The sequence below is a fragment of the Ruditapes philippinarum genome, unplaced genomic scaffold (assembly GCF_026571515.1).
Source record: "Ruditapes philippinarum isolate M1 unplaced genomic scaffold, ASM2657151v2 ctg6511_1_1_1_1, whole genome shotgun sequence".
In the NCBI taxonomy this organism is placed as follows: Eukaryota; Metazoa; Mollusca; class Bivalvia; order Venerida; family Veneridae; genus Ruditapes; species Ruditapes philippinarum.
This window is the reverse complement of record NW_026857684.1, coordinates 1-52,080: the sequence shown is the minus strand read 5'-3', so window position 1 is coordinate 52,080 and position 52,080 is coordinate 1. Positions and strand designations below refer to the sequence as shown.

The following is a 52,080-nucleotide window of genomic DNA, read 5'->3' as shown; positions in this document are numbered from 1 at the left end:
TTTATTCAATGGTTCAAAAAATTTTAGTTTTAAAACCTCACTCATTAAATTCCTCTATATATGTTATATAGCTTATGACAATTTTTGTACCATAAGTTTCATTTGTTGTTTTCTTTCCAACAAAATGTTCTTTTTACTTATCTTCCAGACGGTGGTTAGTATTGTCATGAACACAGGCTACTGACATGAGAAAATTTCCTTAAAAAATTATTAAATTATCAATTAGGCATAGAAAAAGCATATAAATGTAAAAACGACTGATTTATTCTGATTTTCAAGCTAGTTTTAACTTAAGAAATAATATGTCTAAGCAGTGTTTATCGGCTATTTAACACCGGTCTGGAATTTTGATATGTATGAATATGGTTAATTTTTTTTGTAACAAAACGACAAAACCGGTGTTAAATAGCCGATAAACACCGTTAAGACCGATATTATTTCGATTCTAACACAATAAAATAAGGAAGATCACTAATGTTATTTTTAGCAGGAATAACTTCAGTTTCTGATTTTAGTAAAATGCTGTCCGACATTCCCACACTACTGTTGCGAAGATATAGAAATTATTAAACAAAAGAAATAATAAGAAAAAACATTATTTTATCAAGTTTTCAACAATAAAAACTTGCGACGTATTGTGTTTATATCAGTGTCCCATTTATCATTCTTGTATGTATGAAATAACGTCAGCTTCTTTATGAATGAGTTGTTTACTTTGGATGACGTCATTACACTGCTTACGGATTGGCGCCGTTTTGTCAAATATTTTTTTAACTGATATGGACTCTTTTTTGACGAGTGTTTCGAAACGACTCTGGGCCGAACTGACATGAGTGACAATGTGAGCGACTCAAACATTACCTTTCCACACCTGCATCGTAAATCATGTAACGTTTTCATAAATGTACGAAATATGTGAAGCATTCAACAATTTAAAACTATAACTTATTTGAAATACAAACAGTTCAAACTCACAATATATGATATTTTTTATCAGCCGCTCAGCATTTCGAATAATATTCTAAATATAGCTTTCGGAATTTCCAGAATTCTCCAGACTGTCGTAAGTTGCCGAAGTTTGGCGACAAAGACCGAATGTTTAGGTTGAACACCACCGACTACGGCATGTATATTTGCCTTGATATTGCCACGGATTGTGATATTGCAAATTCAGTCTCGGGGTAAATTAATATTTGATAAAAAAAATTATATGCTTTATTTCATGTCATAGAGCTAATACTCTTTCCTTGGTTGAAATTTGTGCGTAGATTCTCTCGGGTTTTCAAGTTACCCTCGTGAGTCCATATTCCAATGACATAAGCAATCAGATCCATATAATAATTGATTTTCCAAACTGTCGCCCAATTCCGTGGCTCATTTAAAGAAAATAATTTCTATTAGACTTAAAGGTCAGTCTATTCAAAGTTTGCAAACTTCAGTGAATGAATCCAGTTTAAATGTCAAAAATGTTATAGGCCCCCTAGAATGATTCAAAAACTGAATATGGTTTTGAAAAATTATAAATACTATTTACCATCAGATTAAGGTGGGACTAAAGATAATTTTAGTCATTTTACGCCACAGGATTTATATAGCGAAAGCGTGTTTTCAAATTTAGATGTATGGACGATAAAATGCCAATTGAAACAGGCAGTTTGTTTAGATATCGATTTCAAGAAGTCTAAGACTTTGTGGTCTATGTTCTGATAATCAGTTAGGTGGTGAATTATTATCATTATTTATTAACCTGTTCCCTTTCCACAACCTGAGAAAGACATAGTTATTTAAACAATTCTTATTTTCATAAACCTAACAGTCTAAAATTTCCAAATTGATAGATAGTGAACGCTATTTAAAATGTTTTACTTAATCTAGTATAATCTTCTACAGGTAAGAACAATAGTTTTGCTTTTAATAATATGTCACGTTATGTGTTCATTTTGCCGTGCTCTGTTTGTCAATGAGACGCGGGAAAATTGCCCGCGCATGCGTCAATTGTCGTTTGTCTCCGTTCTGTCTGTTTATCATCCATAAAAAGGGCCTCCGTGGCCGAGTGGTTAAAGTCGTTGACTTGAGGTCACAGGTCCCTCACCACTGTAGGTTCGATCCTCACTCGGGTCGAAATCTATCATGTGAGGAAGCCATCCAGCTGGCTTACGGAAGGTCGGTGGTTCTACCCAGGTGCCCGCTCGTGCCTGAAATAATGCCCGGAGGGGCACCTGGGGTCTTCCTCCACCAATAAAGCTGGAAAAAAATCGACGAAAAATCTCGGCGGGACGCTCTAGGATGACCCGACTTGAGTGTACGGTCGCCCATATGGACTTTCCGGCGGCGACCTTAAATAAACGCAAAAAAAAAAAAAAAAAAAAAAAAAAGCGCGAGACATTTTTGTTACGTCATATATTTCGTAAGTTGTTGTTGACGTAATAAAGATTTTTTTCGTCAGGAATCCATTCTCAAGAGTTATAAGCATTGTGATGTTGACAAATAAAATTGATGGGCCGTTCTTGAATTATGGATTTGAAACATGCTGAATTATGATGTGTTTCATTTACATATTTCATTTGCTAACCCAGATAACTCCACAAATTGAACGATGTTTTAATACAGTTTAAAAAAATCTGGATCATCATAAGTGTAGGAGTCATGCCATTCAGGAGTTTTGAAGTAAAAAAATGGTATCTACGAAACTGGATAGAAACTGGCAATGAAGAAATCTTCAGAATGCGAATTTGTCGTGACGTTTATAAAGATCTATTTCGAAATTCATAGGGATTCTATTCAGCTTAAAAGTAAGCCTAATTTCTAGATCTACTCCATGTGACTCGATGTTGTTACTTATTTTTCATTTTTTTAAAGTTTTCAATTATGCATTGCAACTAAACTGTTACATCTTGTAGAACCAGCTTTGTAAAATAATCATGAAACGACCCCGAGAACCTCATGTATATTTTAGAAACACGACACGTGCTTTCTCCGAAAGGTATTTCGGCAATGGCTACGGAAAATAAACAACAGAGATTTACCATAGAGAAATCAATATTTGCTTTCACAAGAAAAGTAAACACTTTAGAGTAAAATCCTGAAAAATCTCGAGGGTGACTTTTTTTTAGTTTACAAAAATTGTTAAATTTTTATTCAACCTCGTTTTGTTAATTCTCACCAGGCAAAAGTTCATTTCCATTTTTAATGGGACATACTATAGACGCCGCGTGCATTAAGACGTCGCGTGCACGCAGCATATAGTAGATATTCAGCAATTGGGGAAAATTTTAGTCTTGCTTTTTAATTTTTTTTTGTTTGTTATTCAACAACCAAACTGTTTTCAAAATTTTCAATAAATAGCTTTTCTGATATGAAATTTAAGGAATTAAAATAAACGTTTAACTGAAGAAATAGTGCTATGTTTGAATATCATATTCTTTCTATCATTAGTTAATTTTATTTTCCTAATAAATAACGTGTCAATGAGCCAGTCTATATTCTAATGACGGGAAGGGAACAAGGGGTATGACTAAAATACGCAACGGAGAATTTTTTGGCGCTATGAGCGAATCTAATATTTTTTTGGAAAACAGGCAATCATGGAAAAAATTAACGTTTAATGTAAAACAGATTAACTGAGTGAAAAAAGTAACTAATGTTTGTTTTAAAATGTATCACTAATATTTGCAATAGGTTTTTTTCGATTGAATAGGTTATTTTCGATTGTTCTCTTTTATAGATGGATGGATAGATAGATAGATAGATGGATGGATGGATGGATGGATAGACGGATGGATAGATTAGATAGATAGATAGATAGATAGATAGATAGATAGATAGATGGATAGATGGATAGATGGATAGATGGATGGATGGATGGATGGATGGATGGATGGATGGATGGATGGATGGGATAGGATAGGATAGGATAGATGGGATAGGATAGGATAGGATAGGATAGGATAGATTAACATCTTTACAGACATGTTTTTGCTATTTGTAGAATAACGACAAAGTTCGTCCTCAAAACCATTCGAACATTATGCAATTCGCATCAATATTTAAATGGAAATATTTTCGGCGCAACGGGGATATTTTTCTTTACCTCTGCCTTTGTCTTGAATTTATTTTAAGTATGCCAATCATTCCATTTTTACTTGTTATCCAATTTATTTTGCTTCAACAGAAAAACATTTCAGAATTTCAGACATGGCATTACTTTGCGAAATTTAGGTTCTAATTTTTCACAAAAATATGCAACTTAATACAAACATTCATTGTGCCTTAAAAAAAAGAAAATATCTCCAAATATTTTCGAATTTAACAAATCTTCCACAGCTGCGAAAAGACCTCTCGCATGCAAAATTGTTTTGGATTTCCAAGACTGACTGTAGACTGGACTCCTGTGAACTTCTTAATATCTTGGATAGGACCCATAATAGGACAGGGAACCAGATCCCCCGGACTTGTCTCAAAGACATTACAATCGCCACTTTTTAAGCCTTTTCCTTAAGTCTTCGTATATAAGGACCTCGGATACACAGAACGGATACGGTATTTCGGTCTAACATGTTTAAACAAATGGTAATTAAATGCTGGGAGATGTTGACAAGTTTTTTTTTCTAATATATCAACTAAAATAAGTAAATTCAAGGATATAAAACTAAACAATACATTATTTCTATACTGTAGAAACCGGAAGTACTAAATGCCAACCTGTTGACATTAAGTCTTGTATATCAGATGGCATATTTTAATTAAAAATGGTTTTCAGACATATTTTCAATAATTATTTTTCCGAAAGAGACTATATTTTCCTTTGGATGTCCAATAAATACATCTGTTTTTTACATTATTGAAGATTACACTCTCATCTGAAACCACGTTGTGGAACTACATGTACTTTCAATTCCGTATTGTTTCCGAGGTTATTATGAATAATACCGAGGACATTCCGATCGACTTTGGACCAGATTGTTGGTTATTTTGGACCATGACAGTGACACTTTTTATCAGATTTTTTATTTAATATTTTCTTAATAATATGTTTTGATTTCAAGGTGTCATAATAATATTTTTATATGATATTTTTTCTCTCACCATATTTTATGATATTCCAAATTCATGTTTAAAAACATTATTATACGATTGTATGTCCTGAAGACTTTAAAATTTATTTCCATTTTTAGACAAACATATATATTTATAAGGAGGATTAAGCATATGCACTATTTACAGGGACACTGATCATTTCCACTACACTATAGTCTAGCTTAATCAGGATGATAACGCTTATCAGGTAGATAGATCTCATTGAGTATAAATGTACACAGTGCAAAGGTCTCAGCAAACTTAAAGTACTGAAAAAAACATTCCTTAGCCATGATAAATATCGTAAAATCAAACAATAATCCTGCCTTGCCTAGTTTTGGAGTTATTGCACTTTGCTTTGTTTTTTACACTCTGAATTTTGTCTGAGTCATAACTCTTAAACGACAATTAAGGGGTATTAACAGGAAACTTTGTAAATAGATTGATCTCATTAAGAATCAAAGGACTGCAAGCTCTGTGGTATTTTCTGATCCCTGCCATCTAAATCGTACTGTATATCTGTATGTATTTTCCTGTATAAGTTTATTTCAATGTACTATAGTTCATCTTGCAGGGCACCACAGTTTGATACATTCGGATTTTTTCATGACTAGAGTTGCATCAAAAAATCATTTACATTGTATGTTCATTTTTTGTATTTTCTGATCGCAGATCACGAAATACAATTCTGACATTCAATCTCTGGCACAGAATTTCACGACAAACCTAACAACAAGTCTGAAGTATTCGGTAATCGACATCGCTAAAAATAGCATTTTCATTGATTAAAATGATATTCATCCGCATAATTTGTGAGTTTGCATTTATTGACAATTCCATAACCCAAAGCTACTTTTAAACTTTGAATGTGTTGTAATTTGTTGGATACTTGTAACAAAATAAAAATATTTCTTTCTTTTAAATCCCTAGTTTTAAGCTGTTTTAAGAACTACTTGTTGTTAGGTTTGTCGTGAACCGCTGTGTCAGAGAAAATACAAAAAGTGCAGTGCAAAAGAACTGTAACTCTGTCTTGCCTAATTTTGGAGTTTTATCCTTTTTACATTTTGAACATTGTCCGGGACATAACTCTAAAACGACAAGGGGTATTAATAAGAAACTTTGTAGGTAGATCTCATTAAGTAGAAGTGCAGTGCAAAATAACCATAACCCTATAACCTTATTTTGGAGTTATTGCCCTATGTCTTTTTTACACTTTTGAACTTTGTCTGGGACATGGCTCTTAACGACAAGGGGTATTAACAAGAAACTTTGTAGATAGATTGATCTCATTGAGAAAAAGAGCTGTGCAAAAGAACTGTTACTCTACCTTGCCTAATTTTGGAGTTATTGCCCTTTTATTTTTCAACACTTTGAACATGGTCCGGGACATAACTGTAAAACGACAAGGGGTATAAACAAGAAACTTTTTAGCTAGATAGATCTTGAGTAAAAGTGCAGTGCAAAAGAACCATAACTCTGCCTTGCATAATTTTGGAGTTATTGTCTTTCGGTTTTTACAGTTTGAACTTTGTCCGGGACATAACTCTAAATTGACAAGGGTAATTAATTAGAAACTGTGTAGGTAGATAGGTCTCATTGAGTAAAAGTGCTGTGTAAAGGGACTGTTACTCTTCTTCGCCTTATTTTGCAGTTATTGCCCTTTGTTCATTTTTACACTATGAACTTTGTCCGGGACATAACTATAAAATTACATGGGGTATTAACAAGAAACTTTGTAGGTAGATAGATCTTATGTAGTAGAAGTGCAGTGCAAAAGAACTGTAAGTCTGCCTTGCCTAATTTTCAATGGTAGGATACTACGTCATCGCGCAACTGCTAAATGCTCCCACTCGGACCATTTGTTGCAGAAAATCCGTCGACTCGAAGGTTAAATACAATTTTATTATAAGAAATAGCAAGAGTATCAAAATCAAAATCATGAAGCGCACCAAAGAATGGCTATAGTACTTGAGATAATTAGAGAAACAGTTTATAGATTTATTGCCTGGTTTAGGCCTGAAAACGGGAGAAGTGTTTTTCTCTGAATGCTCCCTGTCGGACTTTTCCCGAAACATATCAGAAACGGGGTTGAAACCCTTCTTGAAAATTATTTTTAACGTACCGGAAACTGAGTCATGTTTGCACATTTCCTAGATTGGTTTCAAATATTGCTATTCAAATGTCAGTTTTTCTACATTCTTTTGATAAAAATGAAAAATGATTTCACTCGGACTCAATTTTACAGATGCTCCCACTCGGACCCAAATATATACAGACTTTGAAAGCACATTGCTGTTTAAGCTTTTATGAATTATTTTTATAATTATTACACCACTTTCTCAAGAACTAATATGTGTTTGGCGTTACTAAATGTTTTCCTTTTTTACAGAGATCACTTCTTTGAATCCGAAGAAAGACGTCAAGGGTCAGGAACAAGGCGCAATCGGAAACTTTCAATTGACATGATCACTTTACAAAAAGGTGCAATTGGCTTGTGTTGGTATCTGAAAATTATTGTCAGTAGTATTACATACGCTTTCATCTTAGCGTCAACAATTTTGTTGTCTTGCAAAATTGTATCTTGATGTTTGGACTGTTCTACAGTTTGTTCACTAGACACGAGTACAGTCTTCTTTCTCCTATGCTTTGATATTTTACATATAATCCTCTTCAATAGCCCAAATCTATGATTTTCTATGGCTACTAATGCTAATCATGCATAAAAAGTCCTCTGAAAACCGGACAGCAATTTTAAGCGTCAACTTTCTGTGTATTTTAATGTAGATTAATAGAATTTATTTATTTCATTTCCAATAGGCTAATAAGCCCATGAGGACAACATATTACAAACATAATATATATGACATGACAGAGTAATGCATGATAATGATAATAATACATCTCTTTTTCAAATATTTGAAATATAGGAGAAGGTTGAAACTCAACCTTAAAATAACTTCTCCAATAGAGGAGAAACAATTATTCAATACAATGCAATATAAAATATATGCAATCATGGGAATAGTACTCCAATTTTTTTTTTTATTTAATACATAATCTCAACAGGTGACATGTTCAATTACCACCTCTTGCTTATCTATGCAGGTGTGAAAACACTTCCCAGTGTGTGTTAATTTCTTATTGGCAATTAAATTATAGCTGAGACTTTCATCTTAAGATAGGTATGATTTTTCAAAATGTTTTTAATTTTTTTTTTCTAATATAAAATGTCTAAAAGAATTAGGAAATTTTGTTAAATGATTCCTGTTTTGCTTTAAATTTTGATATTGAATTTATCTTTGTTTGAAAATTAATCACCTGAAAAATAGTAATAATAAATTCTATTAATTACATATTTCAAAGCCAATGAATATTTTCAGACAATATGTTGTTTTAATATCTGATTTTCTGAATTATATTTTTGGATTTGCATCATTAAATTACTCAAGATATTTATTGCAAAAAGAAATTAAAGTATGACTGAGACAAAAGGTTTGAAAAGTAAATACATAAATGATTGAACAAAGTCATTGTTCAAACACATCATAATTATCAATAAATGTACAAAACCTCTGAAAACCGGAATCCTCTGAAAACCGGACTTTTGGTCAAGTCCAGACAGGGTCCGGTTTTCAGAGTTTTTACTGTATATGTACGTATTTCTTACCTAAAATAACAAAATGAAATAAATCAGAAAACAAAGATCACAGCTATTTCTTTATCAAAGTCTTCACCATATCTTGGTAATTATAGATGACATTAAAATAATAACAATTATACAAGAAGCAGTCACAGGTGGCACCCCCCCCCCCCCCGAAATGGATGAAATACATTTAAAAGGGGAAGTAACCCCCTATACATGTAATAACCCTTACATACATGTAAAAATCCAAGTGATGACACTCGTGAAAAATCATGAAACGTTTTAAGTTATAGACTAAACATAATAAATAATGACAATAATAACACTTCCAAAAAAAAGGAAATAATAACACTTCCTTAAAAAAACAAAGAAGCATTAAATGAACACTTCTGGTTTGTATGCTCTGCTATTCATCACTATATAAAGTTTCAATTTCTTTTATCTCAAATACCTTGATATAGGTATTGTCCTTGCAAACCAATCATAGTGGAAACAAAGGAACAATAACTCCAAAACTGGAGCGTTGTCATTCTTGTTTGCGGTATTTTACATTACTGCAATATACTAGTATTCTCCATCCTCCATTGATGTTTCTAATATATATAGCATCAATTGTCTAATCCTTTATGACATGTTGTCCAAAAATAAACGCAAAAACTGAAGAAAAAACAATTACTTCAAACAGCTATTATTCTTGTGTTTCCTTGCGTACTCCTCCTCACTGAGATATATCCACAGTTGGTATCTAAAATATTTGTTCCAGCTATGCCGTGCCAAGATGTCCTGCCATGTGCTTCCTTATGTCGCAATGTGGTTTATACCTTTTCCCATAATGGTCGCAAACACAAATAATTTATGCAAAACAAAAGGTTTTTATATTTTTAAAATATCAATTTGTTTCTAATTTCAGCGACTCGATTTAACGAGGAATTATTTCAACAGAACCTATTTTTTCTTATTCTTAGGCCGATAACTGATTCTCAAAGAAGACATATTTACGAAATTGTTATGGTAAAATATGTCACAACTTTAGTTATTTAAATATTAGCATCGTTTTTATTTGTTTGGGTCGTCAGACCAAACAAATAATGGTAGCGAAATTTCAGACCCTGATGCTGTTAATTGCAAATGCCGAAAGTGTCAGACCAAACAAATAATAGTAGCGAAATTTCAGACCCTGATGCTGTTAAATGCAAATGCCGAAAGTAGTCCGCTTTTTTGAAGCGGTTACTTCCCTTTATATGTACACTAACGCCGAAAAATTCAGGGGAGATCGCTGCGTAAAGATTGTCAAATGACAGGCGCATTAATTTTCAAGCATAATGGTTCCCGAATGGTGGAAGATTTCTAATAATGTTTTATTCTTTATAGATATACATGCTTATAGTACTAGTAAGCTCCATGATTATTTACATCTGTGTTAAACAACAGGTTTAGCCTCAAAATAATAAGTGTTACAAACCCTAATTTAAAATAATACGGTTTTCTTCATGCCATTAGCATATAACTTCACCGTGGCCGAGGGGTTTGCACGCTCGCTTAGGAATCGAGAGGTCTGGAGTTCAAATCCCAGTTGAGGCAACTCATTTTTTTTAATTGCTTAAGTCAAATAAACGTTGAATTGAAAATCAGTGTTGCAATTAGTCTTATAGCAAAATTTCTACAGTTAAAACACTGGAAAGCATTGGTGGCACTTTACAAAAAGAAATTGGTTTATAATCTCATAACCTTCACCTTTCTGACATTCTGAGACCCAAACAAATTCAGCGCCTTCTGTGCTTTGATTTAAAAATGCTGTTTATTTTTATTCTAACTGATTATATGAATATATGAACTTGAATATAAAGATGCATTAAAAATATCTTAACAAAGCAATGTGCTTTCAAAATCTGTATATATTTACTTATTATTTATTATTTAGGTCCGAGTGGTAGCATCTCTGAAATCGAGTCCGAAGAAATAAGAAAAACTGACTTCTGAATAGAAATATTTGAAATCAATGTAAAAAATATGAAAACATGACTCGGTTTATGCTCCGGTATGTTAAATATAATATTCAAGAAGGTTCTTATAATTTGCGGCCTTGTGGGGAAAGACCAAGTGGGAGCATGCAGAGAAAAAAAACACTTATCCCGTTTTCAGGCCTAAACCAAGCAATAAATCGATAAAAAATCACCATTCTTTGGAGCGCCACAATATTTTTTTTGATTATCTTGCTATTTCTTATAATAAAATTGTATTTTACCTTTGAGTCGATTCCCGGGCTGGCTACTTAAATTACGAATCAGTCTTTCGGATGAGACTTTAAATCGAGATCCCGTGTATGGGTGCTTAAACACTTGGCACGCTAAAGAACCAGGAGAAGCTTATGGAATCGGGGCGTCTTTCTGTATCTGTAATGCACTATCCTCCAAAATCTAAAATGACTTATACTCTTCTACATATGAGCAACCGGTGGCGAGTATAAATATACGCTAGTACACATACAAAATGATGATGTTTTAGACCCGTTTTTGTGAATACAGAACAGAAGAAAGGAGAACTTAACATAATTTTATCGTTAATCAAATTAGATTAAAACGTAGCTGCATGTAGTATTCATATTTGTATATATTGGATGTGTATTGGATTATTTTTCATTATTTCTATGCTATAAACATTTGTATTGTCATTGTTACTGTGATATATTTTCTTTTAATTTTAATACATGTATATACACACTTTGATTTTACTAATATAAGTCAGGAGTTTTAGTGAAAGTTAATTTAGCAACTATATTCAAATATTTATTTTAGATATATTCAATTTTATGTCAATTGTATAGCATATTAATTTATTTTTAGAAAGATAATTAACAAAAAAAAAATCTAAATAGGGATATGAAGATAAATTTGAATTAGACATAACCATGTATTACATACTTATACAGTAGCTTTCCCAAAATTATGCATATGCCAGTATCGATAAGATCATCAAAACCACTTTTAGTTTATTTTTCTTAGTTTGTATGTCAAATTAAATATGTTAATATTAAATATCAAAACAGGACTCACATAACTTATTCAATCTTGCATTAAATAGGTGGCGCGATAACTCAGTTGGTTAGACCACTGACTGTCACTCCTGAGGTTCCGGGTTCGATCCTTGGTAACACCCTTGGGATTTTTCAGAGACACTTTTAGTGTTTCCCACCTACCTAGAGGTTTACTGGTAAGAAACTCAGGTAATATCTTCGCATGTATCAGTGCTATACACTGGGCCACAGACGCCTGGGGATCAGATCCTGCCCATCAAGGCACTTTATTGAGACTTGATGGTATACGGTATTTTTTCATATATGTAAAAATTGTTTGAAAACCATTTTTATCGTTGTGATAGATGTCCCATTCGTGTTTAAATATTAAAATAGTTTTGGTAAAGTGTTTACAGGGGCGTATCACGTTGGGGGGCAGGATCTGACCCCCAAGCGTCTGTGCACTGGGCATGTAAAAGAACCAAGGGATCTATTCAATAAGAGCTATAGGGGCTAGTTCCCGGACTCCCTTGTATCTCAGAGCCGTCTCTAGAGTATGCTGAGGTAAGGACCCTACTGGAAATAAGTGCTTGCACTTTCGTAGGTTATCCTTGACCACCCGGTCTAAAGAAAATCAAACACATATGTCACATTTATTTTTGTACAAAATTGATTAAAACATGTAGTCTATAACATGAAACAATATATGATACCAAATAACTAATAAAAATACTTATTCACAAATATTTTTAATATTATCAACACCTTAATTCTCGAGTAATGAATTAATAAACACCTCAATTATCTCTGAAAGCAAACAAAATGCACATGTGTATTGAACTCCTTTCTTCATTAATTATACAAAAGTATGAAATTTAGCAATTAATATTCATTTATCATTTTTCTTATAAATCTTATTATTATTTATTAAAAAAATATATATAAAAAAAATAACAACAATAAAAATTAATATATCTTATGATTTTCCTCATCAAGTACATTTTTCATTAATTATTTTCAATGACTTTAAATAACACATTAAAAAGGTATACGTTAGATCTATTAAAAACTCAGAATAATATTATGTGAGGAAAACATATTTTTTGTCTCATATCTATATCAATTGATCATTTTTAAACTTACCCATGTATAAAACATCTAAATACTTTAATATTTTTTTTCTAATTAAAGTTACATTAAATAAATATGTAAAAATATTTTGCCGTCGGCCCTAAAAAACAAGCATTATACAGTTTCATAAACCTTTTTAACAGTTATGTTGTAAATCTCATCAAATATTGTTCATAAATTAGGATATTAAACGGAAAACCCCACGGTAACACTAAAGTTCGTATACGAATTTTTACATGCAAATGAAGACAATAATCAGCTCGTGTATGCGCTACGTCACATTGTTATAGTTGCTATCCGGAACACAGTAAATATGAGATTTTCTTGTGCAAACACACTTTAACCGTTTTAGCTTCACGGTGTACTAGGCCTGTGGTTCAGAAAAAAGTAATCATCTCATAAAAAGGATTAAATTTGTATGAAAACATCCGTTACAATGCGGAAATATACCGTTAGATTAGAACTGCTGCACATAGTCATGTTTGTTGATTTAATATTGATGTACGGATGAACCGAGGGCGGAGTTTCTCATGCAAACAGAAATAATTATTATTGTACTTCCGATTTCGCCACAATGAGGTTGCCCATTTTTTATGCTTATAAAACTTATTTTGGTTGTCTTGACACCAAAATAAAATCTGGAGTCGATATGAAACCCAATTTATTAATAAAATGTCGCCATTTCTGTTTTTATGAAATTTATTTAATGTATCAGTTAAGAATAAACTTACCTCTTTATTCACTTTAATAAAATGTTGTTTTTTGTGTGGCATGTTTTTTTGTCTTGTTTGTTTGTTTAATTCATTTTACGCCTTTTCCGAACAGTATTTCAGTCATATAGGCGGGTAGTTTCCTAACCATCGTTCCTGGAGAGTACTACCTTCCTCAGTGCTAAACTACCAAAGCATCTCCTGGGGATCGAACCCACGCCAGAGAGGTAACTGGATTGTCATCGGCTCTAACCCCCAGACCACGGAGGCGGTAATTTTGTCTAATTAATATCAATAAATAATACTCTTACCCATTTATTTAACATCTAAATACTTCGATGATAATGTATTAATTAATAAAAATAAAATTGTGGAGGAACTGTCTGCTTATTTGCAAATATGCATACGGTTCTCGTCCAAAAAAAGGGAGAGAAGCGTCTGGGTAGGAATTGATAAGGGAGAGAATAGTCAAGGTTTCAAGGTTTCAAGGTTTATTTGAATACGTCAGGGCCCATATGGGCATGACATTGTGACAACATAAAACAGTACATACATACAAAATAATACAAAATGGCAAATAATATGTAAAAACAAAATACTACAAAATGGCAAATTATAAATGGTCATACAACTCCATGATGTAATAAAATTACTGTAATAATTGACTGATAATGGAGGATGAGAGAGAAAAATCAAAAATCATTGCGAGAAAAAAACAAAGAGAAAATACATAATCTAATAAGCTAACATTATTTAAATAATAACATAATATTTTTGCAAAATATGGCAAGTCAGACTACTATTTAGTTCAAGGTTTCAAGGTTTATTTAGTCATACGTACCTGGTGAATTATGGGTAACTTCTGTGTCGGTGGGAAAAACCCACTTTCATTTCCGCATCAAAAGCGTAAAGTTGGTAATTTTGTAAATTATTGTCATTTTATTTATAATGTAGTGGTCGGGACCATCATGATCAACTGGACACTTTAAAACAATTAAAATTTTATCCTAACAACACCTTCGTTGTGAGAGATTAAGATTATTGGACAGTGAACAGGTAAATACATGTACGATGACCGTGTATGTAAAGGTCTACTGTACTGGTTGGATTGATAACTCCGACACTAAATCACATATTTTTTGCAATATTTTAATTATCTTCCAGTATATTTTAAATATTGAACCACCTAAACAAAGTTCAGTTCAAAGACTTTACATTACACTACAAAAATTATGTATGGAAATGGAATCTGGTACTTCATTAAGGTCTTGAATGAGGTATACAAAACATAGTCTTTTTAACCCACAACAGTAGATAAAGTCGACACTTAAATTTTTAAGTAAAAAAAGACTGGAAAATCAGCATCAATAATTTATCTTTACATCTTATATGGTTTATCTATTTTTTGTAAATATTTAAACAATTTTTTAACAATCTTTCCCAAGTCAGTGGCCTGTGGTCAATACATTTCTAACTACAGTGTACCTTATTGTTAGCTTAAGGTCTTCAGCGTACCCGTTTATATATATGACATGACGTGTTCTAGCATGACTATTTGAGGGAAAGGGAGAGCTATTGTACTCTCCCAGTCGGGGTCAGTGTCGAGTTGGACGGTATCTCTACAACTATTGAAAGGGATGGAATGAAAATTCACAAACATACTTGAGAACATAATAGGAGGTCACTGTCCCAGGCTTAATATAACTCAGCATATATTTTGATAGAATTATGGCCCTTTCTTAGTTATCAGCCCTTGTTTGACTACAAAACACTGAGAAAAGTGAAGCACGCTGTCCTGCTGACAACTCTTGTGAATTATTAAAATTGTATTTAAAACTATATGTGTAACTCAGTTCCCGTAAGTTCGCATATTTTATTTTTTTCATTTTTTTGTCAGAATAAAGGAAGACACTGACAAAAGTAAAAAATGGTCAAAGTGCAAGTGACATGTGCATGTAAGGATCAGTTATAATAGATCATACATCTATAATTTGATTCATTGTTTTTTCAAATTCATTTGCAGATATTTGGCAGATTAAGTTATATCTTATCTATACACTATGGCAATGCAAACACGGATATCTAAATCTTCTGAAACTTCTACAAAAGGGCAAGTTTTCGATTCTGAATCGGTATGTTTGTGTTTCTATTCTTTCTTATTAATAAATAAAATTTGAGAAAAAAAAATAGTGTGTGTAAATTATCCCCCTTCACTCTTAGATATTCACTTTCTTTAAATATAATTCATACAAGTCTCACAACAGTTAGCTTTTTCAAGCTGTTTAATAATACAAATTCTTTTATCTGAATAGATAAACATAATAAAATTTGTTATAAACATTTTATTTAATTGTAGCAACGTGTCTGGAAGTCAAGCAGCAAACAAATACCGAGAAACTATGGCCAGGTATAAAAAACATTGTTATATCAAGCTTAGAATTGATATTAACATATTGATTATGACCCCTAATTAATTGGTGAGTATCAACTTTTAGGGTTACCAAAATGTTGTCACCATTTTCCAACATTTTTTTTTTGTTAATTAATTGCAGACATGTTTTCACCTTGACATCATTGTTTGTGAAATACCAAAATGGCCACCCACATGCATCTTTGGTATGATTTGTAAGCCTACATTATCAAAGAAGCAATGTAGAAAATTGTTTATTATGCCCTCCTTCGAAGAAGTGGGCTAATGTTGGTCGGTCTGTCCGTCGGTAGACCACATGGTTCCCACTGATTATCTTGAAAACCATCAGAAAGTCTTGATATTTTACATAGTACGTGATTATTATGCCCCACCTCCCCCCTTCTAAGAAGAGGGGGTATATTGTTTTGCTAATGTCAGTCTGTCTGTCCGTCGGTAGTCCACATGATTTCCGCTGATTATCTTGAAAACTGTTTATCACAAAGTCTTCATATTTCACATAGTGATATAGTGATTGGTCATAAGTAGTAGATTACCTATTATTTACCTTTTTTTTTTTTTTTTTTTTTTTTTGGAACCACGTTTAAGGCCCTTTTATTTACTTTTCCTTTTTACATAATACATTCATTTTACATTTTTCAATTAATTATTTTACATAACATACGTTACAAACTAATATATATGTTGTTGTAGACATTTTAAAATAATTTCAAAGAGCTTAAACGTGAATCTCTTTAAGAAAAAGTTAAGAGAAAGGATATTATATTTTAAACAAGATAGAGTTTTGTTAAATCAATTTTTTAAAAAAAAACCTTGAGTCAGTTGGAAAAATGCTGACAATTTGGGCAGGTGCTATAATATAAAAGGATAATTTGCAAGAGAATAAAAAAAACTACGATAAGATAAAAAAATGGTAATATTAAGAAAGAAAGGCTGCTTTGGTAATATACTTCTGACATATCATCAATCAGTTCTTATAACATTATTAGAAAGTTATTCCACTTCCTGTTGAAATCATCAAGAGAATCATTTTGAAATGCTATGTATTTTTCTAAAGATATTCTATCAATCAATTTTCTTTTAAACACAAGATTATTTGGTATTTTCTTTTTTGTTTTACAACTATATATATAATATTTGGCAAATAAGAGAATATATGATAAAATTTTATTTCGTGAATGAAAAAAGACAAAAATTTGTCTTGGGTTGCAAGTATACCAATTTCAACCAAACCATTTAAACAATTCATTCCAGAAAATTTGTGTTTGTTGACAGGTCCAAAAATATTTGTTCTATGCTATCTATTTCCATATTACAAAAATCACAAAGACTAGACTCCACTAATTTACATCTAAAGAGAAATTTGTTAGTTGCAATATTTCTATGTAGGAAATCAAAATAAAAATTTTGCAAAATATTATCCTTACAAATATCAAACGCATTCAAATATATTTGTTGCCAATTGAAATTTTTTATCTGGAAATACTGCCTCCCATTTTTACTGGGATTTTAGTTTTTCATTCTGGTATTTTAGCTTTCTTTCTTTTTGAACCTGTGTTAATTTTCTATTTAGGAGATGTGTTTCTGTTTTTTCTAAAAGCTCATAAATATTTATTTCCTCAGTTGTTACAGAAAGAATGACATTATCTAATTTTCTTTTCCAACATGTTGGGATTGAAGAGATAAGTCTATGGTAATTTAAAAACTCAGTATTAGGAATGTTATATTCAGTTTTTAATTGACTAAAAGTTTTAAATTTTTTTGCGTTTATATCATAGATATCTTTTACATGGTATATATTTTTGTTTCTCCACTGTCTGAAATAGAGAAGGCTATTGTTATTTTTATGTTTGAATTTTGCCAAAGAATTTGTTCTGAAATATTTTTCGGATTTTCATTAAAATTGATTTCACTCCAAGCTACTAATACTTCGTGTATAAATTTATTTTTGATTTTAAATTTCAATATATCTTTTGTGTTTATATTGCATTTAAATATAGATATTCCACCTAAATGATTTATATTTTTTCTTTATTATTTCTTTCCACAACCCATCATTTGAATCGTTTATTATTCTTTTTATCCAGTTCGATTTATTGAGTTCAAAAATATAGGAATGTCAATCATATTTAGACCTCCGTTTTTGTACTCCTGTATTATTACATCCCGTTTGACTTTATCCCTTTTTGAGCTCCATATAAATTCATAACATTGTTGTTTAATTGTATTTACAGTTTTATTTGGAGGATTGGGTAGAACAGAAAACAGGAAAGTTAATTTTGGAATTATTAATGATTTCAATACTGAGATATTACCAATTGTTGTGAGATGTCTAGCTTTCCATCTGTTTATGTCTATTTGGAATTGAGATAATCTGTTATCGTAATTTAATTTGAGGATATGGTCAGTTTTTGAATGAAATGTTATTCTAGTGTTTTGACACTTTCTGATGTCCATGAAATATTACTATATTTTTTTCTACAATATATAAGGTCGTGCTGGTTCGCAGTGGGCCTATTCTTAGAGCTGTACATTTACTATAATTAAGATTTAGACCCGAGATGAATGAAAATTGTTCAAATTATATATACATTTCTTTGAAACTGTTATTTGTACCATCTAATAATATTGTTGCATCATCAGCAAACATGCTGTTTTTTACTTCTATATCAAATATATTAAATCCTTTAATATTTGTATTTTCTCGTATTGCTATGGAGAGGAGTTCAATTGCTAAAATAAAAATGTAAGGAGATAAAGGACAGCCTTGTCGGACTCCTTGTCTGATATTAAATAAGTCCGACAAGAAACCATTGTAAAGAATACAACTTGTTGGATTTTTGTATAACAATTTTACCACATTTTTTAAATTTGGTCCAAAGTTAAATAGATCGAGTGTTTTTAAATAAAATTATGATTCAAACTATCAAAAGCTTTTTCAAAATCAGCAAAAAATAATATTCCAGGTTTTTCGTTTTGTTCTGCGTACTCGATACATCATAAATTAATCTTATATTTTCACCAATGTATCTGCCTTTAATAAATCCAGTTTGGCTATTGTCGATCAAGTTATTTAGTACACGTTTAATTCTATTAGCAATTACTTTACTCAGTATTTTATAGTCAACGTTCAATAAACTTATTGCCGCCAGTTTGAAAGAAGTGATAAATCTTTTTTGGTTTTGGGATTAAGGTAATTAAACTCTGTGCCTGCAACTGACTTAAATATTCAGTTCGAATGAATAATTAAGAGAATTTATTAGATCATTTTTAATTTCATTCCAAAACATTTTATAAAATTCAACGTTTTTAAACCATCTGATCCAGGACTTTTCCCCATTTTTCATGGTTTTAATTGCTTCGATACACTCTCCTTCTGTAATAATTCCTTCACATAATACTTGCTCGTTGTCGTTTAGTTTAGGGATTTTATTTTCATCATAAAAGTCATATGTTGAGTCTCTTGTGTATCTTTTCACTGTACAGACTTTCATAGTATTTTTTTTGCTCATTCAGAATTTCATTTTGGTTTGACGTAACATTACCATTGACATTTAGATTATTAATAAGTTTTCTTTCAGCATTTCTAGTCTCTAAATTTTTTAGCAATTTAATGTTTTTTTCACTGTTGTCTAATTTAAAACTTTTTATTCTCGTTATAATTCCATTGATATTTTCATTATGAAATTGTTCTAATTCTGATTTTTTCAATTCTAAATTTCTATTTAAATTTTGCGTCAAAATTGCAGGCTATCTCAGTTTCAATTTTTTCGATTTCTGTCATAAGTTTTTGAATTTGTTCTGTTTCTGTTTTCTTTTTATATTTTGAAAATCTTATAGTTTCATTTCGTATTGTACTTTTAATAACTTCCCATCTGACTAAAGGATTTGTGTCTGTATTAAGAGAACGTATTTCAGTTATGGCATTTTTAATTCTGTCTTTAAATTCCATATTTAAAAGTAAACTATTATTTAGTTAAAAAACACCAGGTCCTCTCACTATAGGATCAAAATTTAAAGTTACATATGCTATTGAGTGATCAGATTTAAAACTAGGCTTTATGCCAGATTTTTCAACAATATTTACCAAATCATTTGAAAGAACAAAATAATCTAATCTACACGCTATATTTAACCGTACTTTTGAGCGCCAAGTAAATCTTTTAGTGAACGGATTTTGTACCCGAAATATATCATTAAGTTGAAAAGTTTCAAGTATACTTTTTATTTTTTTGCGACATTTCAAATGTGTATGAGGGTTACCACCTTGTTTGTCAATATTAGGTTCTAGCACTACATTAAAATCTCCTCCTATAATAAAAAGGTGATCACTTCTGTCTTTAATGAAGGCTTCTAATTTACAGAAAATATCAATATCATCTTTATTTGGGCCGTATACATTTATGATAAATACCTCTTTGTTTTCAATCTTTACATGAAGTGCTAATACACGTCCGATCTCAATTTCAAAGTATTTAGAATGTGAATATTTAAACCATTTCTGAACAGAACTGATACGCCTAACTGATTACTTGAATTCCCACTATTAATTATTGTTCCATCCCATTCTTTTTCCCACTTTTCTTTATCAGCCTGTTTGAAATGCACTTCTTGGAGAAGGCTTATGTCAACCTTTTGTGTTTTCAACCATTGAAAAATAGCAATTCTCTTGTCTTTTCCAGAAATTCCGTTAACATTATAAGTAAAAGATAGTAGTTTTAGACATAAATTGAATCGATGAAGAAAATTTATATACTACCAAAGCAGTTAAAAATTGTTCAAGTATAAAAGTCTTCCTGCAAAGAGGATTAAGTTGTGAATTACATGACCGCTACTAAATATTGTTTAAATTGATGTTTTATCTATTGTAAATGAACTATGACATTTTTTATATTATCTAATGAATTGCTTGTAACATTACAGGTATGTTAAAATAACAATAATAAATTTTTAATCTAAGCTTGATCGCTATTAAGTTAAATCCTAAGTAAACCAATATGACATACATATACATATATTCGTGCAAATCAATGTTAAAAACAGTCATTACGTCATTTTTATCTACTATCAGGATTTAAAAATGAATGAAACAACAACAACAAAAACCAAAATAATTCAACATGACATATCAGAAAGAGAATATTATTATGGTACCTAACATACACTCTTACATATCATTTAAAGATGTGAATATTTGGAGAGAAAAAACTAAATGTTATGGATTAAAAAAAAATTTAACAGAAAAATATTTATGTTTATTAAGTCATTGTCCAATGATTACTAAAGTTACTTTATTCTGAAATGAGTTATGAAGGCATTTAGGTGACATTTGGAATAAGAGGATGAAAACAGAAAAAAAATATCTATCTAATTTTGGTATCAGTACTATCAAAATCATTTATATATCTTATATTTCTTAATATCAAATCTAATTAATTTAAACAGCAAGCAAAAAATATTACACTCATTTTGAAAACTCCTACCATCAAATCTAATAAATGTAATTGCTAGCAAATCACATTACATACAGTTTGACATTCATGCTATCAAATCTAATACAAATCATGTTACATTCATTTTGACATTCACACTATCAAATCTAATCGATTTAACTGAAGACAAAACACTTTACATTTATTTTGTACATAAATACCGCAAGCAAAATACAGTGTATTCCCTTTGACATTCATACCATCAAATCTAGTAGATTAACTGAAAACAAAATATATCGCATTCATTTTAACATAAATACAGCAAGCAGAATATATTACATTAATTTTTACCTTTATACTATCAGTCTTAATACGTTCAACTACAAGCTAAATATAGTGTATTTATTTTGACAATTTGAAAAATTTTGACAATCATAGTACCATAATCTAAATAAATAACTGCAAACAAAGTATATTATATTCGTTTTGACGTTCATTTATACTTTTAAATAAATTAACCACAAGCAAAGTATACTATATTCGTTTTGACGTTCATTTATACTATTTAATGGTGTAACTTTTACCGAAAACAAAAACTTGACATTTATTTTGACATTCAAACTCTCAAATGTAAAAAAAAAAAAATTAACTACAACAAAACATATTATATTTATTTTGTCACTCCTAATATCAAATGTAATACATTTAATCGCAACAATTTGACATTCATACTATAAAATGTAATAAATTCAAACCCAACAGAACGATTTTACCTACATTTTGACATTCAAACTATCAAATGTAATAAATTAAATCGCAACAAAAACATATTACATTCATTTTGACATTCACACTATTAAATCTAATAAACTTAACCGCAAGGCAACTATATTTTTATTCAATTTGACATTCGTATTGTCTATACCCTTGTAATATGTTTCTCTTCTATCGAAAAACATGAAAGGGAGAAGAGAAACAGCACAAAGGAATATCTTGTATAAACGACTTATTACCCCATACTAATAAACCTTCTTTGGTCAGAAATAATGAGAAAAAAATAAAAATAAAACAATCAAATGTTATTATGTTATTTTAAGATTGAACAATGTTAATATAATTTATGTATGTATATTCTAGTATTCATAATGTGATATTACAGTCAATATCATGTGCGTCGAAAACGAAAAGCTGTCTATAAATAATCTGTGGGGTAACAGCGTATTTCATTTATTTTTCATTGTAAATTTAAAATTGTTTTTATACAAATATCTAAACGAATGTACAATGTGTCAGAAAAGGAAAATAACATATTTGTGTCAAAAATTCGTGTATAACTATCTATGTTATAATTGGGATTAAAAAAAAAAAACAAACAAAAAAACAGGAGTGATACGAGAAAGTTACTTAAACTATAAAACGTTAATTTAAGAAGCTAACTCAACAAAGTTTAATGTTCAATAACAATAGTTTTTATGCGTCTTTTGTTAAACATTTCTCTTTTCTCATGATGTACATGTATTTACCTTTTTTCACTTAAGAGTCTTCATTTGATTTGTTGGTATTTATATGTTTGTTTTCAACGTGTTATGTTTTATTTTCTGTTCCAAACATTCGTTGTAGATTTTTCGGAAGAATTTCCTCCTATCTCACGAGCCGGCCACGGGAGCGAAAGCCATTGGTCATATTCTGAGAATTTGATCAGCCGTGATGTTGTGTTGTCTGGTCTTAAGGGGTTCGTTGACTTAAATATGGCAAATAATTTGCCTTCGAAAGACCATGCTTTTCGATTCGTTTGGGATCTTTTAAACGTAAATGACATTAAAGCTTGCTGATTGGAGTGTGTAAGATCTTCATTCAAATATATTCTGGTTCCTTTAAGTGACTTTGCATTTTTCATGATATTAATTTTCGTTTTGCCTTCTTACGAATTTTACAATTATTGGACGGTTGCTGCCTGTCTTGAACTGACCAAATTCTATGTGCAATGTCGATTTCTTCATCGAGAACAACCAATCCGAGATTGTCTTTGCACATTTTCTGGAATTGTATTTTTGTCTGTAATGAAGACTGTTGGGGAGAATCTTCTTTTATTCCGTGATACGAAGGTTATTCCTTCGACTGTATTGTTTTTGATCATTTGCATTTTCTTTTAATTTTTCGTTTTTCTAATTTTAATATTTTTAATTCAGTGTTTCATCTTTTCTTCTGATTTTTCTATTCTTGTTTCTATAACATGTTTGTTTTCGCTTATCTCTGAATTAAGTTTTGAAGTGGAGGCTGATTTGTTATAAAATTTCATCTTCTAAAAATTTAATCGTTTTGATGACTGATCCTAATAATTGTTCCTTCATTTCTTCAAATGTGTCTTTTATTATGTTTCTGATGAATGACCTGTCATCTTTTGTTAAAACGTTGTTGAGTTTTTCATCGATTTTGTCTAGTTTTTGTTCTAGTTTCATCTCCACGTTCGTTTCTATCAATTCAGGTGATGCCGCGGTTTTTTGTTTTTTACTTTTTTGTTTTCTTTGATGAGACTTTGAGTTATTGGGGTTGTTTTTTTTTTTGAAGGTCTTTTCCTAAACTTTTATTTATTGGGTCTGTTTCTTCTGTTGTTTCATTTAAGGAGCTAAATGAGTTCGTTATAGCACTAGAGTCTAAGTCGCTACAGCTAGTGGTGGATTCTTTTTTTCGTTTTGGTGTTCCGCCTTTAACATTCATAATTTATATGATCAAAAGTCACAAGCGATCAAGCAGAGTACGTGATAACCGTTAGTTCCCGTTATATCTATCCTATAATGTCATAAACTGTTATACCTAACCAAGCGTGACGATTTTTTGGCAAATACTGTCTATGTGCGATGTGTTCAGTATTATCACGTGAATCATGCGCTTTTTACACCTATTTATTAAATGTATACTAAAAAGTTCTGTATAAATATCACCATAAATACTTTATAGATTTCCTAAATGTTCATACCATTTTGAAGCTATTCCTTTATATATATAACACACATAAATTCCTTTTTAAGCGTTCAGTAATTCACACAAAATCCGTTGATTTACATGATAGACATTTTTACGTGTTTACATTTTAGAACCGGAAATAGAACCTATTATTTACCTATTGATTTTTAGGTTACTAGGTCAAAGGTCAAGGTCACAGGGGCCTTTAATGTCAGAATGCTTTTCGATCATTATCTTGGTTACTATTTATCACAAAGTCTTTATATTTCACAAATTGATTTGTAATAACTAGTAGATGACCCGTAATGATTTTTAGGTTACTAGGTCAAAGGTCAAGGTCATGCCCCACCTCCCCCCTTCGAAGAAGAGGGGGTATATTGTTTTGCTAATGTCAGTCTGTCTGTCCGTCGGTAGTCCACATGATTTCCGCTGATTATCTTGAAAACTGTTTATCACAAAGTCTTCATATTTCACATAGTGATTGGTCATAAGTAGTAGATTACCTATTATTTACCTATTGATTTTTAGGTTACTAGGTCAAAGGTCAAGGTCACAGGGGCCTTTAATGTCAGAATGCTTTTCGATCATCTTGGTTACTATTTATCACAAAGTCTTTATTTTTCACAAATTGATTTGTAATAACTAGTAGATGACCCGTAATGATTTTTAGGTTACTAGATCAAAGGTCAAGGTCACAGGGGCCATAAATGATAGAATAATTTCCGCTCATTATCTTGGTTACTATTTATCACAAAGTCTTCATAGTGCACATATTGATTGGTCATAATTAGTAGATAACCCATATTGATTTTGAGGTCAAGGGTCAAAGGGGCCTTAAATGTCAGAATGGTTTCAGCTCATTATCTTGGTTACTATTTATCACAAAGTCTTCATATTTCACATATTGATTGGTCATAACTAATAGATGACCCCTATTGATTTTGAGGTTATTAGGTCAAAGGTCACAGGGGCCTGGAATGGTAGTATGATTTCCGCTCATTATCTTGTTTACTATTTATCACAAAGTCTTCATATTTCACATATTGATTAGTCATAACTAGTGTATGACCCCTATTGATTTTGGGGTCACCAGGTCAAAGGTCACAGGGGCCATTAATGTTAGAATGGTTTCCGCTCATTATCTTGAAAACTATTTATCACAAAGTTTTCATTATTTTTCTTTTTTTCCACATGTACCCATTTATGGCAAGTTTCTATAATAAAATTACCAATAATGTGAGTTATTAGGGCTAGAAAGGGGGGCATATGTGTCGTTCGTCATTTCTTGTTTAATTCTGTGGTTATTCTTGACAAAATATTAGAACATACTCTATAAATAGATAAAATGAAATAAATAACGCGCTTTACATTATTCCCTATTCAAACAGAAAAATCGTCAAACAATAACTGTTTAATTATATGACCAAATTAAAATTCTTCATTTGGTTAATTCCAAAACAGTCGGATTTTCCTTTCCATGCAAACATTTTATTTTTCATGAAAAAGATAATCACTCATAACTAAAGCGGTCGCGCCAATCTCTACGACATGTGTTTAATAGCTAATTAACACGGCTGAGACCAAGATTGTTTCAAAAAACAACGCAAAATTGATAGCTATTTAATAATAAAAAGAGCAACACCATTCATATGTGAAACTCGGTGAGAAGTATTAAATTAAACTTTTAGATGAAGGTACACTTTTCCATTTAAGGGTGGGTGATGTTTGCAGAAATCTTTCTTTGTGGCAACATTTTGATTAAAATGTGTAGCAAGATTGTGTCACAATATTTTGATGAAAATAAGCGGCAAGATTGTGTCACAATATTTTGATGAAAATAAGGGGCAAGATTGTGTCACAATATTTTGATGAAAATAAGCGGCAAGATTGTGTCACAATATTTTGGTGAAAATAAGCGGCAAGATTGTGTCACAATATTTTGATGAAAATAAGCGGCAAGATTGTGTCACAATATTTTGATGAAAATAAGCGGCAAGATTGTGTCACAATATTTTGATGAAAATAAGCGACAAGATTGTGTCACAATATTTTGATGAAAATAAGCGGAAAGATTTTGTCACAATATTTTGATGAAATTAAGCGGCAAGATTGTGTCACAATATTTTGATGAAAATAAGCGGCAAGATTGTGTCACAATATTTTGGTGAAAATAAGCGGCAAGATTGTGTCACAATATTTTGGTGAAAATAAGCGGCAAGATTGTGTCACAATATTTTGGTGAAAATAAGCGGCAAGATTTTGTCACAATATTTTGATGAAAATAAGCGGTCAGATTGTATCACAATATTTTGATGAAAATAAGCGGCAAGATTGTGTCACAATATTTTGATGAAAATAAGCGGCAAGATTGTGTCACAATATTTTGATGAAAATAAGCGGCAAGATTGTGTCACAATATTTTGATGAAAATATGCAGCAACATTATGTTACAATTTCTATAAAGTACAAGAGCTACATAGGAAACACATGAATTATTTGAATGGGCAAATATTTGCCTGATGTCATGGTATATGTTCATTATTCAAATTCAAGTGACAGGATCTGAGGTGGTCACATAATGTGTGATAAGATTCATAATTCTTGCATGAATATTTTCAGAATCATACCCACACTTTTATGTGCCCCTACTATCGGGGGATTTAGATTTACCCTTGAACTGTCGGTCCGTCCACGTCCGTCCGTGTGTCCATCTGTCCGTCCTTCTATCCATCTGTCCGTTGTCATTTTGTGTCGTATGTAGCTCAAACAGTATTTAACATAGAGTCATGAAACTTTTCAGGAATGTTGCTCAGCATGTGTAGTTGTGCACCCGTGTATTTTCGTGTGGATTTATTAAGTATTTGTAGAGTTATTGCCCTTGTCTTTGAAAAATATTTCAATTTTCAACTTGTGTTGCACGAAGCTCAAAAGTATTTGACCTAGAGTCATCAAACTTTACCTGAATGTTGCTTACCATGTGAAATTGATTGTGTACCTGAGGTTTTGCTTGGGGATTAATTCTGTTTTGTCAGAGTTATTGCCCTTGACTTAGTAACAATTTGCAATTTTTAACTTGTGTCACACGTAGCTCTTAAAGTAATTGACCTAGGATCATAAAATTTTACAGGAATGTTGCCCAGCATGTGAAGTTGTGCACCTGGGGTTTTGCTTGTGGATTAATTTTGTTTTGAATTTTCAACTTGTGTCTCACGTAGCTCAAAAAGTATTTGACCTAGGGTCATGAAACATTACAGGAATGTTGATAATCATGTGAAGTTTTGCAGTTGGAGTTTCGCTTGTGGATTTATTCTGTTTTACAAGAGTTATTGCCCTTGACTTAGTAAAAAATTTGCAATTTTCAACTTGTGTCGCACATAGCTCAAAAGGTATTTGACCAAGAATCATAAAACTTTACAGGAATGTTGGTCAGCATGTGTAGTTTGGCTTGTGGATTTATCCACTATTTCTAGAGTTATTGCCGTTGATTAAGTAAAAACCATTCCATTATGTTGTGTAATTTGTTCCTTGCTCAGGGTGAGCTTTTAGGATCGTTAAATGTCTGTCTTCCGTCCACATTTGTTCGTTAACATTCTAACGGTCATTTTTTAGCTTTTTTTTAAAAAAAGAAAAAAGTAGAGGTATTGTTATAGTCCTGGTGGCGTTCCCGTTGCCGTCGCAAACTTGTACCTGGATCATTATTTCTTGGTGTATTGTCTTCATACTTGGCCACAACAACCCTTGGGACAAAACCTTTCAGTAGACCACACTAACCGTGACCTTTATCCATAAATTAATGGCCTTGACCTTCAAGGTCAAAAGTCCAAATTTTGCTAGTGTTTGCTATTTTTGGCTGTAACTTTGTTATTTTTTAATGGATTGTCTTCAAACTTGAACATAATAATCTTCAAGGATATCCCTTAAAAAACCAGACAGACCTTGACCTTCACCCATAAATGACCTGGACTTGGAAGGTCAAATTATAGAAATTTTCATTTTTTTTGCTGTAACTGGCTGTAACTTTGTTATTTTTGAATGGATTGTCTTCAAACTTGAACATAATAATCTTCAAGGATAACCCTTAAAAATAACCAGACAGACCTTGACCTTCACTCATAAATGATCGTGACTTGGAAGGTCAAATTATTGAAATTTTCATTTTTTTGGCTGTTACGGGCTGTAACTTTGCTATTATAGAATGGATCGACTTCATATTATAACAGAACATTCTTAAGGACATCACCTTCATGTTTATCAAACTCAAATTGACTTGGGCTCTCTAATGACCTTGACCTTGAAGGGTAAATTACTGAATTTTCACAGATTTGTGCATTAAATGACCATATATATTTATTGTTGTGTATGTAAATATATAAATGCGCATATATATAAATGAGAATATATATATTCAAAATATATAGACGAAACTAATGTGACAAGACAGACCGATTTAAATTTATAAAAAGGAAACGTTAAGATTTGTTCAAACATTTCTTTGTTTGCTTTTCGAAAAAGTAAAAAGTCGAGCGTTGCCCCCGCTCGGCGATGGCTCTTGTTTTGCCTCAATCATCATCAAACTTTGTCAGGATGCTTGTCTAGGTAATTGCTCGGATAAGTTCGAACATGGGTCATCTCTGATGAAAAACTAGGTCACAGGAGTTAGAAATAGAAAAATCTTGTTCACACTCTAGTGGCTACTGTTTTGATCTACATATCCTGGAAATTAGTATGAAAGTTTGTTTTGATGATTTCTATGTCAAGTTTGAATATGGGTCACCTGGGGTCAAAAATTAGGTCAAACTGTTCACTCTAGTGGTCACCATTTTTGACTCAAATGTCATGAAACTTTGTCAGGATGCTTGTCTAGGTAATTGCTCCGATGAGCTTGATGAGTCAGGTGAGCGATCTAGGGCCATCTTGGCAATCTTGTTTACAGTTTTGTTAGAGCTGAAAAGATAACAGGGGATTTAGAAAATAGTCTCCGTCCGTCCCACATTTTTGTCCGAAACATATCTCAAAAAGTATTTGAGGTATCAACTTGAAATGTCATAGGTGGATATATCATATTAAGTAGGAGTGCAGTGCACAAGAATGATAACTCTACCCTGCATATATTTTTCAGTTATTGCCTTTTGTTATTTTTCAAACTTATTTTTTGTCCAGAGCATAACTCAAAAAGCCTTTGCAATATCAACATGAAACTTCATAGGTAATTGGATCTTACTCGGGAGGTGTGCAGTGTACAAGAATGATACTCTACTCTTCATAATTTTTGAGTTATTGCCTTTGTTTTTTTTCATACTTAATTTTACACCTGAGTAGAGCATAACTCGAAAATTCTTTGAAATGTCAACATGAAACTTCATAGGTTGATTTATCTTATTGAAGAGAATTGCTGTGCGTAAGAATGATAACTCTACCCTTTATTATTTTTGAGTTATTGCCCTTTGTTCTTTTTCATACTTTTTGTCTGGAGCTTATTTCAAAAGTGTTCGCCTATATGACTGAAATACTGTTGGGAAAAGGCGTAAAATGAAACAAACAAACAAACAAAAAGTGTTAGAGGTATCAACTTGAAACTTCTCTCATTGCGGAGGAGTGCAGCACACAAGAATGATAACCTACCCTGCATTATTTTTCAGTTATTATCCCTGGCCGAAAGGCGGCGGGGGAAAAAGAAATAGTCTCCGTCCGACCTTCCGTCCGACATTTTTGTCCGGAGCATATCTCAAAAAGTATTTGAGGTATCAACTTGAAACTTCATAGGTGGATAGATCTCATTGAGGAGTGCACAAGAATGATAACCCAATCCGGCATAATCTTTCAGTTGTTGCCCTTTGTTATTTTTCAAACTAATTTTTTGTCCTGACCATAACTCAAAAAGCTATGATAAGCTAAGATATCAACATGAAACTTCATAGGTGGATGGATAACACTCAGGAAGTGTGCAGTGCACAAGAATGATAACTCTACCCGTCAAGTTTTTGAGTTATTGCCCTTTGTTATTATGCCACCGCAGCATCTGCGATGCGGTGGCATATAGCGATTCACCTGTGTGTATGTATGTGTGTGCATGCGTGTGTGTGTGTGTGTGTGTGTGTGTTTGTGTTATATAGATTATATAGTGAACATAAAAAATCTTCTTGTGAAAAACCACTAGTCCAATTTCAACCAAACTTGGCAGGATTGATCCTCGGGTGAAGGGCTTTCAAAGTTGTTCAAAGAATTTCATTCCATGCAGAAATCTGGTTGCCATGGCAACCAAAAGGAATTATAAGAATAAATTAAAAAAATCTTCTTGTAAAGACCCAAAAGGCCTAGAGCTTAGATATTTTGTATAAGACATTGTCTGGTAGACCCTGACCAAGATTGTTCAAATTATAGCCCTGGGGTCAAAATCGGCCCCGCCTCGGGGGTCATTGGTTTTCCTTATATGTATATTATAGTAAAAACTTACAGTAAAAACTTTAAAAAAAAATTCTTTTCAGCAATTGACAAATGCTAGAGTTTAGATATTTTGCATGAAACATTGTGAAGTGAACCTCAAGCAAGATTGTTCAAATTATAGCATTGGGTCAAAATTGCCCCCGCCCCTGGGGTCATTGATTTTCAATATATACATAAAGTAAAAAATCAAAAAATCTTATTGTCTGAAGGTACAAGGCTTAGAGCTTTAATATTTGTTAAATGATATCATCTATAGGTACTCTACCAAAGTTGTTCAAATTTTGCCTCTAGTGTCAAAATTAGCCCCGCCCCGGGGGCCATAGGTTTTCCTTATATGTATGTAGTAAAAACTTAAAAAACCATCTTCTCTAAATTTACAAAGGCTAGAGTTAAGATATTTTGCATGGAACATTGTGAAGTGAACCTCTAGCAAGATTGTACAAATTATAGCCCTGGGGTCAAAATTGGCCCCACCCCAGGGGTCATTGATTTTCACTATGTACATATAGTAAAAAATCTTATTGTCTGAAGGTAAAAAGCTTAGAGCTTTGATAATTGGTATATAATATCATCTATGGGTCTTCTAATAAAGTTGTTTTAATTTTGCCCCTAGTGTTAAAATTGCCCTGCCACAGAGGCGATAGTTTTCTTTTTTATGTATAAAGTAAAAACTTGAAAAATCTTGACGTCTCTGAATTGACAAAGGCTAGAGGTTAAATATATGGCATGAGACTTTGCGAAGTGAACTTCTACCAAGATTGTTCAAATTATAGCCCTGGTGTCAAAATTGGTTCCGCCCCGGGGGTCATTGATTTTCATTATGTAGATATAGTAAAAAAAATGAAAAATATTTTTGTCTGAAGGTACAAGGCATAGAGCTTTGATGTTTGCTATATAATATCATCTATAGGTTCTCTACCAAAGTTGTTCAAATTTTCCCCCTGGTGTCAAAATTGGCCCTGCCCAGGGGCAGTGATTCTCATTATGTACACATAGTAAAAACAGAAAATAAAACAAATGTTTTCTCAATAGGAGAAAGCTACAGCTTAGATATTTGACTTGAAATGTTGTTTGGTGGACCTGTATCAAGATTGTTTTGAATTAAACCCTTGGGTCAAAATTTTGCCTTGCCCAAGGGGAGAGTGACCTACTTTCTTGTCCTTTGATGTACAGCAATGAAATTTTAACCATGTGCACAGTTTTAGTTGTAAAATTGAACTTTGATATCAGGTGACCTAGATTTTGATGATGTGACCTTCTTGCTTGTCCTTTGATGTACAGCTATGAAATTTGAACCATGTGCACTGATTAAGATGTAAAGTGACTTTGATATCAGCTTTTATTGGATTAACAATATATTTAACCACTAATCTGATAATAAGAATTAGATATGTCAGGGATCTATGCATTATGATAATCTTCAATTGTATAGAAACAAAAAAATATGTTCCTACACTACTATTTAGTGTTCGATTAATGCGGTGGCATAGCATTTTTCTCAAATGCAATCTTGTTTTTCATACTTATTTTTTTCCTGAGTTGAGCATAACTCAAAATATCTTTGAGATGTCATCAAGAAACTTCTTAAGTGAATAGATGTTATTGAGGAGGAATGTTTTGCACAAGAATGAAAACTCTTCCCTTTATAATTTTTGAGTTATTGCTCTGTTTTAGCTAAAAAAAACGTCTAAACATCTACTATAAAATTAAATGATGGATGATCACCAAAATTTGTCTGTAGCATTCTTAGGTAGTCCTTTATCAAGTTTAGTCATAATAATTTGATTGGCCCATTTTAGGGGCCGCTAAAGCTAAAAAAAGAAAAAAAACATTTGAACATCATCTCCTACTGAACAAATCGATAAATGATCACCAAACTTTATTTGTAGCATTCTTAGGTACTGTTTTATCAAGTTTGTTCATATCAATTTGATTGGCCCCTATTAGGGGCCGCTAAAACTGAAAATAAAAATACCTTTGAACATCATCTCCTACAGGCTTCTTAAACAATTGATGGATAATCACCAAACTTTGTCTGTAGCATTCTTATGTAGTCTTTTATCAAGTTTGCTCATATTAATTTGATTGGCCACTCTTAGGGGCAGCTAAAGCTAAAAATAGAAAAAACCTTTGAACATCATCTCCTACTAAAATATTAAATGGCTAATCACCAAAGTTTGTATGTAGCATTCTTATGTAAACTCTTATCAAGTTTGCTCATATTAATTTGATTGCCTCTTTTAGGGGCCGCTAAAGCTTAAAATAGAAGAAACTTAGAACATCATCCCCAACTGAAATTATTGATGGATGATCACCAAACTATGTCTGTATCATTATTAGGTAGTCTTTTATCAAATTTGTCATATTAATTTGATGTCCTCTTTTAGGGGCCGCTAAAGCTTAAAATAGAACTACCTTTAAATGTCTCCTTCTACAGAACTACTAGTAATTGATGTTTGCTCACCACATTTCTGTCTAGCATTCTTTAGGTAGTGTTTTATCAAGTTTGATCATATATATTTGATTGGCCGCTTTTAGGGACCGCTAAAGCTTAAAATAAAAATACCTTTAAAGATCTCATTCTACAGAACTAGTTGATGGATGATCACCAAATTTTGTCTGTAGCATTCTTAGGTTATGTTTTATCAAGTTTGCTCATATTAATTTGATTGGCCCCTTTTATGAGCAGCTAAAGCTAAAAATAGAAAAACCTTTGAACATCACCTCCTACTAAAATACTTGATGGATAATCACCAAACTCTATCTGTAGCATTCTTAGGTAGTCCCTTATCAAGTTTGCTCATATTAATTTGATTGTCTCTTTTTAGGGGCCGCTAAAGCTTAAAATAGAAGAACTTTTGAACATCATCTCCTACTGAAATAATTGAAGGATGATCACCAAACTGTGTCTGTAGCATTCTTAGGTGGTCTTTTATCAAATTAGCTCAGACGAATTTGTTTAGCCTCTTTTAGGGGTCGCTAAAGCTAAAATAGAAATACCTTTAAACGTGTTCTTCTACAGAACTAGTTATGGATGATCACCAATTTTTTGTCTGTAGCATTCTTCTTAGGTAGTTTTTTATCAAGTTTGCTCATATTTCTTTGATTCCCCCCCCCCCCTTAAGTTTAAAATAAAAATACCTTTAAATGTCTCCTTATACAGAACTAATTGAAAGATGATCACCAAATTTTGTCTAGCATTCTTGGGTAGTCTTTCATCAAGTTGGTCATATTAATTTGATTGGCCCCTTTTAGGGGCTACGGCTACTAAAGCTTAAAATAGTAGAACCTTTGAACATCATCTCTTACTGAAATAATTGACGGATGATCACCAACTGTGTCTGTATCATTATTAGGTAGTCTTTTATCAAGTTTGCTCATATTTATTTGATTCGCCCCTTTTAGGGGCCGCTAAAATTAAAAATTGAAAAACCTTTGAACATCATCTCCTACCGAAATAATTGATGGATTATCACCAAATTTTGTCTGTAGCATTCTTAGGTAGTCTTTTATCTTTTACTGAAAAGCAGTTGTTTGTGGTGAGCGACTTTTTACTTCATACTTTTTTGTCCGGAGCTTATTTCAAAAAGTTTTACAGGTATCAACTTCAAACTTCATATGTGGATAGATCTCATTAAGGAGGAGTTAAGCGCACAAAAATGATAACGCTACTGTGCATAACTTTTCAGTTATTGCCCTTTGTTGTTTTTCATGCTTATTTTTTGTCCAGACAGTAACGTAATAAGTATTTACTGTCTATAAGGTATTCACTCGAAACTCAAAATATAACCTAGTCTCCGTTCATCCGCCTGTCCATCCGTCCGTCCCACATTTTTGTCTGGAGCATATCTCAAAAACAATTTGAGGTGTCAATTTGAAACTTCATAGGTGGATAGATCTCACTGAGGAGGTGTGCAGCACACAAGAATGGTAACTACTCCGCATTATTTTTCAGTTATTGCCCTTTGTTATTTTCAGCCATCAGTATTCATAGGTTTCAAATATGTAATCACTTCAGCCATCAGTTTTCATTACTAAAAGACCCCTTAAAATTGAATTATTCTGCTCTACTACATATACATTCTTCCAATGAGCAAACACAATCGGCGGGAGATGGTCATGTCAACATGTCTCTTGTTGTTCTTGCATCGCTTAAAAAGTATTTAACCTGTAGGCCTGAAATTGTTGGTCAGCATGTGTACTTATGCACCTTGGGGTTAGCTTGTGTATTATTCAGTATTTGTAAAGTTCTTTACTTAGTAAACGATTTTTAGCTTTCAACTTGTGGCACATGTAGCTCAAAAAATAGTTGACATAGAGTCCTAAGATTAACAAACAGTGGAGTCTTTGGGCACCTATTCATTTTTAGTTGTTTTAGCTCACCAAGTTAGCTCAGGGTAAGCTTTTAGGATCATTTTTGAATGTCCTTCAGGCTGTCCAGCGTCCCTTTAATTCCTAAAAAAATCCTATTTTTTTCAGTTTGGCTAAAATTCCTAAAAAACATTTTAAAATTCAAAGGGAATTCCTAAAAAAACCAATTTTTTTCACTGAAATTCCTAATTTTTTCATCTTTTGTGATAAACATATCGCGAAACAACCATGTTTCAATCACAACCTAAATTCGAACACAGTCAATGGAGCTGATGTCATGTCTGACTAAATTGCATAAAGTCACATGTTGTATTTACTTCAACTCCTGCAGAAATGGCATACTTGATTAATTGTCAGATGTCATCAGAAAAATAATAAGAAACTGTTTGTTTTAAATGGAACAATGAAAATTATCCAACTTTGACTATATCAAAATAGTCACCTGATTAAAATTGTGATAAAAAATTTCCAAGGAAGTTACATTTTTATTGGCTGCAGAGTTTTACCATTTACCTCAGTCTTAGGTGTATTTATAGCAACTATTTACATGATGAACCACTTAATTTCATCATACTTTATGTAGGGGTCCCTATTAATAAAATCTTAATTTGTAATCAAGTTATTTTCAAGTGATGACTGTAGAACAGATCTTTTGTAAGTGATACCAGCTGGCAGATCTAGACAAGTTTCCATATTTTCTAATTATAAATTGGGTAAGGTAAACTGGCAATAATGATTGTATGCTTTAACCATTTTGCTACCCAATTAGCGTACTAAGAAGTGACACCTTCAGCTGCCCTTTTTGTCCACATTAACATGCACTGAACATATGTTATAACATATAGTGTAAGTTTTTCAAAATCTGGAGAAAAAAACTGTTGAAAATCTTTGAAAAAACTGACACTGTTGTAAAATTTTCTACAATTTTTAGCTCGACTTTACGAAGTATATGGAGAGCTGTCATACTCGCCCCGGCGTCGGCGTCTGCGTCCGCGTCCAGATTTCTGATTAAAGTTAAATTGATGCAGTAAAATATTTTTCACTATAACTTTGTCATTTCTTAAGGTATCAACTTCAAACATCAATGATATGTTCCTTATCATCAACCACATCTTATGTGACTAGCACCAATATTTTCAGATTTATCTCCCCTTGAACTTAGAATTTTCCTCAAAAACTAATATTTTTTACTGAAACTTCTTTATTTTTTAAAGGGATCAACCTCATACTTCAAATATATGTACCTTATCATCATCCCCATCTTTTGTGACAAGGTTCATAACTCTACCACCAATATTTTCAGATTTATCTCCCCTTGAACTTAGAAATTTCCTTAAAAAATATTATTTTTTACTGTTACTTATTTATTTCTAAAGGGATCAACATCATACTTCAAATATATGTACCTTATCATCATCCACATCTTATGTGACAAGGTTCATAACTCTAGCACTAATATTGCAAGAATTATCTCCCCACAAACTTAGATTTTTTTACTAGAAGAATGTTATTTTTTACTATAACTTTTTTAGTTTTAAAGGTATCTACCTCAAACTTCCAATACTTATTCCTTATCTTCAATTACATTTTATGTGACAATGTTCATAACTCTTGAAGCAATATTTACAGATTTATCTTTCTTTGAACTTAGGATTTTCTTTAAGAAATATTATATCTTCTTTACTTTTTAAGGTATCTGCTTCAAACTTCAAATATATATTTCTTATCATTACACACATTTTGTGTGACAAGGTTCATAACTCTAGCGTGACTATTTCTAGAATTATTCCCCTTGATCTTGGAATTTATGTTAACAAATGTTATTTTTTTACTATAACATAATACATTATTATACATAATTGATTTTTCTTTCAGTTTTGTCCTCCTTACTGCGTCCAGTATTTCATTAGTCGAGCTTCGCTGTCTCCTGTCACAGCTCTTGTTAGTAGCCTGATTTATCTTCTTGAACAAATTCTTTATAGGTGTATACCCTGCTGTTTGAATTTAAGTTTAAATATTCCTGGGAATGACTTGAGTGGGTCATATTGTTAAGAAAGATCAAGACTTGTTGTAAATGTACAAACCTTGAAATGAATAAATAATGATAAGAAATGCATTTATAGCTTAAATAAATCTAAAGCATAATTTCCCCTTCCATTTATTATTGGCTAATCATAGCTTAACTTATTGAATATTGTTTGTTCTGGGATACTTATAACTTTGAAAATGTTTTCATTCTAGTTATGTTTAATGTAGTTTTTCAGCTTTTTTTAAAGGCAGTTGACCAGTGAATCCATTTATTCACTGGTGACTATGAAACACTGGTAACACCTTTGCTATAACCAAACTAGGGTATTATTTGTGAGTTACTTTTGTGTCAAATATGCAAAGTTGAGCCCATATCATGCTCTTTTGAGGCCATAATTTAGTTATAAAATTCCACATTCTAGCCCTAAAATTTCCTTTAGTTACCCTAAAATTCCTAATTTTAGCCCTAAAATTTCTTAAAAATTGCCCTAAAATTTGCCCAAATTTTTTGTCAGAAGGTGCTGGACAGCCTGTGTCCTTTGTCCGTCGTCAGAGGTCAGAGGAACTAAAAACAGAAAAACCTTGTCAACATTCTAGTGGTCACATTGTAACCCAATTGTTATCAAACTTGGTCAGGATGCTTGTCTTAGTAATTGCTTTGGTGAGTTCGAACATGGGTAATCTCGGATGAAAAACAAGGTTACAGGACCTAAAAGTAGAAAAACCATGTTTACACTCTAGTGCTCACATTTATGCCTCAATTGTCATCAGACTTAGTCAGGATGCTTGTCTATGTAATTGCTCGTCGAACATGGATCATATCGGATGAAAAACTAGGTCACATGAGCTAAAAATAGAAAACTCTTGTTAAAACTCTTGTGGCTACAGTTTTGATCCAAATATCCTGGAAATTGGTCTGAAACTTTGTTTTGATGATTTCTAGGTCAAGTTTGAATATGGGTCACCTGGAGTCAAAATCTAGGTCACACTGCTCAAATATGAAATCCTTCTTAACACTCTAGTGTTACATTTTTGACTTACCTGTCATAAAACTTGGTCAGAATGTTGTTAATTGTTTGGATGAGTACGATGGGTCAGGTGAGCTATCTAGGGCCATCTTTGTCCTGTTGTTAACACTCTGATGGTCACATTTTTGCCTCAATCATCATCAAACTTTGTCAGAATGCTTGTCTAGGAAATGTCTCGGATGCGTTCGAACATGGGTCATCTTGGATGAAAAACTAGGTCACAGAAGCTAAAAATAGAAAAAATCTTGTTTCAACTCTTGTGGTTACTGTTTTGACCCAAATATCCTGGAAATTGGTCTGAAAGCTTGTTTTGATGATTTTTATATGGGTCATTTGCGTCAAATAATAGGTCACTACTGCCCAAATATGGAAAAACATTGTTAATTCCCAAATGGGGAGCGGTGGCCTAGTGGTTAAGGTGTTTGCCTCTCAACCCGGAGATCATGGGTTGGAGCCCTACTCGGGTCACGACCATGTGACACCAGTACGGGTTGGTTCCAGGAAGCTGACTCGAAAGTGATTAATATAAGTTGCAAGAACTTGTTTCGCTATCAAGCTTAATTAAATATGTTTAAACCAATGGTCACAATTTTATGCCCCCACAAAGTGGGAGCATATAGCGTTGCACTTGTCCGTCCGTCCGTCCGTCTGTCCGTCCGTCCCGAAATCTTGTGAATGCAACTCCTCTTAAACCGGATGGCAAATTGTGCTTAAACTTACAGGGATGAACAACCTAAATGTGTAGAAGGTAGTAAAGGAAGGAATTTTTGCTGCGACTAAATTTAACAGAATTATGTCCCTTTGTTGATTTTTTCACTATATACTATGTAGAAATTAGAAATTTTGTGAACGCAACACCTCTTAAACTGGATGGCAGATTTTGCTTAAACTTCCAGGGATGAACAACCTTAATGTGTAGATGGTAGGAAAGGAAGGAATTTTCGCTGCGACCAAATTTAACAGAATTATGGCCCTTTGTTGATTTTTTCACTATATACTATGTAGAAATTTTGTGAACGAAACTCCTACTAAACCGGATGGCAGATTTGCTTAAACTTCCAGGGATTCACAACCTTAATGTGTAGATGGTAGTTAAGGAAGAAAAATATTTGTCCTAGAGTCATAATATTGACAGAACAGAGGCGTGCGGGGGCATCCGTGTCCTATGGACACATTTCTAGTTTATTCAATCATCATCAAACTTGGTAAGGATGCTTGTCTGGGAAACTGTTCAGATGATTTCGAACATTGGTCTTCTCGGATGTGAAACTAGGTCACAGGAACTCAAAATAGAAAAAAATCTTGTTAACACTCTAATGGCTACTGTTGTTATCCAAATATCCTTTTAAATGGTCTGAAAATTTGTTTTGATGATTTCTAGGACAAGTTCGAATATGGGTCATATTCGGGTCATAAAACTAGGTCACACCGCCTAAATATCGAAAAACCTTATAAACACTATTGGCCACATTGTTGCCTCAATCATCATAAAACTTGGTTAGGATAGTTGTCTAGGTATTTGCTCGGATGAGTTTGAACATGGGTCATTTCAGATGGAAAACTATGTCAGAGAAGCTAAAAATAGAAAAATGTTGTTAACACTCTAGGGGCCACTGTTTTGATCCAATTATCCTGTATATTGTCTGAAAGTTTGTTTTGATGATTTCTAGGTCAAGTTAGAATTTGAATCACCTGGGGTCAAAATCAAGGTCATACCTCAAGGTCATACCTCCCAAATATCGAAAACTCCTATTAACACACTGTAGTGTTTTTGACTCAATTGTCATTAAACTTTGTCAGGATGCTTGTCTTGGTAATTGCTCGGATGAGTTTGAACATGGGTCATTCCGGGTGAAAAACTAGGTCACAGGAGCTAAAAATAAAATCTTGTTAACTCTCTAATGGCTACTGTTGTAATCTAAATGTCCTAGAAATTGAATGTTCGTTTTGACTATTTCTAGGTCAAGTTTGAATATGGGTCACCTGGGGTTAAAAAGGAGGTCACTCCGCCCAAATATGGAACAATCTTGTTAACTCTCTAATTGCCACATTTTTGACTCAATTGTCATCAAACTTGGCCAGGATGCTTGGAACATGGAAGTGTCATAGAAAAAAGAAAAATAATGACCTTCTAGTCATAACCAATCAATAGGTGAAATTTAAAGACATTGACCTTTGAACTGGTGACCCCACTATGAAAAAAACCATTATGTTAAGTGATAAAAGTTTTCTAGGTATTTAGCGGAAACGATTCAATAAAAAACAATAGGGGTCATCTACTTGTAATGGCCAATCAGTATGTTAGATATGAAGACTAAGTGATAAATATTTTCCAAGATCATGAGTGGAAAGCATTCTGACATTTAAGGCACCTGTAACCTTGACCTTTGAAATAGTGACTCCAAAATTTATTGGGTCATTGAGTGGCCCTACAAGTAGGCTTTGAGTGGATGAGGATGGTGTGATTAGCTGTGTGTTGAATGATTTTTGGACGAGTTATGGCCCTTGAATACAAAAGGTGTTTTTGTGTTGCAATAAACACAAAAGCTTGCCCGGACTACATCCTAAAAACATACTGGTGCAATTTCATCCAAATTTTACAGGACTAGTTGTGCATATCATCTGCTTTTGATGGTTCAATGAATTTTGTCGGAGTTATGGCCCTTAAATTATTTTTAGCTCACCTGTCACAAAGTGACAGAGTGAGCTTTTGTGATCGCTTTTCGTCCGGCGTCCGTCGTCCGTCCGTCCGTCGTCCGTAAACTTTTACTTTAAATGACATCTCCTCATAAACCGCTGAGCCAATTTCATCCAAACTTCACATGAATGTTCCTTTGGTGGTCACCTTTAAAAATAGTTCAAAGAATTTGATTCCATGCAGAACTCTGGTTGCCATGGCAACCGATAGAAAAAACTTAAAATATCTTCTTTTAAAAAACCCAAAGAGGTAGAGCTTAGATATTTGGCATGAAACATCTTCTAGTGAGTGTCTATCAAGTTTGTACAAATAAAAGCCCTGGGGTCAAAATTGGCCCCGCACCGGGGGTCATTGATTTTCCCTATATGCATATAGTAAAAAAATTATAAAATCTTCTTTTAAAGGAACCCAAAGAGCTAGAGCTAAGATATTTAGCATGAAACATCTTCTAATGGGTGTCTACCAAGTTTGTTCAAATAAAAGCCCTGGGGTCAAAATTGGCCCAGTCCCAGGGGGTCATTGATTTTCCCTAAATGCATAAAGTAAAAACTTAAAATATCTTCTTTTAAAGAACCCAAAGAGCTAGAGCAAAGATATATAGCATGAAACATCTTCTAATGAGTGTCTATCAAGTTTGTTCAAATAAAAGCCCTGGGGTCAAAATTGGCCCTGCCCCAGGGGGTCATTGATTTTCCCTATATGCATATAGTAAAAACTTATAAAATCTTCTTTTAAAGAACCCAAACAGCTAGAGCTAAGATATTTAGCATGAAACATCTTCTAATGGGTGTCTACCAAATTTGTTCAAATAAGAGCCCTGGGGTCAAAATTGGCCCTGCCCCGGGGGTCATTGATTTTCCTTATATGTGTAAATTAGCAAAAACTTTAAAAAAATATTTTCTTTGGAAAACCCAAATAGCTAGAGTTTAGATATTAAGCATGAAACATCTTCTAGTGAGTGTCTACAAAGTTTGTTCAAATAAAAGCCCTTGGGTCAAAATTAGCCCCGCCCTGGGGGTCATTGATTTTATTTATGTGTATAGCAAAAACTTAGCAAAATCTTCTTTGAAAAAAAAATCAAATAGCTAGAGTTTAGATTTTAAGCAAGAAGCATCTTCTAGTGAGTGTCTTCAAAGTTGTTCAAATAAAAGCCCTTGGGTCAAAACTGGCCCCGCCCCGAGGATGTCATTGCTTTTAACTATATTTGTATAGTTAAAACTTAAAAAATCTTTTTTTTTTAAAAAAACTCAACGAGCTAGACCTTAGATGTTTAGCATGAAACATCTTCTAATCGGTGTCTACCAAGTTTGTTCAAATAAAAGCCCTGGGGTTTAAACTGGCCCCGCTCTGGGGGCCTATATACAGGTGAGCGACTTCAGGGCCATCATGGCCCTCTTGTTATTTTTAAAGTTTGTCCGGATACTTCTCCTATACCGCTAATGCAATTTCAATGAAGTTTTTCAGGATTGATAGGTACATGCATATCACACGGGATTTTCTGCTTGAATGATCTTTGCCCCAGTTATGTCCCTTGAATGAAAAGGGTGTTAATAAAGTTTATCCGGAATACTGCTCGTATACCACTAATGCAATGTCAATGAAACTTTACAGGATTGATAAGTAAGTAAAGTACTTGAGCATAATTCACAAGTTTTTCGCTTGAATGATTTTTGGCTGAGTCATTGCCCTTGGATATATAAGGTGTTTTCTATGTTTAGACGCATACCTTTATGCAATAATAGCGCTAATGCACCTTTTTATATCCCGAAACGAAGTTTAAGGGGTATATAGGAGTCACCCGTTGGTCGGTCCAATGGTCCATTGCATTTTCCTTGTCCAGAGCATAACTTGAAGACAAATGGTTGGAATTCAATACAACATTATACAATGGTCAAGCACAATAAGGGGAAGTACAGTGCACAAGAACCATAACTCTATCTAAAGTTATTACAGAGTAATTGCCCTTTGTTAATTTTCCATTGCTTTCTTTTGTCCGGAGCATAACTTGAAGACTAATGATTGGAATTCTATACAACTTCATACAATGGTCAAGCACAATAAGAGGAAGTGCAGTGCACAAAAACAATAACTCCATATTGACTAATTGGAGTAGTGCCCTTTCATACTTTTCCTTGTCCGGAGCATAACTTGAAAAGTACTGGTTGGAATTCAAAACAATTTCATAGAATAGTCAGACACAATAAGAGGAAGTGACTATCACAATTTTATCCAGAGTAATTATAGAGTTATTGCCCTTTGATACTTTTTGTTGTCCAGTGCATAACTTGAAAATTAATGGTTAGAATTCAATGAAACTTCATACAATGGTCAAGGGCAGTGAGATGAATTGCATGTAATTACATAATTATTGCCCTTTGAATGATCTTGAAAAGTAAACAATTTTTTGGAAATAATCTTGATGAGGGATAAAGAGTAATTTCTTCGCAGCCGTATGCGGCTATTCCCTTTTTCAGCTTGGTAAAATAAAAATATATTGGCCTGTTTACTTACCGTGTTGGAAATCCTGTCAGGTATCCGATATTTATTGCACAATTCTGCGTTACTTTTTGCACGAATCTGCGTTATTTTAACATTCCGGCTTTACTTGATATACACGGTGAATGAGAGGAAGTGCAGTGCTCAAGAAGCGTAACTCTTTCTGGACTTAATATAGAGTAATTCAATAAAACTTCATCAATGGTCAACCACAGTTAAAGGAAATGCAACATACAAGAACCAAAACTATCTTTAATTGCCCAAAACCATAACTATTTCAATTCTTTTACAACGTCTTCTGTTACTACTAACTTCCTCATTTCCGAATCAGTCTTGCGGGGGTATTAATCACATTTAGTGATCATACTAAGTGCATTTACATCTGCAGAAACCCTCGGGCTTATAAATTCCCATGTCCTACGGGCTCGCGCTTAAAATGCGTACTTGTACTTCGGATAGAGTATGTTGACCAGGCACCATTGTTGCACTTTTTATGCCACCGCAGCATCTGCGATGCGGTGGCATATAGCAATTCACCTGTGTGTGTGTGTGTGTGTGTGCGTGCGTGCGTGCGTGTGCGTGTGCGTGTGTGTGTGTGTGTGTTTGTTTGTGTGTGTGTGTTATATAGATTATATAGTGAACTTAAAAAATCTTCTTGTGAAAAACCACTAGTCCAATTTCAACCAAACTTGGCAGGATTGATCCTTGGGTGAAGGGCTTCCAAAGTTGTTCAAAGAATTTCATTCCATGCAGAAATCTGGTTGCCATGGCAACCAAAAGGAATTATAAGAATAAATTTAAAAAATCTTTTTGTAAAGACCCAAAAAGACTAGAGCTTAGATATTTTGCATAAGGCATTGTCTGGTAGACCTCTACCAAGATTGTTCAAATCATAGCCCTGGGGTCAAAATCGGCCCGCCCGGGGGGGGGGTCATTGATTTTCACTATATGTACATATAGTAAAAACTTAAAATACCTTCTGTAAAGACCCAAAAGGCCTAGAGCTTAGATATTTTGCATAAGGCATCTGTCTGGTAGACCCTTACCAAGATTGTTCAAATTATAATAGGAATACAGGATCTGGGGTCCAAATCGGGCCCCGCCCCAGGGGTCATTGATTTTTCACTATATGTACATATAGTAAAATCTTAAAATACCTTCTAGTAAAGACCAAAAAAAGCGTAGAAAGCTTAGAATTTTTGCATAAGGCATTGTCTGGTAGACCTCTACCCAGATTGTTCAAATTATAGCCCTGGGGTCAAAAATCGGCCCCCGCCCCGGGGGTCATTGGTTTTCCTTTATATATATATATAGAAAAAACTTATAGTAAAAATTGGACAATTGACAAATGCTAGAGGTTAGATATTTTGCATGAAACATTGTGAAGTGAACTTTCTAGCAAGATTGTTCAATTATAGCCCTAGGGTCAAAATTGCCACGGCCCCGGGGGTCATTGATTTTTCAATATATACATATAGTAAAAAATAAAGAAAATCTTATTGTCTGAAGGTACAAGGGCTTAGAGCTTTAATATTTGTTTAATGATATCATCAATAGATACTCTACCAAAGTTGTTCAAATTTTGCCTCTAGTGTCAAAATAGGTTTTCCTTATATGTGTATAGTAAAAACTTAACAAGAGCTGTCGGTAGGACAGCAAAGCTCGACTATTCTTAGTGCTTGATAGTAAAAAAAATGCTTGATACAGTTACCTCCTCCTGTTTACAGGTTGGGGTCATGATGGTGAACAAGTGTGCGAAGTTTCAAAGCCATATGTCAATGGACTTTGAAAATATTTGAACTATTACAAAAATTTTAACATAAGTGGTTACGCCGACACAGACGCCGACACTGACGCCGACGCTCGGGTGACTACAATAGCTCTACTTATCGAATAGTCGAGCTAAAAAATCATCTTTAAGCTACAGCTTAGATATTTGACTTGAAATGTTGTTTGATAAACCTGTGTCAAGATTGTTTTGAATTAAACCCTTAAATTTTGCCTTCTCCAAGGGGACAGTGACCTACTTTCTTGTCCTTTGATGAACAGCAATGAAATTTTGACCATGTGCATAGTTTTAGTTGTAAAATTGAACTTTGATATCAGTTGACCTAGATTTTGATGATGTGACCTACTTTCTTGTCTATGAAATTTAAACCATGTGCACAAATTAAGATGTAAAGTGAACTTTGATTTTAGCTGACCTAGATTTTGACAAAGTGTCTTACTGTGTTGTCCTTTGATGTAGTCATGAAATTTAGGCTGTGTGAAATATGACCTTTTCCACCAAATTCACTAGACTCAAGTGCATTGATATATTTCTACTCTGATCTTTTATTGAGTTAACAACAGATTTAACCACCAATCTGATAATAAGAATTAGATAGGTCAGAGAACTTTGCATTATGACAATCTTCAAAATTGTATAGGAACAAAAAAATCTGTTCGTACACTACTGTTTAGTGTTGAATTAATGCGGTGGCATAGCATTTTTCTCAAAATGCAATCTTGTTTTTATACGCAATGTAAAAGTAGTTTAATGCAATGACGGCCTTGGTAGCTTTATTAACAAAACATAACAGTCAAATGACGTCTCACTAGTACATAGAAAGTATCGAACAAGCAATGGATTCTTTATACCAAATACAAAATTGATAACGATGGATGTATTTTTCAGTCAAGAATCGCGCCATTGCACCTTTTTGTGTGCATTAACATCTACAGAACCTCAATAACCCTCTTAGTTTTTGTAAAAAAAAAAATATCAGAGTCTTTTTTTTTGCAGGTATTCGACAACAGTCAATTTTGGCACTTGGGTGAGTAGAAAATGATTGCAGATATGAGATTTTTCTTAATCATTACTCGAATATTTTTACATCATTTTCAATTCATCTAAGTTAGTGGGATATATGCAATTCAACCTTAGTTTTTGAATATTCAAGCGCTTATATTAACTTAGATTTTCTTCCTCTCTCATTGCAGTTCCAGAAGAAATTGGTAAAGGTCCTTATGAAATGTGTTACTACCTATCTCTTTTAAAAAATGGAAGTGTACCTGATAGATCTGTAAGAGTCCATATTGTCGGCAATTATGCCCAAGGAAAAACCTCTTTAGTTAAAAGGCTTTTAAAAGCAGAGACAAAGCGTACAACAAGTACAGACGGGATTGATATATTAAAGCTGCGTTCAGCGGATTCATTTCTACAAACAAGAGAGCCTGAAAATCTATCTGAGTCGACAGACGAAAGGGGAACTTTTAGTGTAGAAGGTATGTTTGACAGTGGGAACACGTCAATCAACTATGATCTATGGGATTTCGGCGGGCAGTACGTCTTTTATGCGACACACGCACTTTTTCACAGTAACAGGGCAATATATGTTTTAGTAATGGACTTGACAAAGAAATTCGATACAATCGTACGAGATACAAGTCACCCAAACGAAACGGGAAACAGAAACGTAGAATACTTCATAAAATTTTGGATGAATTCTATTCATTCGTTCGCTGGATCATTAGACGGATTTGAGCCACCAGTAATTCTAGTCGGCACACATATTGATCAAGTTCAAGGATTAAGAACATCTCAACTCAAACACGCTGAAATATTCTTTGAAGATGTGAGGAGTCTCTTTGATGGAACCCAGATTTTGAATCATTTTCATAAAAAAGAATTTGCTGTTAATAATCTCAATCGACATGACATTGTCATAGATGAACTACGAGAAGAGATAATGAAAATTGGACGTTCAAAGGTAAGAAACGTTGAAATACCAACAAGATGGGTATATTTAGATCATAAATTGAAATATGTTACACAAAAAGTGATAACAATTGCAAACATACAAACATTGATATTGGAGTATGATCTTCAAACGATGCCTATAGAGGAACTAAAACTTTTCCTGCAATACCAGCATGCTAAAGGGACCCCTTTTTTATTTTGATAGAGATCCCAATTGCAGAGTACGTCGTGTTAGAGCCGCAATATCTGATTGATGCATTTAAATGTATCATAACTTCGAGAGATTCGCGAACAGATCCTATAACAAGACCTCTCTGGAAAAAATATTTCTACAGGAAAGACTTGACATTTTGTCAAACGTTTGGGGAGGAAAAGGAAGGATTCATTGTGACAAGGACTTCTTTTTTAGAATATACTCAAGAGTCATCATATAATTTCAGAAGCAAAAAAAATATAATGAAGATATTGATAAGCTCGCGGTCTTGGTTGGTTTGTCGTGCCAAGTCTTCTGGGTTCATCGACACAGTCCGAGTTGAATGATTATTTTAACGGACAAAGTTCACCTGTACACGTCAAGATTTGTGCTTGGTTTTTTGAATTTTTTCTGTTGTGAGTTGTTGTTCCACCGGCTTGTTAAGCTGCAGGGGCTTGGGGCGATGGTATATCGCTAATTTTTTTAAAAGGGGGATCTTATGATGTAAGAAAACCTCATTACTTCAGATTAAACATTAACCCACCTTGGCATAACATAGAAAAAAACGGGACAACTTGATAAACTTACGGCATTCAACTTTTTGCCCGGGGACAGGAAGAATAGAAGCACATATAGTTTGATATTTTTTAAAAGTTTCGTAGAAAAATGTTTTTTCCCGCGAAGAATTTTTTTTCTTTGCTTTTTCCTTTAAAAGGGAAACAAAAAGGGGACAATTTACTCTTACTCCCAGGTGAAACCCAAATGCATCCCACGCACTGAAGGGAAAAGCAAACACCTAAAAGAATATATCTCATCTGACCAAAGCATAAAATTTATGCCCTTTGTGGGAAATTTCCCCTGCCCATGAAAAAGAAAACGTAAAATTTGCTATATCCGAGGGGTTTCAAGGGAATTAAAAAAGGGTTTGTAACTTCAAACCAGGGGGTTAAAACAGAAAGGGGCGGGGGGTTCGAATTTGCAAAAGCAATGGGGGAAAAGGGGAACGGCAATTTTGGGGGGGGTTTAAACTTGGGGGGGTGAAAAGGTGTTAAATTGACCACAAAACCCAAAAGACAAGGGAACAGTGTCCCCCGGATGGGGCTTTTAAAAAGATTTTTATTGCAGTGGAAAAAGTGGGGGGATAATTCAACGCTACTAGGAATAACTTTTTTAAAGGGGGTTTTTGAAAAACAGGGTTTTTAAACTAATGGGGAATGGGAGGAAATAAAGAAAATATCGGGGGAAAATGTTTTGAATATGGAAATAGAATGACTTTTAAGTATAAAAATTTAAAGAGTAAAAATTAAAACATGTAATTTAAATATTTTCCGGGAAAGTGAAAACTTTGTGAAATTTTCTTAAAGGTAAAAATCCCTAAATTTATTGACTTAAATTTAAAAGAATTAAAAACAAAATCGATGGCGGTCATTCATAGAAGTAAAATTTAAATTACTTACCGTACTCAAATTAATGCTCCAGTAAAGGGTTTTAAAATACGGGTTATTTTTTTTGATGTAAAATGGGTGTAAATTTGGGGCCCTCTATTTTTTGTACGGAAATATAAGTAAAATTTTTTTTCAATGGCCTTGAAAAATTAAACTAAAAAGCTAAAAAAAACTTTTTTTTAAAATAAAAAAACAAAGACCCCGTAAGTTAATTTAGATATAAACCCAAAAATTTGGGTTTGTCAAAATATGAAAAATGTTTTAAAGAGTTTTTTTGTTTTAAAAATTTAATAAATAAATAAATGGGTAAAAATTTTGAAAAAAGTAAATTTAAAAATTTCTTTTTACTTTTTTTTGGGCAAAGCAACTCCCTTGGGGAGGTAAAGATTTTGCCCTTATGAGTAGGGGGGCTCTAGAGGGGTTTAAAGAAGCTTAAAAATAAAAGTCAAAAAAGCATCCAAAACGTTTTGAAATTTTAAAATAAAAATTCAAGTTAAATTTTTAGAATGGGAAATCTGCTCTGAATATTTCATGAATTTTGGTGGCAATTCCTTAGCGCCCGATTTCAAGTTTAAAAGCGTTGGCAAGAACTTTTCATTTTTTGGGTCTTTTTTGCTAAAGATATAATGTTTTAATTCTTGATAAAAAACGGGGTTAGGGACTAATCTGAAAAAAATTAAACATACAAGTTATTGGTCCTGATCTATCATTCCAAATTTAGTAAAAATATAATGCTTGGGAAAATTTATTTCCAGTCTCTTCTTATGAAAACTCGGTGTTTTCCCTTTTTAAAGTCAAGTGTTTAAATCATAGTTTTTTGGAAAATTTGATTCTTTGTTAAAAAATTAAAAGTTATTGTTCAGAAGGGGTTCGCTTCAAATTTTTTTGTGTATTATCTAGTATGTTTGACCAGCTTTTTTTAAAAACAAAATAAAAAAAATTGTATTCAAGAAAGTAATAAATAAATAAAATAATCAATTATTCTCCTGAAAATGATTCGTTTTAATTAAATACTTCTGTAAAAGCAAGTAATTCTGATGAATCATCAAGGTAAATGAATCCATAAATGAAATAATAAGCCTTTGAAAATACGACAACAAAAACTACAATTCAAATAGCTTAGATATTTGGCATGTAGCATTTCTCACAAAACTGCAATCCCTAGAGCTTAGTTATTTTGCCTTGTTGACCTCTTAAAATTGATATATAAATCATGACCCTGGAGTTAATAGTTGCACAATCCCGGGGGTATAAATCATGACCCTGGGGTTAATAGTTGCCCAATCCCGGGGTCACAATAAAGGAAAACTTCTTTAAGTCTAATCGTATGAAACTAAAATACCCAGGCATGTAGCATTTTCTTATAGGCCTTCACAAAACTGTCCTTGGATCGATAAGCTAGTGTTCCGCCGCAGATGTCACTTAAAGTTATGTAGAATTATATAGAAAAAACATTTAAGTATTATTGTGTGAAACTGCAATGACTAAAGAGCTTAGATATTTAGCTTTCTTTACGTACTGTGCTTAGAGGGTACTCGTGCATCATAACATTGAAAGAGAGGGTACCTGTCATATAAAAGATCAATAAAAAAGAGGTAGTCCGTGCAAAACCGAAAGTAGGGTGTTTTTATGATTTCACAACTATTTTTGACTAATAACTGCCATTGTTCCGAAGATGATACATAAATGAACATATGTTATATGTATGATGCATATATAATCAATCCACTAGTTCATTTAAGCCTGAAAAATATGTCGAGGCAGTGAGTGATGCAAGAAATGTCGACTTTATGTCGACTTTATGTAGCTTATTGTTGGGTTGCAATAATTGAAAAATGGACACACTACAAAAAAGCACATAGATAAAACATTCTTTTGCACATGACATATCTCCTTTCATCAGCTGAAGGAACATTAGCTGGATTGTAATTCATCGAACTTGGTTTGTTTTCAGCAAAGAATAGCCTATGCATGTGCAAAAAGGGTACCGTTTGAGTATATTTCGCAAAGATGGTTTACCAATATGGATATGCACCGTGCTTGTGGAGCTCGGCAAAACTGATACTACTCATGCATCTGGTGTAAATATTGGCCCGCTACGCGGTTGCCTGAATTAATAAGACTTATACAGGAAAATATATTTAATTCTAATTGAGAGAAAACTTAACCCAGTGCTTAGATATTTGGCGTGTAGCATCAGTTTGTAGATTTCTACAAAACCTCCAGGTCAAAATTGGCCTTGACTCGGGAGTCACTTGCTTTATGCAGACAAAGATATAGGAAAACATTTCATCTTTTTGTGGATAACTACCATGCCACTATATTGAGCATATACCATTGTCTAGTAGATCTCTGTAAAAGTTCTAAGAATCATGCCTCTAGGGTAAAACTGCCCAAACCTTGGAGATCATATTGTATTATTAGAATCAGTTTGATGACAACATTTTCAGACAATTTCTTGTTTGGGTCTTATTCCAATTTGAAAGATAAGTTTTATTACTTAATCAAATTTACATTCGGGCGTATATTGCCCTCTTGTTTCGTTTTGTCGCCCTCTTTCTTTTTCGTCTTGTCGTGAAGTCGTGTGCGCGCCCTTCTACCGCGACAGCACAAAATAAAGTAAAAAATCAGAGCACTGATACAATATTTTTCATGCGACAACGAGACGATAAAAAAATCATTTTGTCAACCCATATTCTTAGATTTGGCGTTTTATTGTACTGCCGCCTGTGCGTCCCACCAGTGCAACATAAAATTAAGAAAAAACACAATAATACTTTTATTTTAGATTTGAATACTAACTCTGTAGGAGGTTTAAAGAATTGAAAGAATATTGGTTTCGCAAAAAAAAAATTCATAAATATAAATTTTAAATGTACTTTCGCGCATACCCCAAGGACTGCTTTATCAGAGTTTGTAAATGTATTTTGATTTTAATCGTTCTTAAAAATTATATGATTAAAATTGCCTGACTACAGAACTAACATCGGAACATGTGCTTTTAATATACTCGTAAAATTAACGATTTTCTTTTGAAAATATGTCATCGAGCTGCATGTTGGTGACCGATATATAACCTTTATATCAAAGTGCTAAAATAATTTTTTAAGTGATTTGAAATGATTTAGATATAATACAGCGTTGCGATGGATTTTTGAAAAATGCCATAGCAAACTATTTAAGACATTTTTGGGCAATAAATTTGCCGCACATTTAATTTTTATAATCCAAAAGAAAT

General features: G+C 32.9%; 1 protein-coding gene across 1 annotated transcript; it reads left to right on the top strand.

The window, feature by feature from the left end:
* The first annotated feature begins 14,421 nt into the window (after window positions 1-14,421).
* LOC132750577 (probable serine/threonine-protein kinase roco5) lies at window positions 14,422-47,436 on the top strand. Its single transcript, XM_060740582.1, has 5 exons — window positions 14,422-14,629; window positions 15,597-15,705; window positions 15,930-15,980; window positions 46,248-46,278; window positions 46,445-47,436. The coding sequence occupies exons 2-5, from the start codon at window positions 15,634-15,636 to the stop codon at window positions 47,404-47,406; spliced, it is 1,116 nt and encodes a 371-aa protein (XP_060596565.1). The 5' UTR covers window positions 14,422-14,629; window positions 15,597-15,633; the 3' UTR covers window positions 47,407-47,436.
* Window positions 47,437-52,080: the final 4,644 nt, after the last annotated feature.

Bases quoted from the DNA above. Each gene is read 5' to 3' on its own strand.
- LOC132750577 (XM_060740582.1), top strand. From the start codon at position 15,634: ATGGCAATGCAAACACGGATATCTAAATCTTCTGAAACTTCTACAAAA. The intron at 15,981-46,247 runs GTATAAAAAACA...TTTTTTTTGCAG, and splicing joins TACCGAGAAACTATGGCCAG to GTATTCGACAACAGTCAATT. The intron at 46,279-46,444 runs GTGAGTAGAAAA...CTCTCATTGCAG, and splicing joins CAGTCAATTTTGGCACTTGG to TTCCAGAAGAAATTGGTAAA.